At 40.3% G+C, this 69652-nt stretch overlaps 2 protein-coding genes across 3 annotated transcripts in view; one reads left to right on the top strand and one right to left on the bottom strand.

Annotated features, from left to right (window-relative positions):
- LOC141002602 (probable ribonuclease ZC3H12C) overlaps positions 1 to 1180 on the top strand; it is a 6905-nt gene extending 5725 nt beyond the window's left edge. The window contains exon 5 of the mRNA XM_073473960.1: positions 1 to 1180. This exon is cut by the window's left edge and continues 337 nt beyond it. Coding sequence (XP_073330061.1) covers positions 1 to 1180 — 1180 coding nt within the window.
- A 7832-nt stretch (positions 1181 to 9012) lies between these two features.
- Positions 9013 to 53034, bottom strand: LOC141002685 (radixin). 2 transcript variants are annotated; one of them, XM_073474063.1, is made up of 16 exons: positions 52640 to 53034; positions 52382 to 52472; positions 41630 to 41730; positions 26591 to 26674; positions 21990 to 22085; positions 21443 to 21565; positions 20686 to 20837; positions 19579 to 19662; positions 19248 to 19394; positions 18260 to 18356; positions 18009 to 18172; positions 15945 to 16075; positions 14479 to 14639; positions 13402 to 13494; positions 12086 to 12295; positions 9206 to 9911 (listed from the first exon to the last, which is right to left on the bottom strand). In XM_073474063.1, the coding sequence occupies exons 3-16, from the start codon at positions 41639 to 41641 to the stop codon at positions 9747 to 9749; spliced, it is 1719 nt and encodes a 572-aa protein (XP_073330164.1). In that variant the 5' UTR covers positions 41642 to 41730; positions 52382 to 52472; positions 52640 to 53034; the 3' UTR covers positions 9206 to 9746. The 2 variants fall into 2 exon arrangements, with proteins under 2 accessions (XP_073330165.1, XP_073330164.1); XM_073474064.1 differs by lacking the exon at positions 52382 to 52472 and having other exon boundaries at positions 9013 to 9911; positions 52640 to 52873.
- Between the last annotated feature and the right edge of the window lie 16618 nt (positions 53035 to 69652).

The raw sequence follows: 69652 nt of genomic DNA, 5'->3' as shown, positions 1-69652 counted from the left end.
TCCAGGGGGACCTCCTTCTTCAGGAGGTCTGGACCAATGGGAGCACCCTGGGGGAGGTGGTGGAGGCAGCTCCAGGCTTGCTAGCACCTCAGGACCGAGTTTCGCTGAAACTTACCACAGATGTGAGTCTCCAGACCTGGGCTACAGCTCACTGGTTAAGGCCTACTCCAGCCTCAGTTTGGTAGTACCACAGAGTCCTGAATGCTTCTTCCCTGCTGATCTGCGAGCAGGATCACTGCCCTCAGACTGTAGCAGTGAAGGCAGTGTCAGCTCAGACTCCTTCTCTCCTGATCCTTTGTTAGACGATGGCACCAAGTGCCACCACCATCACCACCACCATAATCACCACCATCCTCACTGCTCTGGTCAGTATGCTCACCCTGTAAGCCGTGCCCCTCCTGGTCTGAGTCAGCATACTCCTCATGGCTATCCCATTCCTCAAGCACCGCGGAGACAACATGGTTTTGTCTTGGAAGACCCTCCATCTTCTGTTACTACTCATGCATCTCCACGTCCCTTCAAGCCCCCTTCAGCTTGCATCCCACCCATCCCTCAGCATCCATTGCTGAGCAGTTTCCCAGGAGAATTCCAAGCTCGTTCACCACATCCACCCCAAACATCCATTGCTCACTCCCTCTCTCAGAGCTCCCCCCTCGGCCGCAGTGTGACGGGTTCCCTTTGGCAAGAAAGTGGGCTCCAGGACTCCCAAATGTACCAAGGGTCACCACTTCATTCCAGACGAAACCAATCTGGACTGAACCAACTACCACCGCAACAGTTAAACTGGGGCCCCCATTACCAGCAGTCTCCGAAACCTTGCTATGATCTGTTTGCCTTCCATTGCCTACCAGAAGTCCATGAGAAGGCTTGGCTCTCTCCTTGGGAAAGGCAAGCCCATTCATCACCCCGTGGCCTTCCAGCATCAAGTCTCCCACCACTCCCGCAGCTCTCCCTTCCACCTATCACTACCCACAAAAGCCACCTGCCCTCAGTGCCCCAGCACCAGGAGCCTTCTGCCTTTGGTCGGTACCAGGAGCTTAGGGAGAGGGTGTTTGTTAACTTGGGCCGCATCTTCCCTCCAGATTTGGTGAGGATGGTGATGACCAGGAACCCTCATTCTACGGATGCTCAGGAGCTTGCAGCTGCGATTTTGTTGGAGAAATCGCAGCACGGTCCTTGAATTGAACCAGATGGTGAAGTTCCAGCTTCATCTTTACTGGTCTCATGTCTGCAGGTTTATTCCTTGCAATCATCCTTGAAGTCAGGTTCGACATTACCAAACCACAAGCACAAGATATAAAACTCATTAAGTGGTTAATGGACTGCTTGTTTTAATTGCAGGGAAGTTGTCTCATTAATTTTAATGGTATTTTGTGTAAAGGGAAATCCCAAAATTGCCATATTTTTCATAAGTAGCATATGTATGCCTGCTATTTCAGCACTTAAGATCAGGAAAGGTAGGGGGTTAATGTGCATGTTTGAGCTTTCGGTTATGAGTCAAGACACCGGCATTCGTAGGGAGGCTTTTAATGTGTTTCAAGGGTGACAGTATTGTTCATTTTAAATTAATTTATATGTTGCATTTTAATTTATTTACATATTTTAAAATTATTGTTTCTGGCACTTTTTTATTGTTGTTCCTCCTCAGCTTTGTTTTTTCTTTTTTTTTTCTTTTTTGGCAATCATATCAGGGTATAAGTGTAGCTCAAATTCATACTTTAAATTCATCCGTTTGAGTAAAAGTTTTCAGTTTTCCAGTCACTAAGATGACGGCATGGAATATTAAATCGTGAAGTTTCACTGCCAAACTGCAAACGCATTCCTGCTGTATTTAATGCTTGAATTAGCTCAACAAACGTTCTTTCTGTACTGACAGGTGGTAGATCAGATGCTGTGGTGAGATTTTGCGGATTTCCCCCCACAGGGAAGTGAAACTCAGTCGGCACCCGCAAAAGAAGATAGCAAAAACTCCATTAGAAAACCCCAAGCTGTTGTTCACTTTTGAATTAGAGTGTATTTCCTCTGCTAGGATAGCCCTGTCAGCTGACTTGATGGTTCATTAGCTTTTAGTGTTGATTTTTTATTTTTTTTTAAACCCACCATGTGTCCTTTTACATCTTTAAACCATATCAAAGTTTGAGTTGAGAACATGGTCACCACGAATGTTTAGGTTGGATTAGGATTGTTATTATTATTTTAATCTAAAATATGTGTTAATTTATTGCCTTTTTAAATGTGTGAATGTCTGTGGTGCATGACACACAGGGTTTCCTTTATTAGTGGTGACACCACCGGGAGTGTTTAGGCATCTCAAACAGGGTGTAATTCTTTTCTACCCTTCTGTTGAATAGAAAGACATCTATACTTTTTCAGTAATAGACAAGAACAGACTGGAAGAGTTGGGAAACACCTTACTAAAATTAGTATCTTCCCACACATCTGCCAGATGCTTAATATCCTTTGGTGGGAAAAACCTACTGATACTAGTCTTTAGTTCTACAAACTTTTCCCAGAGGCGCTAATCTCATTGGTTCAATTAAAACTCAGTAAAGAAAAAGAAATCCTTTTTAAAGTACAAAATATAAGTGGTAATAACTTTCTTAAAGGAACCGATCACCCAAAAATGAAAAAAATTGAGTCTTTATACTCATAGAAAGTTGGTGAAGTTTCATAGTCCACAAAACATGATTTAAACCCTTTTTCAAGCCGAAATCATCACTGCTAGGCTAAACATGTTAGTGTGCAACAGTCTAAAGTGAGAGGGTGAGAGGGTTTTTTTTTTTAGGTTGTTTTTCATGTTTTATAACGAGTTCCCAGCTACTTCAGTTGTTTAGGAGAATGCCGCAAAGCTGTAAAGCTTCAGACATGTTCTGTGGACTATGAAACTTCACCCGACCGTCCATCAGCATAGAGGTGAGGAGATAATGACTGAATTTTCATTTTTGGTTGAACCGCTCCTTTAATTTATTCATGAGGATCACAGAGTTGAACTTATTACCTGACCTAGACAGCAATAAGCTTATATGACTACTTTGTACAGTAGTTCAGTACATTCACTGCTACTAACAATTCGAAGAAAGTCGAAGAAATGTCAAAAGATAGTAAAAACATCCATCACAATTTTTGCAGGTTTGCAAGGTGACTTGCTTGTTTGTCCAAAAAGGTATTATTATAAAAACTTTCCTATCAGTATTTTTACTACTCTTGTCTGCTCTCTCTTTGAAAATATTTAATTAAGCTGTCTTCTCTTAAAGCACTTTGAACAGCATTCAGTGTGGGAAATAACAATATTCTTATTTTTGTAATTATCTCCACCGATGGGATTATTTAAATCTGAGGAAGTGTTTGTAAAACTAAACCTCTTGCCTGGTTAGCACATTATCTAGCAGCCAGATGACACCTCTCTTTGTTGATACAAATTGTATCCTATGAACTTTTTAAACAAGATCATTGTTTTATATAAAAATATTTAAACAAAAAAATATTTGGAGTTGAATATTTTGAGTATTTGTGGCAAACATTGTCACCTTTGGTATTTTGCCTTTATTTATATGAGGGGGCTTTGTATTGCCTTTTTTTCCAAGTGCAGCAAAGAGAAAGTCTCAAATGCACTTTCTGGAAACAGCTATAGCTATTGTTTATATTGTCCATGAAGTGAAAGCATGGTACTGTGTAGTCCCAAACGAAATTCAACCTCAACCAGTTGAGGGTGGAGGTGTAGTCAGCCCAACCATGGTGAAAGCACGTATTGAACCTGACTGTGGTTAAAGGTGATGTGTCATCATTAGTCCTGAGACATATTGAAGCTTGTTAGCATCAACAAGAGAAGTTTTGATGACTGTGGTTTAAATCAAAACTGCTCCTCATATTTCTTCCCCAGGCTTGAATTCTTCCATGATGCCTTTCCCATAAATCTGAAACCACAAACACATCTATGTTCAACGCTGTCTTACTTGAAAAGCATTCCTCTCCAGGGCTGTACTATGACCTGAAAGGTGTCTTCTCAGGAACAAGTCCTGAGTACTTCCTGCTTGTCCCATCATCTAACAAGTCTGTCAGTTGATTTAATTCTCTCTGACACTCTGATGGCTTTGTGATCTCACCCTGCTGGTCTGGCTGGCACTGTGTGCTTGTGTGTGCAGCAGGGTTGCTATACTGCAATTTAATTAAACAAACCTCTAAAGGTGTTTTGTTAACATTCCTGTGGATATTAAAAATCCTATTTACCGTATGGGGGCAAATAATATTTTTCTATTATTGTGAACTTGTTAAAGAGCTATTTTTCTAAGTGTACATGATGTTTATCCGCAAGAAGAGATTGTAGTCGATGCCAGTCAGTGTTGCTGAAGAATAAGGGGATGTATACATTGCTAACTGTGCTAATGATATGTTGTGTTTAGATTTCACCACAAATGTTACTTGACTGTGTTCAGACTGAATGTGAAACAAGCACATTTCCTCATCATTCAACACTTTTTGTATACCAGATTCTTCGCCATGAACAGAAAACGCTGGCTGTTGATGTACGTTAGCTAGCAACATACACACCAGACGTGTGTGTGACAACGCATACACCCAGGACTTGTGTTGTGTGTCAGCCTCAAACAAAGTCTGACAATATGCCTGCTTGTTGGCAGCGTTGTGTATAGGACTAGCACACGCACAGGTGTTACTGATGACGTTAAAAGGGCAATTTGTAAGATATGGCCAGAATTTAAGTTTAAAACATTCAAAAAATGAACTCACATTGTCAAAAGAAACAACAGTGCCGACGTTCTGTCGAAGACGTCTGGATAGCTGTGCTGCAGAGGTGTCTACAGAATTTAGCATGCTAAGAAGCTAGCCCTGGCCTGTCTTTTCTGCTGATACCTTCTCCCGTACCACAAGTCCGGAGGCTGATAGGCCCTGTAGTTTCAGCTGGGAGATGTAAAAACAGTGAGTTCACTACTTAGTCTAAGAGGTGAACTTAATTAACTAAATATGTCAAGAAAACAATATTGTTACCCCTTTTTTCTAACCGTACAGCGTCTGAATTCAAGTTTCTCTCTTTCGCTGGACTAACATGAAGTTTAACATCAACTCATCATAAAACACACTTAGCTCAAACTCAGCATAAATGAAGTAAAACCCACCAAAAAAAACAGTCCCGGTTTGTCTTTCAACAAACGAAATAAATCCTTTATTGATAGAGTAAGGTGACAAAATATTCCAGACTCCCGTCAGCTAATAGGGCCACTGAGCTCCATGGCTGCATGCTAACAGCAGCTAGCCAAAGATAGCAGTATCAGAAAAAAGTAGTAGTAGAAAAAGTCCAGTATAGTGAGCGGCAGTAAGCAGTTATGCTGCCCCCCTACAGTTTTTGAGCTAACTTTGAAATCTGACTATATCTTACAAATGTCCCCTTTAATGATGGCTTTGTTCTAGTCAAGTGTCCCACCAAACCAGGACAGTGTGAACGTGAGCCAGCATGCACAGCACCAGCACCCTCAAGCGAAGCAGTTTAGTGGAACTTTAACCTCATTAGTTTTGTCATTTAACACCTGTCAAAATGTCAAAATGTCAAAATGTCATTGGTGCAGACTGCTACTTTTTATAACTTCAGCCAAGCAGCACTTGATTTTTGTCTGTACCTGATTTGACTGATTTGTCGGAGCATGATTTTGACCCACCACTACATAATTTATCCTTTTTTTATTGCAAATTATTACGGAGCTTTTGGGTGAATGTTAGCAAAAAACATATTAAAAACATACGTATGTACTGCCAGCTATCCCGCTCTCAGAAACTAAATGGTTGTTACTCTGGTTTTGCACTGTGGGCGATGGGTTTTCACAGTGAACTTGCTTCTGTTGTCTTGCATTTAGTCAGTCTGCCTAAAATCTGATTCACGTTCAGTCTGAACACACCTTTAAGAATTTATGTGTCAAAATTCTGTTTTTGTTTGTTGCTACAATGGCCTCAAATCCAGCTATTTTATCCAATGGGAAAGAAACGTAAAATGTCAACAATGTCCCTGTTTGTCAGTCTATTTCTAATATGCTTTAATACAGCATCATTTGTGCTACAGAGATCAAGTGCCACCTCTTCAGGGACCAAAGCCAGGTAAAAGGCTGTTTGTTGCTTTCAGATGTTTCCCCTTGCTCAGGTCAATAGTGGTAATATTAAACCAAAATAAAAAGCAGCTATTAAAGTGTTTGACCACTGCTGCTGTTTCACTGTGTGTTGATGCTGGCAGACTAAGAGTTTTATTCCAAAAGACAGCCCAAATACCCAAAGCTGTCATAGACAACTGTGCTAGTTAATGGGGTATATTGATTAAACCCAGTCAAATAATGCTGCATAGTGTGCGATGTCTGAAAAAAACCTTTAGATTCAAATGAAATTGGCTCCATGAACAAGTTTTACCTCCATGTCATGACTTGTTTCTTAGCTCATCATTATACTTTTAGATTTAATGAAAACATCATTTCGGAGTGAGTCTCTCCTCTCCGCTTAAAAGCCCTACAGGGCCGTGGAGCCTGAGCTTTAGTCGATGAAACCCAAAACAAAAGCATGAAAAACAAACCTGTCAGACCTGTAGATTCTGGGAAACTGTGGCCAAATGAGACAATGTTGACTGTTCTTGTGTTTGATGTAAAAGTGATTAAAGTGAGCAATAAAAGCCCTACTCAAGCTTTCATGTGTCGTCTGGTCCATGTGAGGCTCCTTGTTGTCTGTTGAATGATAAAGCTACGGAGATCCAGCTGGAGACATGATGTATATCTGAGAGATTAGTTTGATGTCCTTGATTGTAGTGGTGCCACTGATGGGAGGAACTGTGTTAAGTATTATGTAGATAGATAACAGCAGGATGTTATATAATATAATTAATCCAAATAGAAATTACCAATATTTCTGAATTTACAGATTTTGTAGTTACAAAACCACCAATATTTTATCAATTATCAAAATACATGGAATACGCTGGAATTTCTCATCTTACAGAATATTTGTAGCATGATTTGCTTTTATCAGTGGACTTTAAGAATTTGCTTGTCTGCTTGAACCTCTTCACATCTGCAGTTGTTTCCCAATAGAGGATTTATTATTTTGTGTTTTTTATTGTGTTTAAAGGTGCAGTAGGCCATTCTGGAGACACATTTATTTAATTTATGTTAGTTTATTGATTGTTTCTAGATGGTCAACTACCAACGCTTTGGGTGTTCGGACAAAACACCAACAACCAATCACTGACTCCCAGGGTCATCAAAGGTAGACGTAGGAATGAGACTCAACAATCAACTATCGTTCTCCAGAATTGCGTGCTGCACCTTTAATAAATGCAATATATCATTTCTTTAACCAAACCACAATTTTCTCCATAGAAATCTGCATAACCAGAAGATAGTTTATGGATGAATACTACAAAACATAATACAAAACGCAAACTTCACGTAGCAAATGTTGTTTTGTAATGTTCTTTTCTAGTTACACCAAGAAATCGTGTTATCTTCACTGACAATAATAATCGGTGAAGAGGTTTGTTCTTGCTGTTATTAAGATTTTTCTGGTAGCAGTAACGAATGACTGTATTTAGTTAAATCAGCAAGTGAAGGGTTGTAATCATTTGTTAATATCTTGTCATGTTAATGACACATACTTCAGTATGTTGTTAAAGGGTAACTCCACCAATTTTCCACATTAAAGTGTGTTTACAGGACTTGAGGAGTGCCACTGCATCTGTGTAAAAAAGTACTTTAAAGCCTTTTGTTGCTCCAGAGGAAGCTGCATGACATCTGATAAACTGCCTCCAGTGATGACATAAGTGGTCTGAGGTTGCATTGTCCACTGGTCTAACATGTCTCTCCTGCAATACTGTTGGACTCATTATGGACAGTTTAAACACAATACTGAGAACCAGAGATCTCACCTTTTTGATTCCAAACATTCTTCTTCCTTTTTAAAACCTGACATCACTAGAGGAAATCAGATTCTGGTGTTAACTGTCATGGTCCTGTCATTTTGGTTTCGTTTTGTGTGTGTGTGTTTTTATGAGTTTTCTGGTTTTGTATTGTCTTTTGCCTTTTTGTTGTGTTTTCCCTCCTGTTTTCTTGTGGTCCTCAACAGTCTGCCTTCCCTCCTTCCAGTGTTTCTCTGCTTTTCCACCCTATCTCCTTCCCTGTTTCTTGTGTTTTTCTGTTCATTTTCCTCACCTGTGTTTCTCCGCCTCACTCCACCTGTACCTCATCCCCACGTTGGTTTTGTCTTTGTCAGTTCGACCAATGTCGAGGTTATGCCAGACAAACTGGATTTCTGCAACAAATTCAAGATTTCATTGAATTTTATATGTGGATGCACGATATATATCTGACGGATAAATTATTGGCCCGATAATGAAATTATAGCTGATAAATAGAACCGATAATACAAAGCCAAACTACTTAAGTTGACTTTAAAGTTGGTTTGCCAGCTGCCAATAAACACAGAGAAGAAGAACAACAATGCTGTTGATGCGTTCATGACATAGAGCTGCTGCACCTGTGTAGACCCACGCATTGTAGACAAGAGCCACACATGTCGCTGGAGTGAGCGTTGTTTCTCAAGTTCAGAAGAAGACAACACAATTGTAACAATTGCAATGGAAAAAGTCTGAGTTTAAGACAATAAATGTTATTAGAGCTGTGAATGATAAATCATCCATCTTTGTCCGCTACATCTGAGCCTTTTTACCCTCAGAGGTGCATCAACTACAGGTTATGAACTTATTTTTAAAATACAAAAATGTGAAATTATTATTGGTTATCAGTACCGTCCATGAGGCTGAAGAAGTCCATACAGTGCATCCCTAATTTAATAACAGTGTGTGTCAGGTTCAGATGCAGGTACAGTCGGCTCTACCGGCTCCAGCCTCAGTCAGGACCCTCAAGATCATTCTGTAGCTGCATAGTTGGAAATATAAATTCATTCTTTATTGTGGGCCAAAATACATATTTGAACAAATGTCTCAATGGATGGAGAATGCCGGCACAAGAAGAATGTAAAACCAGCTAATTTAGTTTGCATATCTGCTTGCTCACAACTCTCAGAGTGCCATTCAAGAGGAGAAGTTAGATGATGCAACATCAACAGATCTCTGACAGCAGAACACTTCTAACTTTCCCAACACAAAATGACAAACAGTGATACTAGACAGAAAGGAAATGAGACAAATAAGGCGTTTTTTTTAAACAAATGATTTAAATTGTTCAACTGATGACAAAAGAAGTAAAGGTAAGGTACAGATATTAAAGCTTTACAGACAAGCGTGCCAGCAACATTAACAAGCTACAGATGGCCATTGCATTTTGTTGCATAAAAGCACGATATCAACCAATTCAGTCCAGTCTCTCATGATGTCTAACAGTCCTGTTGTTTAATTATCATACATGCAAGCGTTAAACTGTCAGTATTGTAGAGGGGACAGGTCCATGGTTGACAGGATATGTTGCTTGCTATTTTTCTGTCAGATTAAAAGACGCGTGCCTGGTCGGGGTGGGGGCAGAGCTCTAAAAAGCAGGTAGCAGTGTGATTGGCCAAACGCTGCTGGGCAGAGCTTTGGCGAGGCTGAAGCTACAAAGCCCGTTAGCCGGTCTTTCTCCTGGGTAGAAAAATAAGCAGGAGTTCCTGGGGTGGCAGCAGGTTTTGGGCTTTACAGGGAAAGTGAGGCGTTGACATGGCAACGAGACAAACTGTCTCTTTTCATCGTCGCGTCCACCCTTCTTCCCGGCTCACATGGACTCAAACTCATCAATGCGCTGCTTGGTGTTGCCCTGGCGGATCTGGCGCAGGGTTTTGTACTTGTCTCTGCCTGCCCTGACGTTCTCGGCATGAAGCATGTCGTTCTGCGTCTTCTTAGTCTCATCCCGAGCCTCAGCCAACTCTGAACTCAGAGCCTGGATGGAGAACACAGACAGAGAGAGGAATGATGAGAGATAGCAAAATAATGTGTCAGACTTGCACCATTGGGCCAAGATGCTATCATGGTGTATAAAAAACATTTGAGGAAGTCATCTTGTGCTGTGGAAAACACTGACTGACATTATTCACAATGTCAATCAGTGTTTGGTTTCACAAAAAACAAACAACTAATCAATTAATCATGAAAATAATCAACAGATTCATCAACAATGAAATAATCTTTAGTTACAGCCCCGCATGGTTAATTTAACCAATCAGTACATTTTGTAACAGTTTAATATTATGTTAAATTGTGTTATAGCTCCTCTGTAAGGCCATCAAAAGTGATATTTAAACACTGTGACACAGCACCAAGTAGAAACATTCCTAGGAGGTGGCTGCAGTATTGTCTGATACATGTTACTGTACTCATTTGGATTTCTAGCAAATCTTAAGATACTTATTTTTCTCAAAATTGGACCAGTGACATCTGATGGACAGATGGGGGATGGTGTGTGATATGTGAGGAGCATAGGCTGACAAACGAGTTCCTTCCTGATGCTGTGTAATATGCCTGAAATCAATATTAAAAATAATCATTTTTGGTATTCATATGTTTGTCATGATCTGCCAAACGTATGCAAGATTACGTATAAAATACTCAAACTGACTGTTAATGCAATGGACTGTTTCACTGTTGGTGTTACAAATACAAACTTTTTAGTCACTGTGACAGTATCACTTCATGTCTGAATACAGTTATTCCAACAATTGTTAATGAATTATATATTGAATATATTATATATTGAATTATACATTATACAGTGATTCAACAGCACCATCTCTTTCATCACGGTCTTGTTATATTTTGTCTTATAGGTCTTACCAACTAAATATAATCAAACAATTGGATAACGTAAGTGTTACATGTTCTCCATGCAACAATATATCATATTTGCATTTTGGAAGTTGTATTTCCAAGTCCGTACTCTCAACTTCCAATCTACAGTAAATGCGTCCTAGTGTATTTGCTTAGGAAAACATGGACTCCTGCAGCAAATGCATGTTTGTATGGAAATTCTATGAACTTCACAAGCAACTTCAGCAGTTGATTTAACAGGTTAGAGCACTTAAAGAGAGTCGTGAGGAGTAGGTTCCCTCCTCATGCTCGTAAAGACTTCTGTCAAGCATAAAATCAACTGAGTGGAAGTGAAACTGGCATCTACAAAGCTGTTGTGACAGCACGTCTCACAAAGTTAAGTAAAAAGTGATGAAAAGGTAAAAGGCAATTGTTAACTAAGTGTGGCGCCATACTGATGTGATGTCATCTGTGTTTATGTCGGTGAAGTTGGGCTTGGTGGATCTTGCCCAAGTTTCTGACAAAGAGTTGCAACTTACATGTCGGAGGTCGTGTTATTACAAGTTCCACATGCAGCTTTCCCAGTATCTTTATGAGAAAATAATTTCACTACACTATGTGTGCCTCAGTAACTGATATGATTTTCCTCCAGCACTCAGTAGTAACATTCAGGTTGTATAGTTGGTCAGACTATGGAAGTGAAGCCATGTCACACAGTATAAGACTGTGGCTGAGTTAAAAAAAAAACCCAAACACATCTTATGTTTTCTATGATTGCATGTTTTGAGAAATGTTAAAAGTTGCGTCACTGGAGCCCGACAGCATGTGGTGCAGCACTTCTTCCTTTTACTTACTGAAAATGATGAAGTTGTTGTTTCCACTTTTGCAAAACACTGAAAATGGTTTGTGATGCGCCTCGTTCTTTTCTAATCTACATATTGCAACTTCGTGATCCTCCTAAAGTGAGGTCATGTCTGCTAGCTAGGGCTTTTGTTGTTCTGTGGCCACTTTAGGAGGCAAACACGTGATTCTGTCTGAAACATTAATTTCATTCTAATAGATTTCTGTGGAAACAGATTTTTATGAACAGGTATGATGTGTAAAAGTTAACTGTATTTTCTCCATGCAACATACATTGTTTTATACTCCTTTTGTTTTTCTGTCTGAGCATGCCCAGAAATCAGGCTCCTCAAACACGTCATCCTTACTTAAACAGAATCAAGACTTAAATGGCTTGTCACGTGTGGGCTCTTGTAGAAACGTGTTTTCTTTAAAAATACATAACGTTATAGTTGAAGAGTTATTTTCTACCTGTAGTTGCTTCTTGACACGTTCGTTCTTCTGCGCCTCGGTGATGCGTTCCTCTTCACTGCGGTGGCTGGTGACGCCCTCGCTGAGCAGCTCGGCGCTTGCCTCGGCGTTCGTTTCGTCGTGCTCGTCGTGTTCTGGGGCCGGCGGAGACGTCATGGCCGTCTTCAGCTCCTCCCTGGTCTTCTCCAGGTCGTCTTGTGCTGCCAGAGCCTGGAAACAAGACATGTGTATTTATAGAGAGAAACAGACACAGAGAGCTTACAGATATTAATATAGAGATATGGAAAGATGCAGATACATATCTCAAGCAGTGAGTTTCACTGAACACTTTCCCTCATTTTGGTCTGAACTGTGTCACAGCTTTTATCATACAAGAATATAATTGCATGTATCCTATTTTTTTTTTTATTTTCTTGAACCACCTCCATGCTTTGTTTCATTGTCAGGTAACAAAAAGATCTACATTTTAAGTCTCTTTCCTGCTTCCTCCCTTATTTTGCCATTGAAGCTTTAATGACCATCATGAGCAGGAGGAAGTCTCGTCTCGACTCAGTCCACTGATACATTCTCACATCAGCGAGAGCAAACTCTGCTGTCTGCTTCATGATAATATTCAGTGCAAACAAGCATTGAACAACAGACGTACTTCCTATTTGCTTACATGCTTTATTAAAAGCATCTCAGCTGGATATTCAAGGGATTTTCCTTGTCGCACAACACCTCAGTTATCATCTCTGATGCACAGAATGACTAGAAAAACAGGAAGCACTTTCAAAGAGACTAATTCAAATTGACAATTGACTGTGTCATGTATGAACACCTCAATCCTGGGAGAGAAAAGGCCAAGAATTATTTTTTTTTCTTTTACATAATTTCAAAGATTCTTCACACTAAAGGGAAAGTATTAGTTTCGACAGATTTTTTTGTCTCCCAGCCATCCAAACATTGTTTGGAGCTCCCAGAGGACATTACAGTAAACAGGGTCCTCTGGTGGTGAGGGCAGCTCAGCTTATAGGAAGGCAGCAGAGAAAAATTGAAGGAAAAGCTAATGACTATGCTGCAGATCACCAGCTGTCTATGTTTCTGAAAAGGTAAAACTACAACACGTGCACATGATATTATTATCAGTCCAGTGTTGTGTTCATCTGCATTCTTCCCTTTTTCACTAGCTTATGGGACCAGTTTCCTCTGCACTGCACTGCACTTCCTTGTCACTGTTAACTGGGGGTGAGAGTTTTTTTTTTTTTTTTTTTTCTGTCTTTATAATAAAAGTACATTTTCCAGATCTAGCTTTTTAATTACAGGGGTAACATTACTTTGTGTTGCCATTCTGTTGCTTCATCTTCTTTTTTCCTCTTGGCCTCCTCAAGCAGAGCGATTTTGGCGGTGAATTCTGCTAACTCAGCAGCCTGTCAACAAAGACAACACGTGTTGGTAAAAAGTTACAAAACTGAGGTCAGTGTGGTGTCAAACCAACAGTCCCAAAACACAAAGGTATCTGCACTTTACAGTAATATGAAACAGATCTAGTAACTTATTAGATGAACTTGATAAACTGTGCTTTATTTAATTGTTTATGATTTGAACAGACCTCTACATTTACCATATGAATAAACCCAGAACAACATCAATATAATACTGCTGGTTATTACTTTAATAAACTGTATGTATATTAACAAAACGTCATTTTTTTACTACATATAACTACTATATAACAGTGTTAAATGTGACTTAAAAATGCACATATTGTCACAAATAAATGAGCAGTACGAGAAGACTAAGCATATAGATGGGATTAAAAGGTCAGATGTTTATACACGATTAGAGTCTGACTCTTGGGATATAATTTACTCGCCTGTTGATAATTACAGGATCAACACAGTCACCTGTTTAACAAAACTAGCTTTCCTGCAGGCTGATACCTCTTATTTCTCAATAAAATAATTGATTGTATTACTGTAAGTTTTCTCTGAGGAGTTACTACACATTGTATATCCTGCTATCCTGCAGATGTAGTATGTGCTTAGACAAATGAGTGGAACATAATAAATCCAGATTCTTCCACACAGAGCACGAGGACTCACTGATCTCAACACAGATCTCTGACACTGGCATGGTAAACTGTAGAATTATCATTAACTGGTGGTGTGGTTTGTATCTTTTGATTTAAAAAGATTTAGTTGGATAATAAAGCTGCTTGAATTGACAATTCCTCATTCAATAATTAACAAAATATAAATAATTCCATTCTGTTATATTTGAGGCTGAATAGAAACAAACTTAATGTTTTGATGGCAGGGTGAATGTTGGTTGTTGCAACCTGACCTAAACTACACCAGTAAATGTGGAGTTAGGGACAGTGGCTGTGACTGATGTGAGTGCAGGTACTGTACCAGCTGTTCCTGGTTCTTCATCTGGTCGGCAGCCTGCTGAGCCAGCGATGCTTTGGCCTCCTCGGCCGCCTGCCTCTCCTTCTCCAGCCGTTCTGCCTCCTCCTTTGCCCTCTTCCTCTCCTGCTCCAACTCCAGTGCCTTACGAGTCTGCTCCTCCAGCTCTGCAAGCATACACATGTAAACATGTGAGTTACAGACCATCTGAAACTGGTGTGACTACATGATCAGTGAGGGAACACAACCAAACACAACATGAAAGAGATTGTGAGAATGCTGCCTCTTCTCCTCGGCATCCTGAAGCTGAAGTTAGTTTAAAAATGAATGATTTCCCTGAGCCTCACTATCAACTGTGCATACACACTGCTCTGTGTGAGTTCACACACAGATGAGTACACACATCGAATCAGATTTATCAGTTTCATCAAGTGTTTCCAAAGTACAACCAGAAACCTTCTTGACCATGAATATGAACAACCCCCTTGTGGTAGACAGGTGTAATCACAGGTAGGCCCATGTTTTCCGTTCAACTTCTGTGTTTGTCAAAAGGATTAAGGAAAAACAGACCTAATTTTCATAAAACTTGGTGGAATTGTGTAGCATAAATTTGGGAACGGATCCAAATTACAGGTCAGAGACACAAATAATTTCTCGTGTTTTTTTTTAACATTGCAGGGCATTCGGCCTCGGTGGAATAAACACCACACATCTTTAAATCAGGTAGATAAGTACAGATATTAAATCATCTCTCAGAAACCTGGTAAACCAGCTGTAGTGTGTGAGCGTCACACTGAGCTGTTTAGAGAAGGTCAACAGACGACCTTTCAACTTCGGGAAATGTTGAAAAATGCAAATTAGGGAATGTAAGTGTGCAGGTTTATTCTGTTTGGGGTTTCCAAATTGTTTTTAATGCCTGAATAGCTTTTATTTTACTTCAATTTCAGTTTGGTTACTTGTGACATTTTAGATTTTTTTTTTGCTGCACATGAAATATTTGTTTTATATATGTATATGTATATATCTCTCTATATATATCTATATATATATATACATATATATACACACACACACACACATATACACATATAGACATATATATACATATATATATACACACATATATATATATTTTTACAGTTCCAGTTTCCACTACCAAAGCTTTTATTGACAAAATATGAGCGTGTCTACTGAATCCATCCTATCATTCAACAAAAGAAGCCAAAGATGTTAGATGATTCTAAACACAAGGAATTCTCCCGAAACACGAGTCAAAAATTATTAGATAATAAATCAACAAAACTATGAATCAAACTAGACATTTGATGACGACTTTCAGCGTCTTCTTGTCAAACAACTCTTTGAATAAATGAGGACAGAAAGTCCAAACTTTCTCTACTGAAACTCAACTACACAAAGGTGGACACACAGAAACACACACTGTGCTGTGCTTGATGTCGGTGGAGTTGTACCTTTCTGAGCTCTCTGTGTCTGCTCTTCAATCTGCCTCAGCCTCTCGATCAGCTCGTCCTTCTCTCGCTCTATCCGCTCCTTCTCCTTCTCTGCATGCTCGCGCTTCTTCTTCTCGTTCTCCAGCTGCGCTCTGCAGAAAATAACACAGAAACAGCCAGCAATTATTTTATGTAAACATGTTACAATTCTAGGTGTGCATGTATTTGGTTATGGTGACATCATTTCAGATATTTTTTATATTAGTAGCGTCATCCTCCCAAAATATCTGGACATACATGGCTTGGATGAGTAATATGAAGGTGTTTATGATTATGATGATATATATAATAATAATATATGATATTACTATATGATCATTATTATTATTATTATGTAGTATGCAGTATTTTACATTACATCTCTAATTTACATTTGACTGTTTTCACATCGTGATAAAGTACAAGCTAAGACACACTAAATGAGACTTTAGTCGTATATTTCACTCCATTGGTGTGTTTTTGTACTTTTTCATTTTATATATAACAAAAAAAGGGTTTTGGACAATAGAGAGTGGCACTTCCTACCATCAAGTGAAACAACAAGCCACCTTACCCATCCTACTATTGTTACATTACTATATAGTTTCCCCTCTTGTTACCGACAGTTAAACAAACCATGCTGTGTTTGTTTTCCAATGAAACAGCAGCTGATGCACTACCAGATTCAAGCCTGCATGTGGAAGAGGAGCTTGATGTTTTCAACGCAGCGACGCCCCCTGCTGCTCACAAAGCTTTATCAATGAACCTCCACGCTACAGATCAGTTTGTATTTGTTTATTTCAAGCACCATGCAGCACACACTCATTCACTCATTTTGATTATGCCTGTTGTGCTTGGTACAGCGGTTTGACAGGAACAAACTGCAGGTGATACAAAGTAAAGATAGACGTTTTTTATTAAATGCATTCCCTCGAACTTAACACAACAGAAGCTGCATCACAATATGATCAATGGGTATGCTCCTAAACCATTGTGTTCTCAGATAACAATGGTCCATACTCAGTGTGACTATAACTCCAGGGTGAGTGCAGGTCCCAGTGAATAATGCAGCCAGGAGTTCCCTTTTTTTACACTGGTGCAATGTCTTGGAACAGCCTTCAGATACACATCAACAGGTTGTTAATTATCAGAGGGGCTTATAGAAATCAGGCAAGGACTTTTTTACTGAACAAGGAAAGCTGCAATGATATGGTTTTATATATATCAATCACTAAATCAAAGTTTACTCGGTCGGATGCTCCTGGTGGGCATGGCCTATAACAGTAGTTGCCGTCATCCATGTCTTGTGAGTTATTCAGGCAGCAGAAAACACTTCTAAACACTGATTCAATTAGCCACTAAATTAAACTCCAGTCATTCAGGTGTGTACTGAGTTCCGCCCATCCATTAACTATGACGGTTTATCCTCTGGATGGTCAGGCTGGAACCAATCCTAGCTGACGTCGGGCGAGAGGCGGGGTACACCTTTGACAGGTTACCAGTCAATCACAGGACTGTGTGCTGATTTGACAATATTTCACATGTAAGTCTAGATTACTAGCTTTCTAACTGATTTCTAACAGCTTGCTGAGCGTAATTAACTGAATGACAGAACAGGATGACTGTAAACTGCCAGTTTACTGCTCACACACCTGATCATACAAAGTAATGAGTCGTCTGTGAATGCTGGATCACTGTGATTTTAACACCAGTTAGTTTACTGACTGATGAAGGACATTGTTGAACTGAATTCAGTTTCATTTTAGAAAATTATTTAAACAAATTGACTGGCACTGGAGGCACTTTCTTAATTTTTTCACTGTTCTAAAAATATAATATAACCTGAAGGAGTCAATTTCCGGTAAAATCAGTAGTAAAGAAGCTGACTTTTGCAGTCTGTACATGTGCTGTTGTACCATTTAATATTGGACAGAATATGCACATTGTAATACTGCAAAAACAGGAAAAAACATCATTTCCAGCAGGAATACATGAACGATGCTTTTATATCAACCTATAGATATATTAGAGCAGGGAGTACTGTACCTCTCCATCTGTTTGTGGTGCTTCTCCTCTCTGGCCTGAGCCTTCATCTGCTGCACCTCGATGGTGTCGGGCTTCCTCCTCCTCATGTACAGCTCATGGTTCCCCATACACAACGCCAGGATGCGCTTGTTGATCCGCAACCGAGGGGCGTAGAACACAAAGTCCTGGAGGAGACACAGAGGACAGACATGGCAGCATAAAAAACATATTTTTAAAAAATATCATAAATCACACATCGTACCAACACTTACTGGAGCTTTCTTGTCGATGGGCTTGATGACAAACTTCTTGTCGTTGAAGGAAATATTTCTGATCTCACTCCAGGGGAAGCCGATCTTTGGTGACAACCTGAGGCAGCAGAGGGGAGATTTTTAATTGGTGATTCAAAATAAGATGAATGATTTAGTTGCTTTTCTTTACTTTTCACTTGTTTTTTTGGATTGTTCAACAGCTGTGCTGTGTAACACCAAAAGAGGGCGCTGTGGTCAAACAAATGCGATCCAAGGTCATCGAGGGAGCTCAGTAAGCCTGCAGTTCATATTCTTATACTAGATGTAGTATAGCTACTGACAAGTGCAACACTTGATGCATGTGACATATGAAATGTTCTAATTTGTTGCTTATGATGGTAATTTCAAAACATGACATTTCTGATAAAGACACGCAGCCACTTCATATAATTTCATTAGAGAAAAAATAAAGTCAATTGCAATCTAATCATCACTTAACTGCACTGGTGAACCGACTGCAGCAGTGACTCTTCCTAAAATAAACTATGTGAGTGGGCGTTATTGCTGTCACTGACAGTAACTTCTCTTGTGGTTTCACTTTCTTCCTCTTTATCATCAGTTTTCAGTTTCAATGAGCTGATCACATCAACTAGAGCAAGACATCTGCTTGGCCTCAAGTGCATATGGTCAGAAACAAGAATATACTTTTGGGCTTTCTTTCTCTATTAAAGACAATAATAACAATAATAATACATTGGACTTATATAGTGCCTTTCTGAATACTTAAAGAAGCTTAACAAAGAACAACAAAACAAAGGAATACAATACAAAGATGAAAACCAGATCAAATATGTTGGAAAAGAGTCCTGCAAAGCTTTGAGTCGAAACTGTGTTACTAATTAATATTTAATATTGATGAGGTTTGAAACTGTAATGAATGAATCTAAGTAAGAATCCTCTTCTAAGAATGACACCATTGAGCGTGTATATAAGTGTGTGGGTTGGTTACTTGTCTTCGTGCTCGTAGATGTTGAGTCCCAGGGCGTCGACGCCCAGCCACAGCTCTGTGCCCTTCTTGTTTTTGATTTCAAAGTAGTTGACTCCGTACATCTCCAGGTCCTGAGCAATCTTCAGGTACTCCATCATCGCATCCTCTCTGCACACACACACACGCACACACAAAATCCCAAATGAACATCAAAACAATATTAAACACACAAGACACAAAGATGTAGCTGTCTATGTCTTCATAAATCATAATCCTCAAACTCTTACTTTACATAGAGTTTCACACACACACACACACACACACACACACACACACCCACACAAACATGTACCTGAGCATGCTTCTGTGTTCCTCATGCCAGGTCTGTATTCTGTCCTCCCATTGCTCCTTGGTCAGCTTGTGTTGCTCCAGGACTCTACAGGACAACAAGGAGAGTTATAGATTTAACTCATAATACCATGAAAACAATGTTTTCCAGTGTAGCTCAGGAGCAGAGTTGTCCATTATTGACATGTTTGCTGTTGGTTCTCCAGCTGTACATAGTATAGTATACTATGATCTGGGTGAATACTCGATTCTGATTAACTCCTGATGTATGGACATCTATGGAGCTACTGAAGTATTTCCAGTGAAACCGTCTTTCACTGTTCTAAGTCATGTGCTTCATCCTGTGTTTTATCTGAATATCTCATTTACAACACTGAGTGTCAGTTCATCATCCTCTGAACAGCAAAGGATGGTGACTGTAACACACAAGCTGTCAAAAGAACTATCTTACACTGTCCCTCTGAACAAACACAATCATCTCACGTCCCAGTCGCTCTCCAACTCACCACTTCAGGCTGTGGCCGGCCGTACACATGGTGAATCGTTTGTTTGAGAAAATCTTGATATTGATTTTGGGACAGTGACGTGGCTGGCTATGTAGTCTTGTTGTTAAACATATTGTGAAATGATATTTACTTGTTTGCCAACAGTACACAATGTTATTGGCTTTGAATCCTGCAAGCATAACATTAGCTTTATGACTAATAGCTGAGCCAAAGGCTTCTATGCGCTGAGCAGAAAATATCTCCTGTTGCTGAGTCTTATCTAAGATTTGTCTTATTAACTGGGGTAATGAACAATGTTTCCATTGCATGAGAACCTTACGGGATTGTTATGATTGTTTGATCCATTAGTCAAAGGTTTTGTCAGGGAAAGTAGGTAATGACTTGTGAAAAAAACCTTAGATTTTGAGTGAAGAATGCATAAAAATGTACATTAATTTTTTTTGGCAATAACCCTGGTATAAATGTCCGTAAGGTGTCCAGGGTGTCCCTAATCAGGAGTTAATGGACTACAATGTGGCTTCCACATCAGTATAAAGTTAGTATAATATAGTGGTATACTATAGTACAGTACAGTGCAGTACAGTGTGTATGTATATGTACTGTACCTTTGTGGCAGTAGCCGGTCAGAGGCCAGGTAGCCAGGCTTGTGAATGTCTTTGTTGTAATCTCCGTACTTGGCCTGGACAGCGTAGGAGGCCACCAGCACAGCTGTCTCTGGGGGACAGTAGTTCTCATCATTCAGAATGGCCTCTTTCACCTGCAAGGAGGACACACACACAGACACGGTCAGTAGTAGTCTGTAGTTTGAACTCTGGGGGGTTTCCCTGCCGAGATGATTGGTGGAAATTAACCTCAGAGATAAATATATAAAGCAGCAGCCTGCATGTGTGGAATATTTAATATATTGGACATTAGACATTAGTCAAAATCTGCTGGCTGTTTGACTAGCAGGTATACATTTTCACTTTTCTTTTATTTAACAAAGAAAAGAAAAGGGAAAATGCATGTCAACAAATAGATTATTAAATAGTTTTCTAGCTGTCTTCGTTTAGAAAAAGAAGACAAGTTCCCAAATATTGAATGCTAAACACAAGCAGAACTTTGTCTGATACATTACAATCTACAATTGGCAACATCTTGATATAAATTAGGAAGTAAAACTGCACATCAAATTTAATGCCAGCTTTATTACTCGGCAGTTGCCAAATTTTCATCTCAGAGGCCAAAATCATGCTCACAAAGTTGTAAATCATAGCCCACCATATGTTTTCACCATATGTCAACCTCATAGCAGTGTCATTTTAGTCAACCTCACCACCAGAATATCTTGGCAGGCTCAGTGATCTCTCGGTCGTACAGTACCTGCAGGAAGAAGAGTTTCTGTGTGATCTCCTGGATGAGCTCCTCAGAAACATCCTCTGGGAAGAACTTTGCTCTGAACTTAAACTGCAGAGGATTCTCCTTCTTCACATCCTGCTGGGTCACCTGGAGCGAACACACACACACACACACACACACACACACACACACACACACGCCACATTTTATCTCTTACCCTTCACATGACCTTACAGTATATAAACATAAATAAGTGATCAAAATCTGTGTCTTCATTTAAAACAAGATTACAGAGACATGAACAGATAAACATGTTTTGCTGCTGCTGGTTTCAGACACACAGGATTAAAGCTTGTACCAAACTGAATATTAAAGTGAGATTATACACACACAGCGCTCTAGCATGACACAGTCCAAACCACAGGAGGATGAGTGTTTATCATTTACAGGCCTTCAAAACTTTCATATTTTCAAGTTATGGGAATTTATTTATCCGCACGTCATGAACACATCAATGGAAATGAGCTAGTGAGCAGAAAGTCTTTGACTGGTTGTGTTAAGGGTCTCTTACCTTTTTATTGAGTTTGAGCCATGTGACGTAGCCTTTACTGTCTGTGTACTGCAGGCCAAAGAACCACACCTCCCTCAGACCCACCGTCTTCACCACCTGAAACCACACAAATGATTTTTTAACAGACTTTCGTCTAAGCTCATATAGAAAGCTTTGATCGAACATTTCTTAGGAGTTTTATGATTAATCAAAACAAAACTCACTATGGGCAACCTTTATGAATCATAGACTTCATTTTTCACATTGATTTAACACCCTGTGAAGACATAATCATGAGCAATCCATTGAGGGAAACCACAATGGTCGCACTCAATACCTCTGTGGCATGAGGAGATAAAAGCTGTGCATCATCTCACTGGTGTAATTTATTGACAGTAATTATGTCGAGGTATTACAGTTTCTGCTGTGGAATACTGATAATTAAACTCTGCATATGTCAGAACTTTAAGGACCATTGTCTTTGGCTTTCCACACAGTCAAAGGCTGAGTGTCACACCAAATACAAGGAAGAGAACATCTAGTACACTGTCCAAAGGGATGTGAACACCAGAACAAAGTATAATGACAGCCAAACATTACACCCATAGTGCAGAGCAGCGTCTTTCCTCCGGCTGTGAGACTCCTGGATTCTTCCTCCGCACCTCATCTGATATAATCTGTTTTTTATTTTGATGACTTATTATTTAGTCATCCATTTTTATGATTCTGTTTTATAAGTGGCATTAAAGTGACTACAACTATCATTATGATGTCAATCCTGGTTGAATAATCATAATGAAATTGATCTTGATTACTGTAATCAGCTGCTATAACAGCATCCACTCCTCTGGAGAGACCTTTCACCAGATCTCTGAGCCTGGCTGCAGGGATTTCCTCACATACAGCCACAAGAGCGTAGGTGAGGTCCTCCACTGATGATGGGTGATGAGGTCTGGCTAACAGTCAGTGTCCCAGCTCATCTCAAAGATGTAAGCCAGAACTATATGCTATAAACAGGCTTGGCACCAAATGTACATACAATTATGAGGACACAACATAAACTGTATAAATATGGACCAATGCAAAATGTGTAAACCTGCAGTCTTTCTAATGGCCAGCAGGAGTTGATTCTAGTGGTTTCAAACAGATATCTGATTGTATATTAGGCTAGCTTATGAGAAAATGACCCTTCTTCTCACTTTGATTTATTCCCTCAGGAAACAGTTTCATAATGAGTTAATGGTCTCGATCACCAGTTTCAAGCTTTGTCCAATCACAGCATGAATTTAAGGCTGGGCGATTTTTGATTAATAATCATCAGTAATGTGGATATAATGACAAAAAGGGACAACACAAGTTTTAAAAGAACTAGAACAGTCTGGTAAGTTCAGAGAACAACGTCACTTTACTGTAATGAGTCTTTAAAACCAGGAGAAGACAACACTGTTGTCATAGCATGATATGGTCACTTCTGGCTTCAAAAAACCAAGATGGTGATGGCCAAACTTGAGGCCTCTAAACAGTGGCCCACAAACCTATGAGTGTCATCACAGTCTGTTGGGATACAGTTGTCCACCTACTTTTAGAGTGTATTTCAATTTAGACTTACTGTCTATGATTAATTGATGTTGTCATAAAAATTGAAGCCACATACAGAATAACAACATCAGGACAGCTCATCTGATGTAAGAACTGCAAGGTAACAGTTGTATGGTGCTCATCCAGCCTCACTGTTCCTTCTTCCGTTCCCTCTCTTCTTTCCCCTTCACTTCTAACTCTGTCCTCCCTCCCTACTCTCTCAAACGTTCCCACATACTTTGTCATTCACAAACTGTCGTCCCATTTACAGAGAGAGAGAGAGAGAGAGAGAGAGAGAGAGTCCCTGAGGGGATGCGGGTGCTTACTCAGACTCTAATGTGATTTACACAGTCAATACGATGGCACTCACTAACATATAATTAACTCTCTCTCACACTCAGACACAGAAAGACATGCTCACATAAACACATTAAAAACCCATGTGTATCAAATCATCACAGGCATAAAGAAAGGCAAGTCATCCAAAACACGTTGGTGCAATGGTAACGCACACACACGCACGCACGCGCGCGCGCACACACACACACACACACACACACACACACACACACACACACAGGGCCTCCAGTGGGGCTGGGAATGCGGTATGCAGAGACAGCTATGCGGATGCTGAGAGCTCAGCATGCAGATTTGGGATTGCGGGAAGAGAGAAGAGGAAAGACGGGCAACATGAGAGGGACAGAAGAATTAAGCTGTTTGGGACTGAAATGTGGTGTTCATACAGACAACTTAAAAAAGTGTGTGTGGTTTTGATCCATCAAAGTGTTCACGCCTCTGAAGGCTTACACTCTGGTGTTTGGGCTAGTTTGATTAAAAAGCTTTCCTATCTCGCTAAGCGTGTTCATCTGTATGTGTGTGTGTGTGAGAGAGAGAGAGAGAGAAAGAGAGAGAGAGAGAGAGCTTAGGGGTGATATATTTAGCCGGACAGCCTCTTTATCAATGGACGCCCTCTCTTCATTCATGTGAATCTGCACCATTTAAAAATGGAACAGCTTTCAGGACCAACTGAAGGCTTCTTGCATGACTCATTACCACACAGCTCACCCTTCACTCCTGGACTGTATTTGACCTCGACACGCTGGAGCTGAATGACCACAGGGAGAAAACAGTGCATGTGCATGCTGGAGAAATATTATTAGCAGAGACTGTTAATTTGTCTTGTCTTTGTCAGCTTGTGGTCTACAAGCTCCCAAAAACGTCATGTGTTCCTTTAGGATGTCAAATGATTTCAGCAGAAGCTTCATGTATGCTTTGCTCATGCTGATGATCATTCTGTGTCGTTTACATAGAGAGGGTATCTATTTTATCTCCATCTATTTTTAGTTGATGATGGACAAATGAAACTTCACACCGTCATCCACCACTGAGTTCTATCATTACGTCATTACTTCTACACCTGTCAGCTCTCCTCTCCTATCCTCAAGTCAAGCCTGTGTAACTAATCCTTCTCACCACCTATTAATCTGTTGATTAGTTTTTAAATTTAGGTTTTAAATTGATTAATTCATCGTTTTGTCTATAAAATGTCTGAAAATTGCGAGAAACTAGTTCCCTGAGCCCAAGGTCTTCAAATTGCATGTTTACTCCGACCAAAGTTAAAAAACACAGAAGCAACGCAAATCTTTAAAAGACCTCATGGTTCCTCAAAGAATCTCTTTATTTAGTGAATGGTTCTTCTTCTTTGTTCTCATTTAAGTTGTCTGATGGTGGGTGACGGCATAAAATTATAATTTAAACCAATAACTTTCTTCATATAAATATAAAATAACCAATTATATGGCAATTCAAAAGAAAATACAAAACCCTTCCAACACAGATACTGCTAACTATTCAGTGGAAATTGTTCTAACTCATGTTCTTTGATCTGACTTGTTTTCTATGTTTCTGATTTACAGTGGTTATGATTTTAAAGAAACACACAAACACAGCCGAGGCAGTGAGGGGAGCAGGTGTTGCTGCTGGTTAAATTGAGCTTGTTTTGGTAATGCTATTAACTTGTCATAATTAAATCAAGGTCTGCACTACTTTGCTAACGTTAGTTAACAAATGGTAAGGAGCTGCAATCAGCACTTAAGCTTCATAATTACCTTAACAGTAGTTAGCAATAGCGTTAGGTAAGGTGTGGTAAAGTTAGCAGGCTCACTAACACAAATATGAAAAAACACAAGGCTACCTTTACAGTAAGAGATTTAAAGATGGTATTATTGATATCACTTGTATTTGCTGTGATAAACTATGTAGTACAGTCCCACCTGTTTTCATCAAGTTTATTCAGCTAACCCTCAACATCAGCATAATGGCAAACTGGGCTCACATTAGTTGGTAAATGTAAGCACACTGATATGTCTACTAAAGTAAATACAGCCACTCTCTCCCCTCACCAACACCTGATGATTTAGTCTGATGACAGGTGTGTTTTCAGGCGACTGAATCTTGTCCTGTGAAGGATTAAAGCTCTTCTGTGACTTGATCTCGTACTATAAAGCAGAACAAAATCAAAAGAGCAAGAGCGAGTAAAAAAACAGAAAACAAAGATTCTCTCTTTCATTCTGTCTTCCTCCTCTGTGTCGTCACAACCCCAACAAACCTTCCAGCCTTACATGAAACAATGCTGAAAGCTGCCCTTTCACTTCCCAGACACACATTCACACACAGACCCACACCATCCACCCAGCACTCACATCCACGCTCTCCTGAAAGCTGCCAGTTCAAGACAATGAGCACTTTGTGTGTCATCCTCGTACAGAACCAGTACCGACCCAAACCCGGCCCAGCACCCACTGGCACGCACACGCACTCACTTTCGGTATTGCTTTTCATTAAGAATGGATACAACAAACAATGTGATTCTTCCCACAGGCCACAGAGGTCACTCTGAAAGACCAAATGTGAAGTTGAATTCTGACTCTCTCCTCCCGTCCGGTGACAGATGTATATTTTGGACTCTTCTCGCTGCTGTAGGGCGTATTGTCCTCACAACTGAACTGAATAAAAATCATGTTGACAGCATGTGTGTCTCTTACCTGGTCAAAGAGCTGTTTGCCTGTTGTGTTGGGCTGGATGGCAAACTCCAGCTCAGCGTCCATGGTGGTGACGCGCACATTGATCTGCAGAGAAGAAGAAAATAATACATCAATTAGGTTTATCATAGAATAACCATTATATATAATACATATTTTATACATAAAATGTCAAATAACCTCATATTTCCAGCATTTGAACAGTGAATATCTGAAAAATTTATATTTAAAATGTTTAACTTTAAAAGCAGAATTCAATGGCAGCATGATGTGCCACTGGGAGACATATGCACACACACACACACACACACACAGAGAGAGAGAGAGAGAGAGAGAGAGAGAGAGAGAGAGAGAGAGAGAGAGAGAGAGAGAAGACATACAGTATATAGTATGATGATGTTATGAACCCAGTGAACTTACACTATACAAGCTGACTGGAGAAAACCTGAATCCTGAAATTATAGGGCTTTGTACTGAGAATGAATCTGAGTCATGATCACTGGCTTTGAATGGAGGGGGTGGAGAAATATGAAATAGCCATTCAAAAGAAATGAATGTTGAAGTGAAAGCAGGAGATAAAGTGTGAAATGAAATAGTAGACATGTTAAACAAAAGATGAAACAAATATGAAGATGTTAACATTGTTTCAAAGTAAAAGAAGGAAAAATGTAAAGTAGAAATTACAACAACAACAACCCTCAAAACGTATGAAATATTGTGAAACAAACTCAGAAAGTGTGAAAGTGTGAGAAGTCCAAAACAAAATCTGAAGGAAAGGTTTATAAAATAAACAAAACATGGGGGAGAAGTAAAGCCTGACCAACTGTGGCCCTCTGCCTGTGGGACAGCCGGTGCCAGCTGTGTGTGTGTCCTCCGATCAGACTTCTATAAATATGCCTCACACATAGTGCACGCACGCACGCACACACACACACACACACACACACACACACACACACACACACACACACACACACAAACAAACACACTCTGTGTTACTGCCAGTGTCCATGTAAGGCCCCGGCTGTTTACACTGCTCCTCCTGCCAGGAAGCAGCAGAGAGGAAGTCACTTTCACTTCACTCTAATGAGGGAAAATTAGCAGGAACTCTACTGAGCATTTCCACCAGCCTACTAAAAATAAGTTCCCACGCAGTCATGTTCAATATAAAAGAACTGTGTCTGTGAAATGACAGACAAGAAAGATGGCTGCGCAGAGAAAACACAAAGACAATGACCTCTGCTCTAAGAAGCAGTTCTTCTGGCTCTTCAGGCTCCACAGGCCATCTGCACTTCAACACTTCAGGAGTGGAAGTTTGCACCAGATCAACCATTTGGTGAATGTGTCGTTTCTGAGGCAAGCCAATAAATGGTGTCCAAATGGACGGGGATGAGAGACAAAATATTATCACAAGTCATGTCACGAGTGATTGGATGAAAGGATGAATCAACCAGTGCTATAGATGAATATTTCAGCTTACTCAAATCAACGCAAACATCTGCTGCTATTACACAAACTTCAACTTCTTCTAAATTTAGAATACTTATTTCTAAATACTGTGTGCTTTCTTATATATATTCTTATATTTCTTATTTCCAAACTTATCTGCAGTTTTTCCTCTTTTCTTAATCTTCTTTCAAACACTTTTATCAATAAGATATTGGGCTTCATTGTTAGACTCTTTTATTTCATTTGGTTAAAATCATATCTTTTCTATAGGTTTTTTTTAAGCTTCGTTACGGTTTTACTGTTTAGACACAGTGGTGGTTGATTTGCGTTTTGTAGTTATGCTGAACCGGCAAACTTGTTTTTTCTGTGGTCATTTTCACTTGTAACCGTAACGTTTCAAGACATATAGTCATGGTTATCGACTCTTTCTAATGTTTCTGCTGTGCTCATTTCAAGAACTCTGTTGCTTAGCTAGTGTCTCTGATATCTATTTGTGGCCCACAGGTAAAGTAGGTCTCCAACTTAATGTTAGTGAAGGTGCTGTGATTATATGACAGCATCAAACATTGTGACTGTGTTACATAATCTACATGCATATATTTTGAATAGTGTGAATACTGTAATGAACGAGTTCTTCTTCGGTCTGTTTTTACTCTCTGCACTCCATTTCTGTTTTTCGATGATGATTGTATCCTGTGCAAAAACAAAAAGCTAAACTCAAAAATAGGCACATGATTTGAATTATTCATGATGATAAAATAGGTAAATGTTTCATTGCCACTGGGAAGGCAGCAGTGAGGTGCCGTGGAAAAATAACCATCCAGTCGCAAGAATAACGGCAGTACAGAAAGGGATTGTGGGAGTTGCGTGCAGTCAGGTGTGACTTCACATTCATATATGAGCATCTGGAAACTTTATTCAGGACTGCTGCTACATAGACCTGCATGTTGATTGTGAAACTTCAATTTTGACAACATTAACAGAGAAACAAGTTTGAACAGAATAATGACGTGTGCGTGAGTGTATCCATGTGTGTGTTTTTTGTGTATAATGTTGCAGCAAGAAGTGTCTGACCCTAATCCCTCCCTGTTCAGAGCACTGAACTACACACACAAGTATGCAATCACAAATTTATCTGAGTGTGTGTGTGTGTGTGTGTGTGTGTGTGTGTATTATCCTATCCCACTGCAGGTGTAATACATTAGGCTGGTGTTCTGTGCTGCAGTAAGCAAACCAACACTGTCCTTGAGTAACCCTGACGGAGAGCGAGAGACCCAAAGAAAAACAGAGCGAGAGAGAACCAGATCAGATGAGAAAAGGGCAACAATGGTACAGTTACAGCGTGTAACCTGCCTTAGGCACAAAACTGCTGCATCAGTAGGGTGTATGTGTGTGTGTGTGTTTTTTCAGGTCACTTGAGCCATCTATAAGTCTGCTATATTCTGACTGCTGGTTTCTTATGATTGATGTGCTCCGTTCACCTCAGGCGTTATCTGTCTATCTGTCTTTGTCTTCCTCCCTCTCTCTCTCTTTGTCTCACAAACACACACACACACACACTCACGCAAAGCATGTTCTGCAGACAAAAGCGAAGGCACTCGACCCCCAACCATGCCTTCTGTAGACACACACACACACACACACGCAAATACACACACACACACACACACACACACACCAATGTCTTGCAGACAAAGGACATGGCAAATATATTTGTTTGATAATCACTTATCCATCTGATTATCTCTAAAGCTGCAAATAGTGTTGATTAATCTGTCGAGTTATTTGGTCTATAAAATGTCAATTAGTGTTTCCCACAGACCAAGAGGTCTCCTCAAATGTCTTGTTTTGTGTTATATTCACGTTTAAGAGGCTGGAATCAGATAATTTAGACTTTTCTTCCTTAAAATTAACTCGAACCAATTAATTGATTATCGAAATAGTTGGCAAACGATGTAATGGTTGACTATCAATGAACTGATTCAAAGCTGCAGCTCTGATTAACTTTCTGTCAATCAAGTAAGTGATGAATCGAGAGGGATTCTGACCAAACTTCCTTTATTAAATAAATCCATGACATGACTGTAGTGAAGTCATGATTGAAGATATTCATGCTGTTCATGTGTCCATTTAAACCTGTTTGCTTTAACGTGTGCCTGTCCTCGTACTTCTACTTATGAAGAAGAAGACAGACTTGGTTGTAAGTGTGTGTTCCACATTCAGTCAGCTCCAGATAAAGAAAGAAGAGTGAGTTTATGTCACCTCACCTCATCTCTTCTTATTTCATTGTTTCATTATTTTCTATTTGTTTCACCTGGTATGTTGTTATCTGGTTCACAACATTGCTTCCTATTGACGGTTGCTGAAAAATAAGTGGCCTCTCTAACACCTGACCTTTAAATGATGCAGCCGCTGACTATAATAAAAGCTTTTTAATATTTCCTAGCTCATTTGACACATGCTCTTATATTTGGAGTGGCAGGACTGCCTCTGGTTTTTGAAGGAGCAGTTAGTGTTTGTACAGTAGGTGTTGGGAAAGTATGGGAACACAACCATATGGTAGTGGTGGTGTGTGTGACGTGTGTGAGTGTGTGCTGCAGCAAGGCAGACATCTGTGTGTATGTATGGGAGCGAAGCCATATGGTGACCTCACACGCATGTACAACATGCACACACAATATGGCTGTTTCTGTGAATATATCATAACAGGTCATGTGTCTCTGAGCTGCTGATAAGGTCTCCATAGCAACAGCTTTGTGGCTGATTTTAATGTGATTTTCCACAAAGCCTTGTGGGCTTCTTAGAGAGGGATTTAACACTTGACAGGATGACCTGGAGAGGATTGACCCCTCTGAGGTGAGATACAAGCGGACAGACAGACAGACAACAGCAATGAGAAACAATGAGACTGTGGTTCAATTTGGCAGGGCTGCCAGTAACATTTGTTTGAATTATCTTTTCATTTGAGAGTTGCAGTTGTTTTTTTTATATTGATAAATCTTTTTTGTCCAGAAAAAATCAGAAAATAGAGAGAAAATGGCCAACCTGACTTACTAAAGCCAATGTAATGCTTTCAAATTGCCTCTTTTTTTTCCGACCAAGAGTCCAAAACTCAAACATATTCAGCAATATGCAAGCTTAGCATTAAAGCATCATTGCAGGCAGTGAAACAGACGATAAAGAACATAATCTCTGTAGATTATATGCTCATTTCCTAAATCTACATCAGACATACTGTTTATGGTCCTTACTAAAACAAGGAGTTACTTTCTTTTAAAGCGTGGTCTCAGCAGAAGAACACAATTGAGGGAGAAAGGAAACACTAATTCTGGAAACACTGCAGTTCTGTGCAGAGGTAATAACCTAAAGTTTCTTTGTGCAATGCAGTAAGAAAAGCTCCTCCTAATATAATCTGCTGGTGTCTGAGGGGGGAATTTCAGTGAGTGTGAATGTGTGTGACTGCACACAGATACAGAGTGGGAGCAACATGTCTTCTAGCTGATAGCAACAAAACGTTAGCAGATAAAGCAGGCGGTCGGAGCCTGACTGCTGACCACAGTCCTTCATTACACTGCTGACTAACTGATACTGCTCAAGCTCTTTTCTGCCATGTGTCAGAGACATAGAAATATCATGTTGTGTAACATATACAGGCAAGAAAAAAGATACCATTATGGTACCTGCAGTCCTGTACTACAAGTAATCTATTAGTTATGATCACTACTGCCTCTGTGTATGCTACAGTACTTGTACAACTGCTCAGACTACTGCAAACACTGCCAAGACACAGAATAAAACAGAGACTAGCAGCAGAAACATATCAGCCACTTCTCCACAGTGGTGCTATATGAAGCATGGCAGATATGGGGCAAAGTGTTTTTATATTTAATAAGGAAAAATGTCCCACACTGAAAAATAAGTCTTCCCAGTTTAAGCTGAGTTCAAGCTGCTACTGCACGCAGTGGACTCTACAATATTTATCATGGAAATCTACTTATATGGATAAAATAATCAAGTTCAGTTGGGAATTATTAATTATTAATTATTATTATTATTTACAGGAATGCAGTGAGTTTTCTGCTTCGGGTAGGTTTCACAGTTACGCAAATCTTCTGAATCAGCAGCAGAGGAACAACCTCACACTTACTGAGGGAGGTTACGTGTTTCAAACAGTGAGGAAGCTCTGGTAAATATTTAGATGACACAGTAGAAATCTCACACTTCAAAGCGTAAGACAAAGTACATATCAACAACCACTACTATCACACAGCATATCACATTAATGATATCAGGACCTACTAGGTCTTCTACTTGGGCTATAATAGACCGTTTCACGACGTTTAGCAGATGTAAGAAAGGATATCTTCTGTCATGACATAACAAATACATGATCAGTCAGTTGCAATGATGGTCCTGGAGCAACACTGATAAAGACAGTCCAGGAACAACACCACCACAGGGATATCAGCAATATCAGATCATGCCCTCTCACTTACATAGCTTTGAGGAAATTGAGCCTTTTTGCCATTTTACATCTGCTTGACATCATTGTTTTCCCTTTCTTCTCTGAGAATTTTAACATTTGTTTTTAAAATGTTATATGACCTCCTGAGTGACAGCAGAAATGTAAAAGTTTTAATGAGCCACACAGTTATAAGCTACTGTGAAGCTTCCATAATCAATAGAGAGAAATATTTATCCGTGCTGAATTGTTTTAATTAAGATACATGGTGTATAAGGATTTGAGTTGTTGTATTTACAGTGTAAACTCTAGCTGTGTAACTTGTTCTTTTGTGCAGAGCTGCAAGCCAACTTTTTGAACTTTTTGAGGCTCTATGGAAAACTGAGCATGCACGTCTGTCTCAGTGTAGCTGGCTGTGTTTACCAGCATCCTCCATGCCTCCATGTTATTCATAACAACCAGTGACAGCTAAATAGTAGGCTAGTGTGTACAGGCAGAGGCTGCCCACGCAACACAGCCCACCTGTTGACTGTGTTTGTGTGTGTGAGAAAGACTCAGACAGCCATAATTAAAAGCTGTTGGTAGCTAAGCCGGTTAACAGAAGCTTTAAAGGCAACCAGGGCCACACTGCCTGTTTCACCTTTTCTCTTATCTGTTTTCCATCATCCACTCTGACACTCATCTGCTTAACATCTTCCTCTCTGACACTCTTCCTTTCTTCACCTCCACTCCTTTCTGTGTCCTCTACCACTCGTTCTCTCTTCACCTCTCCTCTTTTCAGTCCAGACTTTTCCTCTTCAAAACGCTTTCCCACTCCACGCTTCTATTCTAATTAGTTTAGTCCTGGCACATTTTGATTTAAGCATTTATTAGTCTTGCTTTTGGCTTGTTCATACAGGCTGTTATGAAGAGAGGTATCAAGGACGTGTGAGAAAATCCATCAGCACAGTGTCAGACCACACAAGTCCACCCAGTCCTGGAGCTGAGAGCAACACATCTTTTTCAAAGCAAACAAATTACACTTGTATCTGTGGGCTGGTTTGGACTGGAGCAGGAGGAGTAAGCGTGGCAGACACAGACTTGCCTTCAGCTATGGACAAAAATAATAACATCTCTATGCAAGAATGACGAGTGATAAGCAGCACAGTACTAATAATTAGGGCTTTCAATATAACACGTTAATTTCAATCAATTAATTACAGATTAATCGTGCTCTATGGCGGCCCTTGACCTTACATGACTGAACAGGGCACAAAGTAGTGTGAAGATGGCCCAAATATATCTGGTGACCCATTTAAGCATTTTATACTTAAAAGTAAAGCCGCAGTAAAGGCGCTGTCAACGAACAATTAACTTGAGGAAAATCTCCCCTCGCTCTTCCCCTCCTGTCAATCATGCTCTGCAGACAGAGAGAGAGATGCTCTCTGCTCTAACATCCCTCCTGTGAACGCTCTGATTGCGACGCCCTCTCCTTTTTTACTGGAGGGCAACTTACGCCTTTGTTTTATACGAACTTGTAAGTGTACCTGCGATATCGTCTGGTGCACGTTGGTTTTGATCGGCTACATAATACATAAAAGTCCCATGTGACTCAAATAGTCAACTAATTAAAATAGTTGATCACTAATTCTTAATCGATCAACAGAATGATTGATTGCTTCAACACTAATTTGCATTGACTAATTGCTGTAGCTACGTGTGGTTAATGATTGGATTCATAATGGTATGCAAACTGCATGGCCAAAAGTGTGTGGACACCTAAACATGGAACCTGGCTGCAGGTATTTGCTCCCATTCAGCCACAGGAGCATTAATGAGATCAGCCACTGATAACTGGTGTTGAGATCTAGCTCTCAGTCGGCGTTCCAGTTTATCCTAATGGTGTTGGATGGGGTTAGATCAGGGCTCTGCGCAGGCCAGTCAAGTTCTCAGTCATGTTGTGGCTTGAAATGGAACCGAGGGGACAAGACCAAACCATTAAAAACCAAATGTACAGGGTAGTCCAAATACATTTGGCCATGGAGTGTATTTCTGTAAATCATCTCGAGTGCAGTTAATGTTTATGTTTTATCCTGATGCTTTAGCAATAAAGCTTTTTTAATACATTCCAATAGGCAGTGAGTGACTTTAGTGGGGGTTAGGGAGAGGAGGTGGGAAAGGCGATGAACTTCACACCCTCCCTCTAATTAGATTTAGTGACTTGGATAATTCCCATTATATAAATGAAAATGGCCCTCTGAAATATTTAAAGCCTCCAGTGCAGGCTTGCTGCCCCCCCTTCACCAGCCCTCAGCCCCCAGGGACACCATCGCCAGGAGGGGCAACATGTGCAAAACGCAGCAATAAATCAATAATGTACGATGTCCCACCACATCTCACACCCTGGATTAACAGGCCTGATGCATGCTTATTCAGACACACACACGCATGCAAACTGTAAGTGCCATATTGACAAAATAAATATGTATTAACACGTGTACACACCTTTTATTCATGAGGTTCGAACACAGACACAGGTCTATGCTCTCGCACACTCACACTCACACACACACACGCATGCATGCACACACACACACACACACACACACACACACACACACACACACACTCACATTGCCTTTAGGGAGATGCATACACTGACCAAAACATATGGGAAATCAATAAACCCTCTCCAGCAACATTTAACCCCTCAGGGTGATATTAGATGAGTAGAATATATTTTGTTCTGTATTGTCTCCATGTTTGCTCTTCTTGTCATTTTGTTCATGTCTCTGCTCTTTGTCCTCCACCCCCCTTAAAAGCATTGTCTTGCAGTTGTAAAGGGGTCAGTCTGCTTCCAGCTAAACCTTCTTGCAGACATGCTGTCCTCCATCACTGTAATACATTTATCACCTCAATCATTTTCCATTTTATACAAAATCACTATAATAAACTAGGAAATACATTGAGAGAGGAAACTTCGGGGCGTTAAGGAGATTGATCTTATAACGGATCAGTCTGTAAATTGTTCAGAAAATGTCACTAAAAAAACCCTCTTGTAATAATAATCAGTTTCTCTAATCATCAATCTCTAATAATCAGTTACTCTGATATCGATATTGCAACAATATCTTAAGGATAATATCTGTATTTTCACAAAATACTAACACGATGAGATTTCTGATAAATAATCATCAATAATGTGGATTTAATGACTAAGTGGGTAAAGACAAGTATTAGAACAAGTACAACAGTCAGGTAACTTCAGCAAATGGCATGATTTGAATGTAATGCAGCCTCTGTGTTATGATTATGTCACATCACACTATAAAGATATCCAAAATCTAAGACAGTATATAGTCCCATATCACGATAACAATATATGTCGTATATATTGCCTAGCCTAAAGTTGGACGAAGCCAGCAATGTTATGTATTCCATTAATGGAGCATCTTCCTTAAAACATTATTGGGGAGGCCACAACCAAAATTTCAACTTTTTTTTAAATGGGATTGGTAAGAGGTGTGCATGGTGAGAAATGAATCAGTGACTTTCATCGATCAGTGAAACACCATGAAAGCCTCTGAGGAGAGACTGACTCATGGGTGCGCTCTGATCTGCCTTCAAGTGCGGCCACTCTGAACTCCTACAAACACTTTGCCTTCAAAAGAGTCCAAAAGTCTGTTTGTTTCAAGCACACCCTGCTCTTCCTTCACATGTTGAGCTCTAAATGTGTTGAAAAGCAATGTGAACATTATCAAAGTAACAAAGCAATACCTAACTTTTAAAATGCTTTAGAATATTTCTGCAATTGTCAGACCTTTTATCTGTTCTTGACTGTCCATGGCCACGCTTACTGGTACACGAGGAAGGACAAAAAAAATATGACTAATTATCTACACGTCATATCTTGATTTGGTTCCTTATAACAAACTTCACCGAGGCCACAGTCCTAACCGTCCCTCATGACCTTGATGAAGACCTAAGGCCAATCCACGTTGGTCTAACTTTTCCTGTCTTGCTATAAACCAAGTAATAAAATACTTTTAACACTCTCACTTCAGACCTTAGGAGAAATGGAAAATTTGATAATTACAAATACTCTATTTGTGTTCAGAATCCTAGTGTCTCTATGAAAGCACAGAGTGCCGTTCAGCCCAATAATGAATCTGTATCAGTTTCAAAGGTGCTGCTCTGCCCTTTGACCTCTCTGTGGAGAACTGCTGTTGACTAAATGAAGAACTGAAATAAAGAGGGAAAACATTTGTGTTGTGCTGAGTTGTGCAGTACTTTCCAAATTAAGGACACGTATTTACGCCTGCATTAAATGGTGAGGTAAGTTCAAAAGAAGCAATTCATATGACTCTGAATCCAACTAAAACACAAGTTAAACCTTTGACTTCTGGATTTTCTGAAGGTGAAAGAAGGTGACAGTCAGCTCTCTTGTTTCCCAACAAAGCTGGCCGATTTGCAAAAAGAGATTTTTTAAATGAATAACTCTAGGGCATGATTTAGGATACATGATATAACAGAGACATCTGTGTTTGCAAATGAAGCCTTCAAATACAGAAATATAGAAAAAAATATCCCTCTCCTGGCCCCCTCTCTGGTGTAGCCCTGTGTACCAACACATATTATTAACAATACATGAACAGATAAGATTGTTCTGTGGCATTTCCTTCTCTTAGCTTGATGAAATCACCTCCTGTTTGTCCACCATTCCCTTTCTGGTCGGCCTGCTGACACAGAGCCCCTTTTGTACAGACCCCCTTTGAACACCATGAAAGATGAGTACCAGGGGACACCCACGTTATGTTAGGGCTGCATGCACACACAAAAACACCATTAAATCACAGCCTTAAGGAGGGTCACGGTCCAGACCAAACTCACTTTTTAATGGCCTGCCTCAGGCTAACTAGCTTATAGCCTGTCTCGCCTTTCAGGGAGACAACAGACTGGTTCTAAGTGGCTCAACAGAACACAGACTCTTTGTTGCTCTTGTGTGTGGTTCGCTCACCTCACCTGCAAAATTGTCTATGTGTTTTTCTGCTCTTTATTTTGTTCTTTTGTTGCTCGACGTTAGCTTCGAGCTAATGGACCCAGCTAGCTTACTTGTTCAATGATTAGCCTAGAAAGCGAGCCTCCTGGGGCCACTCAGTTTGAGCTTTTAATCCAATGTGACATTTAAGTGTTTTCATGGCAAAAACAACCGGAGAAATGCACCGACGAGGCAGTGAAAGGGCTGACGTGTTTACCATCCAACAGCTCGTCTTAATGTCAAAGTATAGCCTAATGTAACCGGAGTGGGAGTTCCCCTCGAGGGCGGCTTGGGTGTCGTTTTTCTGGACTGGATATGAACAAAGTGCCTGTCACTCAGTCCTCTCCCAAATCCTCTTTTATCCCTTTGTGTGCCTTTATTCTTCCCTACGGTGTGTCTGGATCATCAGAGCTTCACTCCATCGTTCAAACTTTCTCTTTCTCTGCTTACTTTTGTAGATTACCCATCCACCTGTGTATCCACCTGGCTCTATCTCTTATCTCCCATCACATCCTTCACCAGCTGTTCCTCTCTCATTCAATTCACTGATTTTTTGCATTGATGTTTCTCATTATTGCATGTTTCGTGCAATCTCTCTCTCTCTCTCTTCCTATGAGCTGTTTCATCTCATCTCATCCCCTCTCCTCTCATCTTCCTCTCTCCATTTCTGTCACATTCTATCTCTCGTTCTCTCACTCTCTCTCTATTCAGCTCCCATCCTCTCGTTACTTTTCCAATCACATGTCCCTGGTCTCTTTCCAGGAATTGGGCCTGGCCTAATTCCCCATTACTGAGATTGATGTACCGGGGGCTCGGTGCAATCGCTATAGCTGGCTGTAGATAAGTGTGTAAGCTGCCAGCACGTACAGGACTGTAAACATCCTGCAACTACAAGCTCCCTGTCCAAGCTGTAGTTTTCACTGACCTCTATCAGTCTATTTTTAGTTGATGTGACTATCAGAATTTGGTGTAGGCTTACAGTCAGGCATTGCTTAGGAGTTGCTTAAAGGGTCACTCCACCAATTTTCCACATGAAAGTGTGTTTACAGGTGTTGGCTCCAGATGAAGCTGCATGTCATCTGATAAACTGCCTCCAGTGATGTCACTCAGTCGCCAAGTTGCAATGAGGGTGATGTAATCACCTGTTGTTGTTTTTTTTCACTTTTTCAGAATAATGTGTGGGGGAAAAAAAGGTAATCTCTCCTGTTCTGATGTATTGGTTTTGATTATTTGTTTTTAAACTTTCCATAATGAGTCCAACAGTGTTACAGGAGTGCAATGTCAGACCAGTGAACTGTTTTTTAAAACCTGTCGCCTACATTACCCACAATGCATTTTAGCCACTGAGGGACATCACTAGGGGCAGTTTATCAGATAACATGCAGCTTCCTCTGGAGCCACAAAAGGCTTCATGCTAAATGTGTTCACATATGCAGTAGTAGTGTACAGTTCAATACTGTAAACACACTTTAATGTGGAAAATTGTTGGAGTTACCCTTTAAAAATAAAATTGAGGTTGTTCAAATGGTGCTGTAACTTTTTCTATCTACTGAAACAGATAATAAAATAATAGTATAAATAATCCTTGTATCTGTGTGGAGAAGCAGCGCGTAGCACCAACAGGGAAGCAGAGCATCCGAGCTATCACTTTAAGTGGAGGAAAGCACCGTCAATGTGCATTATGTAATTTCTGCAACTAAGGGCCTGTCAATCAAAAAGATGAAGGAAAAAAAAGGTATTTTGATGATGTTGTAAAGCAGCATGGTATGATGGGAGTTGTTGTCTTGTTAAACTACCACCACTGCTGATGAAAATCTACCTGATGTTACTCAGGCAGAAATGTTCACAGATGAGATAATGTTTTAAAGTTTTATTCATGTTACGTTTAGTCATGTTTGCCTGCTTCCTTTCTCACTCTCTCACGTGTCATCTGGTGTTTACCTGGAATTTATAGTAACAGGCGACCAAATGAACCCAATAACATTACAGATTTCTCTGGGTTTGGGATAGTGTAAATATACAACTCGACAGTATATACAACAAAGGTCTAGTTTGTTTTACATTTTAATGCAGAAATGTTTCATATTGTTTTTTTAGATAGTTGAATGGAATGCAACATTTTTTCCTGTAATCACTTGTTTTCAATTTAGTCAGACCTTGTTGAACTGATAACCTCTATAATGATAAAATAACATAAGAATTGAAAATTTTAAAACATCAATACAACTTTTGACCTCGAATCATTGATGTAATCATATCGCAGGACAATGCAAGGTTCCATTCTGAGGCTCAATCACTGAGAAGATTCCTGGAGTTTATGTTCGTGCCTCCAAGGTTAAAACACAGTAAAGGTAATATAATAAATGGCTTCACGGCCCTCAAACTATAATCCCGTTATTTAAGCTGCAGTGCAAACTCAGCCTGTATGTGTTTGTGTCAGGGCAACATGAAAGCTCCCACTGTCCTTCAGTCCAAAAATAGAGCACAGAAAGCCCTCTTTGTGTTGGCTCCTTTCAATAGACAGGACAGTTCCACAAAGTGACTGACTATGTGAGTGCGTGTTTTCCCAAAACTCTGTGCACTCCTGTAACACATTACCTCTGGCTGGGAGAGCTGATGACAGGCTCTGGGCTCACTTAAAAAAACAGATCTAGCCGGTGTGGTTGGCTGGAATAAAGAACAATGGCTCATTTCTGTTGGTTTCTTACATATGTCTTATCAGATCCTGAAAGCCATCCTGCACTTACAGTCAACCTCTCTTCTGAGCCAGAAACATTAACCTCCTGAGTACTATTCAAGAGGTCAAAACAGAAAGCATTGTTTGAGTTTGAGCTAATCAGTAAAGAGCCAGTTCATGTTGTTAGCCTCTGTTTTTACAGCAGGATCTCCGTCTTTGATGTTATAAAGAACCAAATTGACTATCTGTGACTCAAAACTGGTGGTTGTGTGTGAGCAACTCTGAGATCAGCGTGATGGCTGATGCAGTCAGACTCTGGTTGCTCCTCATCACTTCGGTCAAGTCCCTCTATGTCCCTCAGCAGTTCAGTGCTTGGCCATCACTCTTGATCCAGAGCTGACCTCACATTGTGTAGGGATTTGCATCTTCATTAAAACAAGGCGTGTCTTTAACTAATGCGCTCATCTTGAGTTGAAGTCAGGTGTCTGTGACTAACGGTCAAAGGAGCAGCTGTAGATACTCTTCCTCCCTGCATTTAGAATCGCTGACAACAAAGCTCACATTTTTTGGGTCGTACACTGTCGTTACATTTCCTATAAATTCCTCACAATAAATTCTAACTATATCAGGAAAATGTTGAGCTTTAATTAGCAGTAACTTAGACAGGGAAGACAGGGAGTCAACACGGGCTGGCCATCACTGGCTGCAGTGATGTCTCGTTGCTGGTTGGGCGCACTTTGACTTTTCTCCAGAGAAGGTCCATCTCGGGCACAGCTCAGCACAACTCGGCATGGTTTAAGTGATAATGGAAACGCAAATCGGCTTGGCATGGTTTGACCCGGCGCACCCAAAAGTGCCAGTGGAAAAGCTCCATAAATTCCTTGTCTGCAGCTTCTGTTTTTGTGATTTTATGTAACATTAAGGTCACACAAGGCTGTGGCTAGTGGTCCTGACTAACACCAACTTTATTCAGAAACAACATTATTGCATTTGCTACTGAGTTCATGTCAAAGGAAATTTATTTGAAGACCACTTTTACTTTATGTAAGTCCTTTGTCAACCATGTAGATGCCGTGACAATGGGATCTATTAGCTACAAGAAGTCACAGACTACAGCTTTAAGAAATTATAATCACAAAAATCTTAACTCACACAGAAGCTGCAGTGAATGGAGGCTGGAGAAAGCAAGCTCACAAGCAAAAATGCTCTAACACAGGGAATTCATACACGAGTATTAACTATAAATTTATGCCAACTATTCCCTGGAATTCTGCTGCCCTGAAAATCTGATACTGAGGAATGCAGCAGATTCGTGGGAAAAACCTTGTGGGATTAAAGAATAGATAGAGTGCCGGCAGCAACTCTGTTCATGAGAGGTGCTCAGGGGTGGTGGTGCTGTAAATCAGCCATTAATCTCTATATATGTTTGGTACTGACCGGTTTGGGCATCTTTCTCCTCTCTCCGCCCGTCCCCTTTTGCTGAGAAAACAGAAAGAAGTCGTCCTCCGTCTTCCTGCCTCTCTACGGGGCACCAGCTCCTGCAACACAGCAACAACAGAAACATGAGCACCGATGTCAACATAAACATCACAGCGTATCCTTCGAGATGTCATGCAGTGTACATTGCTGTATCTGTATCTATTTCATTTCATTTGCCTCTCTCTACATCTGTTCATTGACACTTATTTTCACTGTTGAGAGAGATAATAACAGGAGACAATCAAAAGCAGGATTCAAAGGTCAGAGTAAAAACAGAGAGAGAGTTAGATTACGAGCAAAACAGACAGGAGACAAAAAAGAAAAGAAAAATAAATTGGAGACTACACAGCTATTTCATTTCACAAGTATCATCTGTCATTGCCTTTGTAGACTCACGAATCAAAGAGGTTTTCCACTCATTGACATGCTTTAGTCTTTAAAATGCCAGAGAAGAGTTGTAAGTCAAAATATAATCAGTTTATGGTGATATCAAACAGAATAAAGCAGAAGATACTTGCATGTGAAAACCTTGATCTGGCAAATTGGCTTTTGTTTGACAGATTATTACTGAAACCATTAATTGATCCTCTCTGATATGCTCTTTGACGGTTGCTTCCACACTTGGAAAAGTTTGCTCTCTTCCAAGCAAATTGTTATTCAGAGTCAACCAAAGAAACACATGCAGTCTTATCAGCTGCTTTGGCTACAGCTCAGTCCAACTGAAGTTAGAATGGCAGAAGTGTATCAGGACTTTTACCAGCATAACACACAACATGTTTGGTGGTAATATGGGAAAGACAAAGGAGAAACAGAGAGTAGAAAAGAAAGGAGCAAACTGATAAGACAGAGAAGTGGGCAAGTAGCTGAGAGCAAGATAATACAACTTCACAGAGACACAGGTATCATAGAGAGTAGAAAGTGTCTACTTCTCTCTTTTGCTTTAATACTTCCCCCTGACCCCCTGTAAGGTTACACTTTACCTGCTGTACTGTTAGTTGTTTGAAGTGATGGGTATCTGGACAGTGTGGGTTTAACTAGAAGTGCACGTCAGCTAAATGAATAGACTCTAAAATAGAGAGCGCAGTTGGTAGGTGTCCCTTAGGTGCCAGATCTTTGTGATATGCAGGGCCAGGAATAGACCTTTCTCAAGTGTCAGCGCAGGGAATTAAACCAGGCTCAATCACAAGCTCAGTCTGAGGGCAGGAACACACTGAAAACTGGTGTTACTGCACGACTGTGAATCTAAACTGCTCAGACTTGTGTGCTGAGTATTAGGAAGGTTTTGCTGTGCACAATATGACCAGCTAAGAATTTTTACATTACTTCAATATATTTCCATGACCAACATGTTAAGCATACTTTTTGAGGTGCTGTCTAGATCATTTGTAAACTGTCACACAGAAATCTTTCGTGTGGTTTGTGGTGATTCTGTCATGTTAGATCAAAAAACAAAAAAACAGTTTTTCAAAGTGGCTTGTCTCAGTGAACACTGCCCTCAAATAGCTATGTTTTCTGGGGGAGTTGACCAACTTGCTCACTAAGTAACTTGCACAAGGAGACCGATAAATGCTATTAAGAGACCTGGACTTATGTGAATTAAAAAAATATAAGTATGAGGATTTTGGGCACGACAATCAAAGTAAGTCTGTAAGAACTGGCCACCTGTTGAATTCATATTCAAAACAAATGTGGGGCAGCACATCACCATAACTGGCAACATACAACTAGTACATACAAGTAACTGCTACTAACTGTGGCTGCTGTTGGCTGGTCAGCTCAGTCAAGTGTTTACACCGCTGGCACGGACGCTTTGCACCACCGGGAGGAGGAGGTTTTCAGGCCCAGGACAGGGAGACTCAGTGGGGAATGCTGGAATGGGTACCAGAACCAAAGCTGTGCCTGTGGGCAACATAAATGTGCTCTGTGAAAACTGCTGGTCCGTGACTGAGGCTGGTTCAGGAGAGTGAGATCAGGCATCAGTCAGCCTGAGCTGAACTATGGGACTGCGCCTCTCGAAGTACAAATTGGTATAATGAGACAGGGCAGGTCAAGGCTAGCTGATTAGCATGCTAACTTCACATTCTGTTGATGATTGTAGTTAAAGTGGCACGGACAACTTTTCTTGCTTTTTTAAAAATGGTATTATTACAGGACAGAATGTGAGTTTATCCAATCATTTAGTCTATAATAAAAATGGATCGCCTGTTAACCTTCCTTGTCCCGGATGACCACATGCCCAGCGGCAGACAAAAATGTATAATGATAACATGGTTTATAGGGAAACAATGTAAACGCTGAGGGTTTAATTATTCTATATCAATTCCATTGTGCAATAAACATTTACTGATACGCTGAAGCTAAAAACAGTTGACAGAAGCATGAATCAGTCTTTTCAATGATAACAATAAAATTATTAGACTATATACTGTGACATCTATTTGGTCAATCACAAACTGCTGCAAACTTAACCAGAGCTGTGTAGCTCATACGACTCCATGTAGGTCGCAGCTTTCTTAACTGTCCTTAAAGTTTCCATTTCCATCAGAGTCGTGTTCCAGATGGAGGGAGAGGATTTATACATATTTGAAACGTATTGAATATTCTTGAGGCAAACTGCAAATTTTATAATCACATCAGAGAGCATTATGAATATACTTTGAAAAAGTGGCCTATTTTAGCCCTAATTCTCTCTCTCACATAAGTTGGTAGAAAATTCACTTTGATGTGTCACATAACTGAGGAGCATTTCCCCCAAATCAATGCACAGACCCTCTGTCATCCCGTCAGTATCCTTCTGCGGCCAAATCCTCAAGGTACATGAAGCCTGGAATATGTCAAAGTCAACAGTGGCAATCAGACCAACCCAATTCCCATTCCCAAGTCACAAACGCAGCTCAACTAAGGCAGTCATCGTTATTGTCATTTGACTGCCCTCTATGACTCTATACTCCACAGTTACAACACAAGCTGAAAGCCAGCCGGATAATGTTGCAGTAATTATTCTAAAGTGGGAAGCAAAACTAATGTTTCCACTATTATCACTGAATATTATGATATGTTACCAAACACTTGACAGTGTTGGGAACACATTTCACTGACATTATCAGTATGTGTATGTAGCTGCCAGTAATATTCATATTACTGCTGTCAGCAATACTCAAGAAAACAGCTCAAACCAGCACAGACACACCAAACCATCAATGAACTAGTAGTGACAAAGGCTAACAGTTGTGTTGCTTCGTGTTGCCTGTGTATCGGCAAAAAGCTGCACACTCCATAGACTGTAGCCTACAGCTAACGGAAATGCTTCTCCATACCACCACGTAGCTGTAGTCTGTATTTGTCATTCATAAAACAAAACCGGAAGGCTCTGAACTGCAGATATCCAAACTGTTGTTACAATAATGCAGCATTTATTGACACCAACCTCACTAATATAGCCACAACTAATCAAGAATATGTCAGAAAAAAGTTGCAAATGGCAAAATGTAAGGAGAAACTGCACTATATGGGCATTACTAGTCATTTCATTGATACAACAGCAACAGGCTCCAGGGGCTTTCCCTTTCTCTTCTAATGCATTGATTCACTGAACTGCCTATCACAGTGATTTTCTCTCATTGACGGGTTTATCAGCTGATTCTACATGCTCAATCAGCCAAAAAGCAGATGGCAAGAGCCGACTGGTAGCAACGATGAGGGACACACCACCACAACTATGGCCACTGGTGCTGAATGACGGCCCAAACATTGGCTGACGGCCGACCATCAGGGCCCACAATATCTGTCACAATAAGTGCTGATGCTGTTTTTTGTATATTGTTAAGCCTCTTTTTGCAGGTCAGTGGATTGGATCAGCATTATTTATAATCCACGCATAGGTGCAACTAATTAACTGCTGAGTCCAGTGGTTCCTTCCATGACTGCAGCCTGGAAAGATAAAAGCAGCACACACATCCACAATGTGTTGTTGGCACCTAATTTAATATCGGCCACACACTAAACCTTTATCAGACCCTGAGTCCCTGAGCTAAATGCCTAAAATCTAAAGCAGGTAGGCTTAATGAAACTACACAATATGCAGTCTGTGGTGAGTTTATCAGCTGACTCTCCCTGTGCAATTTCCCTCCACCTCTATATCTCCTTTTCTTCTGCTACATCTTTATATTAAACCTCATCAATGGTGAGAGATGGTGAGGGAGAGAGTAGAATGGAGCACTGGGAGGGACACATAAGAATGCAAAGCTTGCCTTGACCTATATACCTGCAGTCAGGAAGATAGGTAAAGACACCGAATACTAAAATAACTAAGAGACTTAAAGCTGTCTCACTTCTTTTCTTAGAAAGCTGGAATATAGAAAGTTAGGGATGATGGCTCCTGCTTTGAAAGACAAGAGTATGCACGGCTTTATTGATCCATACCACAAGTTTCATAATATTCAGAGTTCTACTTGATATAGCTATCAGCTATACAACCTGTATGTAGTCTAAATAAAATGCCTTTCCCCTCTCTTCTGTGTTCATCCTTCAGGTCGAACAGCCATCTCATCGATAACATCTGCTTTATTGTCCATTCGGCAAGGTGAAAGTGATTTCCATCTACAAATTGTAATAGATTTAAATGCTCCAGGCTTTATGGAAACACATGACCCCCAGGCCTACACACACACACACACATACACACACAACTACACACACCGACACCTCACAGGGTGACCTTTAGTGTGAGCTGTAGCTGAGAGCATCCGGGGCTTTCCAAGAGAACACAGGTCTGCCCTGTTTAGCAGCGCATTACCTCGTAAATCTGGATGTATACGCCTTTAGGTTCTGTTCGTGTGCGTGTGTTTGTGTGTCCCTTCATTCAGTGAAACCAGAGGGTCGCTCCCAAGCGGATACAGCTTCCAGGTCACCATTCATGCAGAAAGGAACTCTGCTCTCAGTGCACATTAAACTCTTTCATCCCTCTCTGTCTTGTTTTGTCCGAATCGTTCTCAACACACTGTTGAGTTTTACACACACTTTTATAGAGTGTCCTGTGACACTGCTTTACAGAGTCCTGCTCCTCCTCCTCTGCATTCCTCCCCCCTTTAACAACACTGCTAATGAGGTTGTGTTGGATATCATTCAGAAGTGATGGATAGGGCAGCAAAAGCAACATTTGTCAAAATAAAAAAAGCTGTTTTGTCTCTGATTAAAATGTAAAATAAAAGGAAAATAATCTGTTACTGGAGTTGGAGATACGAGCATTAATTGATTGTCGGGATTATAATCACAACTCGGGACGTCATGAATGCTGCATTCTTAAGGGCCATCCACAAAGAACGATAACTATAACTAAATACAAATTGTTTTAACTCAAGTGGATGGTGGAGTCCACACTATAACTGTAACAACAACGACAGTGGTAAACGATATCATTGGTGTCACTTTCAGAGCGATTTCATTAACGATAGAAACACAGCCAGCCAATCAGAATTTACTGTTTTCATCATTGAGCTGTTCAATTTTGTCTCTAACAACCAGTTCACTTCTTTCTCTGCATGTGATCTTTAATTTGGAATGATTTTGCTTTGCTTGCTTTTTAATTTATGGATTTTTGATCCTTGCACAAATAAATATTTTGCTTTGTTTCTTGTAATCTAGTGAAAGCTTAGTGGCTGCTGAACATTGTTTTGGTTGATGGCTTGAGGTTTGGTTTCTAAGGTGCTTGCGGTTTTGTGTGTGTGTGTGTGTGTGTGTGTGCGCGCGCGCATGTGTGTGTGTGTGTGTGTGTTCTTGACAGTTTGTCCAAATTTCTACACAAACAACAATGAAGACAACAATGAAGCTGACCATTTTAAAATCGGGCCGTCAATAGAGGAATGTTTCACTACTTGTGTTAAGTCTGTCATTACACATGTGTTAGCAGAGGCTACAAAATGTCCTGCTGTCCTGAAACATAACACACACACACACGCACACACACACACACACACACACACACACACACACACACTTCCAACAGCTGTTAAAACAGCAGGAAACTTGACCAACTGCTTTGCTTGACAACAAGGTTTTACTTGTACAACAGTGGAGCCAACTGACTCCTGGTGGAGTGTGAGGAGGAGAGTGTTTGTCTAACAGCACAAATGGCTGGTTCAGGATGTGACCTCTACACCCACAAACATAAACACACCGCAAAATAATGCTGCCACTTTAAATGACATTTAAAGCAACTTTGGTGCCACTGAAAAGACTGAACGTTATAATTTGTACCAAATGTACCGTGTGCTGACAGCTTTCTTAATATCACTTCTCACCTGGTGAAACATGCTGACTGGACTAGTTATAAGAAAAGAGAAACAAGAGGGAAATAAGAGAATTAAGAAACATCAGTCTGAATCTTGACAGTTAAGCAGCTAAACATTAAGGCATAGTTCAGGGGGTTGCAACAGTGTGAGATGAACACGGTACAATAACCATCTTAGATGATATCGTGGTTTTATGGTAGCATAGCATACGGCATTACACAATTATCATCATCCGTTTCAATGGCGGGAATAAACATATACTTCATTACAATTTCACAAAATAGTGTCTCCAGACAGATATGAAACTTGATGTAAACATTAACTTCACCAAAACTGACAAAGAAATGTCAAGAGTGGACAGAGGACATCTAAAAGCTTGGGACAAATGATGTTGAAAATGTGATGAAGTTGAAGAAATGTCTAAATCCGGGATGGCATAAAGCGATGAAAGAAGAAACCACAGACTACCTGGAGAAACCACAAAGATGGCTACTATGGGACAGTTCTTTCCCTTCCATCTTTGTTCAATAACCAACAACATCAACAGGATTCAGTAGTATTATTATCAGTCATCTGATCAACATTTACTGTAGTAAATATTCAGTGGACTGACAGACGGTGACAAAAAACAGCCAACATGTTTCAACAGCTGTTGAAATGAATGGAAATCTGAGATGAATGGCATCATCGTTCCTGTCTGCTCCTGCACGGAGCTGACACTCATCCAGGCTGACGTAAAATGATTCAAAGGTTGATGTTTGCCCAAGGACACAGGAATTCTGTTGGACTGAACACTACCTGTTGTGCAAGTTAAACATGAGACCATCAGACTACTCTGCATATTCCTGTGTCCTTGCCCATACTCTGTCAGAATGTTTCACATCAAAGGTGACTTAACCTGCTGCATAATGTCACGTTTCAGAACAGCAGAGCAGGACTGACAGAGATGCAAATACAGAAAAAGAAAGTGGAAGAAATCAAACAGAAGACAACTATGACAAAAGTGAGATGCTAAAAGCGAGAGACGGAAAGAGAAACTAGATAGTGTCTGTCAGTGAAGCTGGCTGTGATGTGGGTTGTGAAACTAAAGCGTTTGCTCCCTGTCACCAACTGAAACCAACCAAGTACCACAACTGCACTGTATCTTTAGAGATAGCTCACAATTATTTTTATTATGAATTCATCTGCAAATTATTTTCTTGATTAACAAACCGGTTGGTTGGTATGTAAAATGTCTGAATAATGTCTGTCATAATTTCAAACGGTCCAAAGTGACACAGTTTACTGGCATAGATGACAGCAAAAAACATAAAGTCCTTACATTTGAATTGGTTGTTTTATCAAATAAATCTTTTGATTGTGTTTTTTTTTTCTTTTATCAGTGTTTTGTCCAAGTTTGTGGAAGACTTATGGCTGATCAATGTTTGCACAAAGGCTCTATGCAGAGTCTATGGCTTAATCTACGCAAGTGGCCTCACTGTTGTGAGCATTTATTAATGTGTGCTGGCGTGCTAACAGTGGTGAGCAGATTTTCAGCTGTACTTTCCCCAGTAAACACACGACCCCTTCAGCTCACAGCTGTGTCTCTGGGCAGGGCTGAGTGGACAGACCGAGTGTCAGCAGGGAAGGCTGCCCCTCCATACACACTGAGCTTGGACGCAGGACTTGGTTTCGGCAAGACAGCATTTGCCACTGGGCTGCTCATGGAGGGGCAGACACCCGGCCTGGCCACTCTTGCAGCGAAGAGTTGATCCAAAGAGCAGCAGCCGGCTGGTCAGGTTGGTTGGTGTGTTTACTGGGGAAACTAGAGCTCACAATCCCCAGTATCAGCACCGCCGCTAAGCACCGGAGGAGAAGTCGAAAATAAGACACTACCAAGCGGATCAATCAGAGTTGTTGCATTTCTGGGAAGGTGTACGTCATGCTATGGCATAGACTACGGTGCAGGGTATGCATCTGTTTCAATGCAGATGCATAAATCAAGCTTAAGGTGGACGAGGGATTTGGGAGGGCTTTTTCATTTTCCATTCCATTCATTTTGGACCAATGTTATTGCCATATCTGTGTACAAAAAGTTACAAAAGCAGATAATAAATAAGCAATTCCCGAAAATCTTAATGATGAAACTATCTAAATAAATCCACTGAGAACTAACGACAACCATTAGATCTCAGAAAAGTCATTTAATTAGTTTGGATCTTCTCCACATTGACTTTACATTCATTCAGCTGAGGCGCTGCCCAGAACAGTTCGGCTGCTGTGCCTAAACCTCGTAATGGTACAGAAAAAAGGGTTTATTGTTAATGAATTTTAAATCATTTTCTTTTGACACTCTGAGTTGTATTTGAGTTGGTTACAATACAATTTGCCTTAAACAAAGCTTAACAATCAAGTGCATCAGGCATCAGTGTTTGGATACCATTTTAATAATATGATCTCAACCATCTGATCTGAACTACCTGCGTGCTGAAAGTCTTGCTTAAACTTTAGATTTTAATATCCACTGCAATGCAGAGCGACTTCCTGGTTCAACTTTGACCTACTGTGCTTATTACTGATGCATGCATGCACTTTTACAATACAGTGAATGACTATAACGGGTATTTCTGGTACATTCACTTTTGTTCTATCTATTCTTTTAGTTTGGGTTTAATAGACTGGGCATGTAGCCATGGCAACAAAAGAAACATAGGGAAATAAGAGCCAATATTCAACAGTTGTAAACTCAGGAAAATAGAAATAGCAAATGACAAAAACTGACAATGCCAAAAGAAAGGTAGATACACATTTCCTCTAACAAGCTCCAGGACCTAAATCTAAACTTAAGGAGCTGACCAGACACCACAACTCACTCAGACAGTCTCACAGTGGCAGCTTGCGTGCGAAGAGATGGTCAAGATTCAGCCAACTTCACATGCTGAATCTGATTCGTCTGCTCACTGTTTGTGTGCACAATGGTATAAATGTGTTTGTGCACACAGTAAACCAAAACCTAGTCAGTTCTCGCCGCAGGTCAGACTACCCGTGCTCTCATCTCCAGGGGAGAATCCATCTATCTCCACAGACAGTTACACTCTTCACAGAAATAAGAGTTTATTTCCAAAATGGAAAGTTCATACATAATGATGAGCACATAAAGATTCACTCTGGGTCTTTATAGTAGCCAACAGGTACGACTTCAACTGAATTCAAACCTGCACTGAGGCTGTAAAACAGCACAAAACCAACATTAAAGTTCACGTCTGGCTGGGACATGACTACATTCTCCCGCTCTGCTCCGGAGCCATGAGATTATTCAACAGGTTACAAAAAATAGCGCTGCTGGGAGAAATCTAAAACCTGCCGTCACAGGTATCTCATGTCATGATGGAGGAGCCTCTTTCTCAAATGAGTTGTAACTCGGTCCCCGGAGGAGGCGGAGCCGGGCGCAACAGGAGGATTTGACCGACAGGGATAATAGCCAATAAAGTCACTCCCCCTGCCCTAATGAGGCCAATCAGAGAGTCGCTAATTTCCCTGACGCCGACGGAGCATCTGTTTGTGCCAGATGGAGCTGCCAGCATCATGTGTGGGCGCGTTTAATGTATGCGGCTGTATTCAGGACCGCTGTCTACGTAGAAAAGCTCAACCAGCCCGTGTTACACATGGTGCAGCTCTGCGTGGTCTCCAGGACGGAGGGCAAAGCCACTTGTAGTCACCCAAAGTTAACGTAGTAACGAGGAGGGGAGAGTTTACATACTGTTTACAACCCAGCGCCAGTCTCCTTCATGTGCATGTGTGTTTCATAGCATACGAACAAGTGTCGGACCGGTTACGCACACGATAAACGCCAGTTTGTTGTTGTTTGGCTCAAAGTTGAAGCAGTGTGCGAGACAGACGCAAAGAATAGCGGAGCTCTGTATCGACCACAGGTATTTCAGAGAAGCCGGTGCGTAAATATGAACAGTGAGAGCCATGACAGCTCCACTGTAACAGCGGGCTGATCGTGTTTGCTGCATTGTTGGAGGAGAAAAAAAAGGCGCGTCGTCAGCAGCGGCGGCACGGACCCGCGGCCGAAGTTGCCAACGGCGCAGGAAACATTGTTACCGCCCGGAGCGTCACAAAAGAGCAGCAGAGAGCCTCCGACACGAACCAACACAACACTGACCCGAGGAATTCAAAACAACACAGCCACATAATAACGAGCCGGGAGCTGTGAGCCGCGGACACACGCGTCCATGAAGCGGCTGTCCGCATGTGCACAGTTGGTTTGAACCCTGAATGCAGACACCTTACATGGGAGCTCGTCCCTGAATAGGTCGTCCTGGAAAAAGAGGACAAGCATGTAATTACCCTGACTCCTAATGTAAGCCCTGTTCTGTTGCATAACATCTCAACTGACACACGGCACCTCAGCGCAAAGTGACACCGGTTCACTCACCCCGTCCTCCCGTCCTGAAACGTGCAAGAAGCCGGTTAGAGGAGGAGGTGAAGAGGGGGGGAAACGAGCCACCACTCCGCCTTCAACCTGCCTGTCAGATAGGTGCGTGTTATAAAAAGAAGTTAGAAGCGCTGCGGCTCGTTAACGGGCCTGCGTAAAAACAGCGCTCAGCAGCAGCTCGGGGAAGAGAAAATAAATCCCCCCCTCGTTTGAACGGCTTAAAGGAAGCCAGGCAGAGATGAAGGCGATCAAACTCACCTCTATAGGCTGCGCTGAGGATGTGTCCAACTGTCCCCCCCTCCAGCTGGCAGCCCTACTTTATATATCCACAGCGGGTAAAAATAGAGCTTCACCTCCCCGTCCTCCTCTTGCGCTGTTTACCGGACACGGTGCGCACCGACAGGCTGCAGTGCTGGAGACTCCTCCGCCAGGCAGCAGGCTCCCACGAGCGGTGAAGAGGTACAGACAGTCAATATGGCTGACGAACTTACCGTACCGAGGCGTGGTGAGCTGAGTCCTGCAGATTCACCCCCTCCCTCCCCCTCTCACCCCGTGACTGACGCTGTGCGGAGCAGCCTGCTGCGGGGGGCACCCCGGGGTCCCAAACTCTAACAGAGCCAAAAGGGGGGCGTCTACACCCCCGAGGTCCTTCTGGTAAATGTGTCAGGTCAGTGCCAACTCCACACTGACTAACAGCTTGTAATGCGCCAGTAATGGTTTATAAAGTGGTTCAGTAAGTGTACAATCGATCCTGAAGGCTTCACTTAAGTTATTAACCCAGCTCTCTCCAGATACAATTTTATCTTAACAGTGAAGTTTCTCACTGAAGTAGTTCTGCCTCAGGTTGCTGAGGTTCCACTCTGAAGTTATCCTCTCATCTTCACTGAAAATACCTGTCTGCCTTAGAGCTACAACAATGTATTGATTAATTGAGTAGTCATCAACTATCAGTCTCAACTATTTTCATGCATGGGTCATTGGTTTTAGTCATTTTTGAAGAAAAAAAATGTCAATATTTTCTGTTTCTGTGTCAGTGAACTGGATATATTTGGGTTGTGAACAAACAAGACATTTGAGAATGTCATGCTGGGCTTTGGAAAACACTGATCACTGACACTCATCGATCAGTTGAGAAAGTAATTGACAGTTTAACCAACAGTGAAAATAAGTGTTCAAAATCCAAAACGTTTTTTTAAAAATCAGCTTCAATATTAAAGCATTGTGAAACAAAAGTTGTGAAACTGTTACTATGAAGAAGGAAACAGAAGTGGAGTTGCAACTTTCTACGCAACCCGAGCAAAAGCCTGAATTATGGGAAGCACAAAGTTTCTGGTAGTGTTTACACACTTTCCATGGGTGTGTTATGATGCTGTTTAGCACCATATAACACCACCGCTACATTATATCATCAGATGTATTGAACACATATCTAAGAGATGATAAGAGGCTCATGGTCAGCATTGCAATTTAAAGTTATGTGGGAAAATCAATCTGACAGGACTCAGCAAACAAACAGAGGTGGAGATTACGATGATGTGAATGTGACAGCTCCACATATTTCTTCCTTATTGTGACAGATGGTTTTAGATACATTTAACTTTAATACATCAAGATGCCAATAATAGAGGTAAAGAGTAAACTGTGCTTTAAGCTAAATGTAATTGGAAATCAGTGTAGACCTCTGTGAACATTCGTATTTGGTCCTTTAAGGAAAAAAATACCTAAAGGAATATACTTTAATGTCCTTCACACAATGGTGTAAACACTACAATGACTAAATCCAAAAGTGTATCCTGATAATTACTCTTATGTTTTCTTTTTATTCAACTTTTTTTGGTGTAATAAATCTTACACTTGAGTGTGATATTGAGCAGACCACACGCTGCATGCCTCCTAATGCTGTGACAGGAAAACAACAAGAAGTGACACAGATGTGTCAAAGCCATGTCATCCATTCATTTTTAGGCTTTCAGTCCCACATGTCAAACAGAGAATTTGCTCCAGAGCTGTGTAGAAATCATAATCCTCCTGACGTTTGACTGTAATAATAATCATTATCACTGAGAGTGGAGGTTCAGTAAACAAGTATATTACCCACATGTGTCTCTGGGGTTTTCTCTCCACCTCACCATGCCGTGCTGCTCATCTCCATCTCCTGAAAAAGCTCTCCCTTCATCACCGCCTGTAAATGAAAGCTTTTTGAGAATAGCTGTGTTGTGAAACTGAGCCCATGTGGTTGTGAGGAGGAGAGATGTGTCATCTTTGAGCTGTGAGTCACTGGCATGCAGCTTGCCCAAACCTGAAGTCATAATGAGAGAAACACACCAGGAAACCACCATCAGTGGTGTACAGTACTGTGTGCTGCGTATGCTCCATTAGCTTGAGCCTCACTGACTTTGGAGCCAATGCTGATGTCATTTTGAGTCATTTTTAATACATCACTGCCAAGAAGCTGATAACTATACCAGAATTTTAAACTCGATCCGTTACTAGTATAAAAAAAAAACAAAAAAACAATACATGATACCTCTAAATACCACGGCAAAATTGGTAATAATGTTAATATCTGTGCAGCCTCAGGTTGAACATCTGATTGCAGATCTGTGTTTTATAGCTTTGGTACTTTTGATACCACCAAATGCAGATATGGTATAGTTTATGTGGTAACAAATAGTATCAAAGTATCAATATTTTCCAGAACCTTAACTGCCAATATATACAGTAAGTGATAAACCATATTCCTTCCCATATACAAGTAAGGCTCTACAGCCATTATTGATTATCTAATAAGGAAAAAGAAGACATATTTTTATTTGTGTCACAAAAGTACATTTACTATTTTCTCACTCTGTCACTTGTTTCTGCTCTATGTATGTTCAGTGAGAGGGGAGGATCACAGCGTTACATACATGTTTACTTCAACATACAAGATTTAAACACATCAAATTGTTATGATGTCATGAGTTCTGTTTGTAGTTAGCAGCTACATTACATCTGACAAACTGTTACACACCGGGGATTTGTATTGACCACAGTGGTGTTTCACTCAGAAACTGTGGTCGGCGCCAAACCGCACAAAATGACAATTTCTACATAATGTTGCTTTAAGGTTACAAGGGTTTTTTTTAACACAAGGGTTTAAAAATGAAAGTATGTTTGAGTCCCTCATAAAGAAATAAATACTTACATTTAGAACAAGGTACAGTCACAATATGTAGTTATATAGTACGGAGCCCAGGACGTAAATTCATCATTTACTCCTTTCTCACTTTACTCATACAGTATTTGTGATGATCCATTTTTAGGACATGTCTCATATTTCCAGATCAGAAGTTGTTTATGTCTGGTTCTGAATACAGACTACAGCAGTCAACAGTAGCGTAGTGTGTGTGCTGTACTGCTCTGCTTCATAGGATGCCAGCCGCTTCATCACCAGCAGAAAGAGAAAGAAGTCAGTTAAAAATGGAGGCCAGATTATGACGGCAGATCTCTTGGGAGGCTGATTCATCTGTTTGGATCTCTGGCCTATTTTAATGTCACTGACATAAATGTGAAACATTGTGAGGAGAATGAACAATGTTGCATGGTAAAATATGTGAAACAGATAGACGATTAGATAACTGGACGCAGTTATTCCTATACCGTTACTCTAAAACACGCCACATTATGCAGCAGGTTAAAGCACTGACAGTGTTATCATGTTGTGACAGAGAGGACACAGCCAAGGACACGCACTGTGTCGCAGGTTCAACCTGGAAACAGCTGTCGCCGAGCTAAACACTGAACATGTCTTCATCTGCTCAGCGTAGAGCTGTCTGTGGGAAAAAATGTCAGCGCAATGCCTCACACATTTACATATTCTTCACATTCTTCCCACATTGGGTTCCTCTTCTCCTTTGCACATCTTCAAGGCCTCGTCCTCTCACGTTCACTCTCCAGTGTGTTTTCACTCAGAGTTTTAGGAAGTAATGTAGTACATTAAATGGGATTACAGTAATCTCATGGATGTTTTCCAAAAACACAGCTCGTAGCGTAATTCTGTTCTACTAACACAGGTGAACTGAGGTCTTTATAGTCTTTTAAGACTTTTGCGAATTGAATTTAAAGTGTCTTTATGTTTTCAATGAAAAAAAACTGTGTAACAGGCTGCCCATAAGTATCTGACATGCAACTAAACTCCTTCATAAACATGTAAAGAAGTTTGTTGGTACAATGTTTAATTTCATCAAATTTTACAGAGCTGATTTTTATTTTATTCAGATTTACTCTGTTTGCAACTTTGCTAATGTTTGTTTATTTCATTTTTTTCTTTTTAAATTGTATATATAGCACCATTGTATTATATGTATAATGCGCTAAAGAAATGATTATATATAATAACTATGTGCTTTATTGAATGATTGTAGTGTGCCTGTTTTTAAGAGCCTGGGAAATGTTCAGGTTTCATGGGTGCTGACTGCTTCACAGGTTGTTCCAACACGTTTTTGTTATGCAACACTGACACCATGTGGCCACTTATGGACATGACAACAGTTTGTTCATCTCCAGGGCAACAGGAGATACAAGGCACTGCAGTAAAAACCTGGCAAAAATGAGTTTCTGGTTCACAGCAGAGCATCACATACCTTTCTCTTACATGTTCCAGCCCATCAGTCATCTACTGTATGTGAATAACTGTAAATACTTACACACAAGACTATTCCAAAAATCATTTAGAGGTACAGAAGGTTAAAATATATATGATATATTTTTTTACTTGAATCTTGTGTGTCAACAGGACCAAAATATTAGTACCCAGCAGCCGCGTCTGTTAACATGCTGGTACAACCCTGAAGTTATTTACCTTTCATTATACAGTACAGTTTATAGGCCTAGCAATCAGCCTCTCCTTTATATACATTTAGTAGAACAGTACTTTTGGTGTCCCTTTCAGGAATCACTCTTGAGAAATGTTCCTGTTTATTGTCACACAGTGAAGTGAAATATCCGCTCTTGGTTTGAAGGACTTACATGTTGCTCAGGCTCATAACTCCACGCCACAAATCAAAGTTCTTCAAATGGGAGCTTTTTGGTGCGGATCTCTCTCTGGTTTCAAACTTTGCCTGGTATTTTGTGATCTTGCACTGTCACATGAGGTATAGGGTTGTGAATGTATTTTGTGTTGTCCTTCTGTAGTAACTCTAATTGTGTGTAAATTAATGCTGAATGCTGTACTTCTTTATGAATGTATTGCTTGAATTATTTCACAGTGTTCAATCTGACACATCCGCCTCCAACACTCACATCTGGAGTTGACACAACAGAGCTCTGTAGATCTGCTCCTGACTGTGGCTGCATCTATGTGCGTGCATGAAATCAGATCTTTGAGCTGTCCTGTTGCATTAGTAAATCTAGAGAAAAGGTTACATCACATTGACCCTTCTAACAGTGGTTCAGGCTAATCTTCCCATGTGATGATTATTGTTGCCAGTCTGCAGGTGTTCATCTTCCTGGAGGAAATATCAGGGCGAGACCTGCAGGCAGTCATCCACCTGCCGCCCCTCAGACAAAGAGCAAAGAGCAAAGTTAGCATCCTGATCAAACTCTATTTGACTCCCACTGAGACTGAAATTACTATTTTTAAACACATTTTGTGAACAAAGCAGCATCGTGAAAACATAAAGGTCCCACCAGACAACCAAAGGAAGAGCAGATACACCAGCCTCACTCACTCAGATGTGATCACACAGACAGCAGGACGGCACTTTGGTTCATATCAGTGCATAAGATACAAGTAATGTCTGTTTAAAAGGAAGGAGTTCAATGTGTCACTGTTTACTGGTGAGCACTTGGTGCAATTTAGAGTTACTCAATAGAAAACAGTGCTAAAGCGTTATTCGTTTATTAATCAATCAGTGGATTGGCAAAAATTTTGTTGATCAATCATTATTTTGGTCGAGCAGAAATGTTCAAATATTTCACTCCAGCTGTGGACTGTTGATCAAACAATTTGAAGATTTCCAGCCGGGCTCTTGAAGGGCATTTTCACTATCCCCATCTTTTTATAGGCAACAATTAATTGAAAAAGAGTTTGCATACAAAGTGTTTTAACTATTTTATCTTGATTCATTTTATCTGCCCACCCAGTTTTATTTACTCATGTCTTCTGTATTCATGATGAGTTTTATAAGTTGGTTGTTGGTGGTCACCACAGGCTAAGCTGTTGACATTGTTTGGTTGGTTTTGGTTGTTTTCATGTTTCATGGTTAGACGAAGGCTTTCCTTTAACAATGGTCAAATAACCTGAACAGTGAAACCTTTTTTGATTAAACAACATAGTATTTTTTTTTTTCCAGAGGTGAATTTTTAATAATTGGATTTGAGTACATTTTTATGTTCCTCATGAATTCTCGTCTTCTTTCCCAGGAAAATGAGAACTACACAAAAATGCCCAGGAGAACTGAGGCATGTGAGGTCAATGACTTAACAAAATGATGTGAACAGGTGAGCTACATAGGTGAACATTATTGTGACCTTTGGATTCTCAGTGCACCACAGAAAAGGACATGTCAGAGAGAAACTCTGGTTAAAAATCTGATTGGAAGTTTCCTCTTCATCCACAAGGGGGCAGCAGCTCACCACCAGCTGTAACATACACACCTCTGGAGCCCTTTGTCATCTGAAATACTAAACAAACACTTTAACCATGGTTGCACGTGGCATTCCTCATCTATTGATTCCTTCAAGTTTAAAGCAAACAGAGGCTTGTCATGTTTGATAGGAAAATCAATAGAGCGCTCAGTTGCCATTATGTCCTCATTATGAGTTACAGTACAGTACAGTACAGCTCACAATAGGCAGTGTGTTTGCACATGGAGGTGGTTTGATATTGTGTGTTGGTGTGACTGAATGTTCTCTGACCACCATTGAATTGTGTGGCATTTACACAGCAGGTAAAGGTTACAGCAAGCTAAGACACGTATTGATTCAACTTGTTCTAACCTCAGAACACCTTTTAAACATTTTTACTCTTTCTGTTAATTATTTTCAAACATTATATTTGCGGACATCTGTTGTTTTCATATGGTCATTTTTCTCTATTTAGTAACTTTAACTGTACTTGAGCTACATGTCCAACTATTGATTTTTCTTTTCTTTATTTAGCTCTGCTGAAGCAACCAAACAACACGTTTAGATTCAGACGACTGATACAGTCCTTCACATTGCAAAGTGCTAATCCACAAGATCCATAGATCACCTAGGAGTCCAACAATGCATAGTATGACATTATCTGTTGTTGTAGTTTCTGTTGGTGGCACTCTTGTCTTTGTCATTTCAGCTGCGATAGCTACCACTGCCTGGCACAAAGGAGCTTTGGAGAAATAAAATAATTTCCCATGAAGAGACCAAAACCAGCGATAAATTAATCCTATCAACAAGTACTGTTAGTATGGCCAGAGTCTTGCACTGTGCAACATGTTTCTTCATTACAGTGAATACACACACTGTGGATTATTTTAACTCTTGAAATAGTTTCAAGTAACGCATAATTTACTCTTGTTTGAGTTATGTTTGCTAAATATTACACCTGTTTAAGAAAATTATTTGTTATTACCTCCGCCAAGGAGGTTATATACTCACCGGTGTCCATGCGTTTGTTGCTTGGTTGGATGGTTTATCAGGATTAGACAAAAACTACTTAACATATTTACACTAAATTTAAAGGTGCATTACTTAGTCTTGGTAAAGAAATTTTAAGAGAAACAGAGAAGAGACAAGTTCTCTTTGATTGATTTTCAATGACTGAATAATCTGAATAAACACAATTTCATACTGTTTCACTTTATTTATATTTAATGGACCCTTATTTAGCTTATTCCCCTCTGAGGACAGCTTGTTTATTCAGTCATGGAAAGATATGAGGTAACCTTTTTTTGTGTTTCATGAGTAGTACCTCATAATATTGTAAATATGAACTTCCTGAGATTGAATTTGCTTTCCAAAATTGCATAGTGCACCTTTAATGGAGGGTGGGTCTGGGCCCTAGACCCCATTAACTTTTGGTTTGGACCCAGATCCAGGAATTATTTCTCACTTTCTTTAACACTGCAGCTCCCAGGAGTCCTGCAAATATGTAGCAATGGAAATAAATCAAGTGTTCTGTCACATAATTTTGAACACATCATAAAGTGAATCCACAGTTACTCAGTGTCAATCCTGAAGTTCCTCCAACAGAGACTCATGTGCTGATGGGTTGTTGGGACATTAACACAAACACACAGGAACCAACAGCAGCTCCACCACAATAAATGCTCAATATTTATGAAATAATTGCTGCTGTGGAATCATAAAGATTAATGTTAGAGATCAAGGTGAAGGTGACCACTGCTACAACCTTTAAAATTCAAATCCAGCATTCAAAGACCTTTTTAACATGTATTATTGGAAATACAACTTCTGAGATGTGGAATGTGATGAAGTTGTTTAATTAACTGCCAGCTATAATTACTAATCCATATAGGTGAATATTTGAACAATGATTAATAGTAAAAAATCATTTAGCAAGAAAAAACATCAACACATTTGCTCAAATCTGAGGATTTGCTGTTTATACTGGCCAGTTTTCACAATCTTCTGATATTTTATTGACTACAAAAATAAACAGAATAATTTATAGATAATATAGATAATAAAAGTTGCAGCCATAATCCACATTAAAATGAATATGTGAGGGACTGTAATCAACTTTCTTGCAAGTTTGTCCTGCTCTAACAAATTAAAAATGAATTACTTTTAAACTTGGAAAACTTAAAGTTGAAGTATGAAGTTTGCAAACCTCAGTTTGTTCCCAAAAAAAAAAAAAGAAATCTCCAGATAAAAGTTTTAAAGTCATCACATGAAATCTACTCGTCCCAGTTCTTGCTGCAACACCATTTTTGGAAAGAAAGCTTCACACAGTAATCCTACATTTATGCTTTAGTTTCTCATTCTGAGCAGTTATTCCTCATATCCATCTTACAACCTCATAACTTTAGTTCTAGCGTCTATAATATTTCAGCTGTTGGTGGTTGTGTAGAACTTACTGCTGCCCACCACTTCGCAGAAAACAGGCCAAGAAAATAACCCTGCTTTTCTTAATTTTCCTCAATTAGATATCTTTAGATATACGACTTTAACTCTCATCAGACATCCACTCCTCCATATATCATTTTGACACAGTTCATCTTGTAAATGTCAGCTACATGAGCTTTGTTTGGGTGTCGAGCTCTGGCAACCAACCTTAAACAGACTTTGATAGTCAACACAGAGTTTGGCTTCGTCTGCAGGGTGACGTGATGTTTTCAGCAGTGTAGTGGAGAAACCGGGAGACCAGCCATCACTGCTCCTGAATGCCAAATTAAATATTATTCAGGTGGAATAATGTACTGCTGGCTAGAAAAACGTACAGAAATCAAATTATGCCCCAAACTGTAATAAGAATGGGAATTATAATTGTCATTATTGTTATTGTCATCACTGTAACATCAAACTGGTCTGATGAAAATGTTCCCTGTGTGACTCTTCAGCATGTTGAAATGGATGTGGAAATGAATTAGACAGACGGTTCGTCCAAATTACAACAAATAAATAGAAACAATTTGAAATTACATAATATATACAATTTCTGCTGTTAGGAGTCTCTCTATCAAAACAATACAAGAGACGTCTGCCAGGTGTTGTGTGGGGAAAGCTGATGCTCAGCCCCTGAGAGCCAGCCAGCTTTGGAGGAGAAAGTCTGGTACAGAGCCGGACCTTCTGGAGGAATACACACCTGGAGACACATCAGATTCTGCTCTGATCCAGAGCTGTTTACAGACGGGAGGAGAGCTCAGAGATTACTGTTTAACTTGTGGAATGAAAAGTGGATTTATCTTCACTCCTGTTTATCAACCTGACTGCAGCAGTCCTCGGAGGTGACCTCCATTGTCAGAGGGTTTATGTACAGCAAGGTTGATTACTGTCTTGGTAGATGGAGGGTAGATGTACTTTACTTCATGACTGTAATGTTACAGAGAGAAGAGGGGAACAGGGCCGGAGTCTCTGGTGAATGCTGAGTTTAGTCATTGACCAGAATTTAACTACACGGATAATGAAGTTAATAAAGTTATCGGGCAAATAAACACTTGAGCAAGAGGTCAAACTTGCGTGAGTAACGCAAGACGAAAATTTGCTTTGTTGGTAATGAAAACATAATTAAACAACCACAATTGATGCTGTAAATCTGACGTGACTCAGGCATGAATGTTCACGAACATGGTAGTGTTTTAAAGTTTAATTCACGTTAGGTTTAGCCTCATTCTCTGACTTCGTTCCTCACTCTCTGCCTCAAGTTATAGCGATAGATGATAAAATGAAACACACCATTAGCTTGAGTAAACCTGTGGATTTCTGTGGTTTGGACATTGTTGGAAATATTGGGGATAATGTAAGTCCTCTTTTTGACATTTTAATGCAGATTTAATGTTAAATATAATATCTTTAACACTCAACCCAGGTGTTATCTAACCTGACAGATATGTTTGACTTTATGGGACCAGTTATAAGACATACAACTCTCAAAATATGTGAATGGAAATTCATTGAAATAGGTCAAAACATTGAAAAATTACTATTGAAAGACTTTATATTCATATTGTATGCTTATACTATGTAATATATTTATTTGACCATGCAATAATTTAATATCCTTCCTTATTGCACAGATACAGTAAAACCATCTGATTATTATATATCATATTGTAATGTGTAGTAGTATTGTTGAGTGTATAAGACTAACTGCTGTAAATATACAGCAAACCAGGTTATTATTAATTGTCAAAGGGCTTTGTGCCATGATGTCATCAGGAGATTGTTTGTGTATTGTTTCTCCATATTAGGTATTGTAGGATTATTGTCACAGTTTTACTCAGTGGGGCGCTTTCACATGCAGCCCCATCAGTCACAGTGACATGTGGCACGTGTCGCCTTCAGCCAAGGACCCTCAGTGTTTCCATGGCTTTATATGGTGGAATCACAACATAGAAGAGCACAGGGCCAGAAACAGAGAGGTGAAGGGAAGACGGGGGGTGGGACGAGGACAGGAAGACAAAATGTGAAATGAGGATGAAATGGAAATTCAAAGTGACAAGAGGCAGGAGAGGAGGACAAAAACACAAAGCAGGAGAGTGAGGGAGAGAGCGAACAGCGGGAGAGGGGAGAGTCTGGATATGAAAGAGGAAAAATACAGTAATCCAGCAACATGACTCCTTCCTGATAAATGTATCCAAGAGTTTCTCTGATTTTGAAAAGATCTGATGTCATGTTGTTTGCTGGTTTAATACTTCTTGTTTAAAACCTTTTGTAGTTTTGGCAGTCATTTCTATCGTAAATCGTCAAAGTTAATAGCTGAGATACAAAGGGGCGACAAATGTGAGTGGTCAGTCAATCAGACTAAACGTTGAAACTGTTTTAAACTGTGTCTGTTTACAACTGCATCTAAGTGCTGTATCGTAGGCAACTGGACGTGTTTCAGTTTCTTGAAGACGTTTCACCTCTCATCCAAGAGGCTTCTTCAGTTCTTACTAACTGGAGGGGAGTTGCTGGCTTTTAAACTCTGTGTTACAACTGCAGCAATATGGCAGGTCAACAATGAACCAAGAAGTCAGTCTGTATGTAAAGTGTTTTGTGAGGTGATATTTGTGTAATAATTATTTTACTCTTCCTTCATTTTTGCATCATACTTCCAAATAAGTTTAGACTTTGTTTGCAATGTGTTTCTTGGCCCATCTGACTTCTTTTCAACCATGTGTGTACATCTACAAGCAAGCAATTACTATGATGTTACTATTGATAGGGAAAAAAACGACAAAAATAAGATCCATGTTGTGATAAACTGGAATCATCTTTGCTCACCGGATTCTCAAACACTGAATATTTTAAACTTCCAGTTGTAAAAATGTTTCAGTTTAAAAGATGCATCTCAGCTGCCGCTGAAGTCAATTTTTAGAATGTCAGTATTGGCTTTCAAAAAGATGTTCACAGTTGCTGTTACCAAGGTTGTGTGCTTGTCATGTCCTCACCCACCACTCTGCCTCACTGTCCCACAGCTCTGACCTATTTTGGTATGGGGATGATAACAACGTCCTTGCTGGGAATCTTCAGGCAGAGAGAGAGAGACATGCACAGAGAGAGAGAGAGAGAGTGACGACCTTGTTTCCCTCCAAAGTCAGAGTCAGCCCTTTGTGTGAGCCCCCTTGCCCTGGAGTGTATGTGTGCTTGTCTTGAGAGAGTTGATTGTAGATGGTAAAAACACAAATTATTCAAATATTTTTAATGGTTGGAGGCTGCTAAGTCCAGATTTAATGTCTTTGTCAGGAACCCTTACATGTTTTAGCCACATTTTTTGCCCCTTGTACTTCAGTTTTGATGAGATCATTGTATTTGTTGATGAAAATGTTTATTCACGTGCACAGGGATACTCATGCTCACAGTATGAAGATGTAAACAATGTTAGTGTACACAGCTTAAAAGATAAAATTCAACTCTTGTAAACATACCAGAAGATAGGATGAGCTCAGACTGCCAGGAAACTCCATTAGAAACGTGACTGCAGACGTAAACTCAGTATTTTTGTTTGGAGTTGTTTAAAACTGGTATCATGGTGTACATATTTGTAAAGGAGGGCGAGATTAACAAAGTCTGGTTAGGCTTCTATCATGTTTGGTTTATATTTTCTGGAGATACTCACACAGAGATACACTTAAAAGAATTAGATTTACATTGCAAATTGTTTTTTTTAACAATTCAGTATTTTAATAGCAGATAAAGGGAAATATCAAACTACAGCAGTGGTATCTCTAAGTGGGACCCCTCTCGGGCCTTGAGGATGGGCCAAGGGTGCTGCAAGATTCACCATACAAGCAGTATGAAGTCAAAGAGTGTCCCATTTTTCTTCACCTAGGCATGCAAAGTACACATATTCATTCTGCGGTCGAGTTGACAATAATAAATAAGTAACATCCAGTTAGACTTTTAAAATAAAGCTAACTAAGGAACATTTCAGCGAACAGCTACAGTTTGGTTAGGTTAAGGCACCAAAAGGTTCAGGAAAAGATCTAGGAGAGCAAAAGGTGACACTGACATGGTATCCTCTAGTGGATGGGAGGGTGTATTACACGCTCTGGCGTGAGACTGGGTTGCATCATATCATTGTTCATTTATTAACATTTTACAAAAAAATCAGCAACTTTAACATGAACTCCATTTCATGTTCTGTTTTCAAACAGAACATCAGAAGAACAAACAGAAGAAAAGGCGATGATATCAAAATCACTGTTTGAGTACTACTTTTCTAGATTCTTTTATCTACAGGTACGTTGCAGCTATTGACATGACAGGTCACAGTCACCGTATTCACGCATCGTGCTTTGTGACTCAGTCTCATTTTTTTTCTTAACCGCTTTATCTGTGATGTTGCCGTTTTATCCCCCCCTTTCAGGGGGTTGCGGGGGTTACTGGAGCCAATCCCAGTTTTTTCATATGGGCGGAGGCCAGGGTATATCCCTGGACGAGTCGCCAGCTCATCGCAGGGCCCTTTCTGATGGCAGAGGCTGCCACACAGGGTGCCAACCGCGCGTCAGGAGCAATTTTGGGGTTCAGTATCTTGCTCAAGGATACTTCGGCATGTGGCTCGGTTCCGCCCAGGGGAGCCGGGGTTCGAACCAGCGACCTTCTGGTCCTTCTGGTCGCTGGACCTTCTGGTCGCTGGTCACCTGCTCTACCCACTGAGCTACAGCTGCCCCTGCTGCAGCTGTGACTCAGTCGTTTCTTAAATATCAAAGTGTCAAGGTTTATTTATCGTCATTTTACAACACAGGGTTGTACAATTAAATGTAAGTTGCAGCTACACACACAAAGACAATATATACAAATATTTATGATACATTGAATACAATAAAATAAAATACAACAATATATACAATAAGTTATATATATACTGTATATGCATAGCATACCAATACAAATGTGTACAACCAGCAAAAATGTACAGTATGTGCAACATCAGAGTAAACTTCCATGTCTTCTATATATGTTGGATTGTTGAGGATGAGGAGTCTCACAGTCTGCAGGTCTGGCAGCGGAAACTTCTGTATTGCTTGCCAGATGGCAACAGCGTGAACTTGCTGTGGCTGCAGTTGGTATTGAATTTTAGCATTGTTTTGCCTCTATGCAGGCGCCTTACCAATGTGAAGTCTCATCGTTGTTTGACAGATGATGATGGTGTCATCTGCAAACTTCATGACAGAGTTCAGTCGACGGGGTTTAACGCTCGGACTGTATGGGTCTGTGAGCAAGTCCAGTATCCAGTTGCAGAGTGTGGTACTCAGTTTGCAGTCCTTTCTCATCATTTTTATGGGTGAGATTGTGTTGAATGCTGAGCTGAAATCAACAAACAGCATTCTTACGTAGCAACTGTTATTATTTCAGGTTTGTGCAGACTGAGTGGGCAGTGGATATGGCCTCCTCCGTGCATCTGTTCTGATTGCATACTGGTGAGGGTCCAGGCTGGCAGGGATGTTATCTTTGATGTGCTGGATAACCAGTTCCTCAAAACACTTCATCAGGATGGGGCTGAGAGCCACAGGATGGTAGTCGTTAAGACTAGACACAGCAGACTTTTTAGGTACAGGAACAATGGGGCCTGTCTTGAAGCAGGCAGAGACTGTCTTCTGTGAGATTAGCATATGTTTTAAGTGCACAGCTAGGAGGACTTTACAGCATTTACAAATGTTACCAACAAACCATCCATGTTTGATAAGCAACCTGAGTTCATTCGTCAGGACATGAAGCAGAAGCTAAAATCAGAGCTTTTCCAGAATTGTCAGAAACAAACAGACCCCATGCAGTGTGCTGAGGCTAATGCTTTTCTATCGGTGACCTTTTATTGTTCTCCAGGCAACCCCACTATTGCTTTTTTCACCGAACATTTGACAAGAGGGTTTGTTATTTAAATGTCATTCTTGTATTTGACTTGGCAACTGTACAGACTCTGCAGACCTCTGTGTTTGCATTGTCCATACTGTGTTGGCATTGTTTCTATATGTCCATGAAGACAATCCTATAGATGTAGGCTTGCTGCCAAGTGTATGAGTCTCTTGGCTGTGCAAACACATGCACACACCTGCTCTCTGGCCTGTATTGTATGTACACCTGCTCGTAGGTATTTAAATGACAACTGAAATGAAAAAAATGTTGGAAGCTTGGAAACATTTATCAATCATGCTGAAATTCACAGCCGGGCTTGCTAAACAAAGCTTTTACTCTGTTGTCTCTGTTCTTTGTCTTTTTTTCCCATCACTTCATCACTAAACGTTTTAGAACTGTGGAGTTAATTTCAACAACCCCATACATATAATTTTGGAAATTTTCAAAAAGACCAGAGGTTGAATGTCAACAGTGAACTCTGCTTTAACTCAAATTAAATTAGAAGGTTCCTTCTCTGTCTTCTTCCATCACAGTTCAAACTTTAACCTTTGACCTCTCCTCAACCCTGCCAGGACTCAACACTTTGTGCCTTTTGAACATGACAGCTCTTTCACTCTGTGTCTTCCTTTCCATCTGGTTTTCTCGATTTTTCCTCTGCTTCTCCTCCTCCTCCTACTCATGTTTTGTTTTTTGCTTTCAGATGATCCTCAATTTGTATTAAAAACATTCCTCATCTCTCCTGATTTCCCCCAGAGAAAACAGGTGCCACTATTATTTCAGAATATCCTCTACCTTATTTCATTAAATGATGACCTTGTCGTTCCTTGTTGAGTGATCTTGTCTCTTTTTTCGGTTTTGAAACAGCGCATCCAATTCTATGTCACATGGGAGCAGCAGAAGGCGATACATGAAGCATGTGCTTCTATTAGATCCAAGATGGCAGATGTTAAACTGGGAGTGATGCCGTCAGAGCTGGCCCCTCACAGCGACACGTGAGCTGGAGACAAAACTGAACTGTGGGGAATTACATTTCAGCCACAGGCCAAAGTGATTCATATCACTGGAACAGCGAATTGCCTTCACAGATGACCCCTGAGATTGATCAGCTCCTGCATGTCCAGGCATAACCTGCCAGGTGATGTCTTGGCTAAATGTTCTCATTATGTCATGGTCCTGTCTTTTTTGTGTCATTATGTGTGTGTTTAATAGGTGTGTCCTGGTCTTGTGTTGTCTTTTGCCCTTTGTCCAGTGTTCTGTTTTCCCTCCTTCCATGGTTTTCCATTCCTTCCCCTCACCTGTCCTTTCCCCTCCTCACTCCACCTGCACCTCATCCCTTCATTAGTTTTGTTTGTATTTAAGCCTGTGTGCTTCAATCTGTCTTTATCAGTTTGTTCCTGTGTTACCACGCTGTGTATCTCAACCATGTTTCTTCCAGTGTTTTCTCGTGTCTCACCGTGTCGCCCTGTAGTATGTGTTCTGGTTTTTGTTCTTGGCTTTATGTTTCTTTTTTTTTGGTGTTTGCTCTTCTTGGTTCACCTTTTCACAAAGTGTAACACATTAATCGTATTGAGAGAAACCATCTGCAATCAGCCACAGTACGTGCTTCTAAACTTTCCTTTGGCCTAAAATCCTCCTTTTCTGTGCACATATTTCCATTCCTCATTTCATCTCCTGATACAGATGTTTACCAGGCTGTCTACTGCAGGGACTCACCATGAATCTGTTTGGTGTTTGTATGACAAGGGTGTATTTTTGCTAACAGAAGATGAGAAGAGAGAAATGTCCCAATAAATACTGTGGGAGGACAGAATTGTCCCTGTCAGTATTTCAGTGAACTCATTCGCATAATCTTTGAAGTGGTTATTAGGATTATTCTGATGTGTCCTTCAAGAGGCTACATCTTCAAGCAGACTAATTTAGGCATGCTATGCTGGCATTTAATTGGTAGAAAAAGACGAGGCTTGAAGGTTGACGTTACATGCAAATTTGATATTTGAAACATTATACGGAGGAGGGGAGAGCTGATCAGTTTGCTGACCAAGGTAACTTATCAGGGGCTGTCTGTTTATACCTCAAGCATAGGTGAAGTAAATGAAAGTAAATAGAGACCTGTCCTCATCAGAAAAACTGCCATATAGGTAAAAAATGCGAGCAGCGTATGGAAGCCCATATTTAGGTTTGTTGTTAGGTGGAGATCTCTAGCAGCCATAGCATTTTTTACAGCTTCAAAGGAGGAAGTGAGGAGAAGAAGAATAAAGAGTGAAAAGTCTACAGGCAGGAGATCAGGCT

This window comes from Pagrus major, chromosome 9 (assembly GCF_040436345.1).
Source record: "Pagrus major chromosome 9, Pma_NU_1.0".
In the NCBI taxonomy this organism is placed as follows: Eukaryota; Metazoa; Chordata; class Actinopteri; order Spariformes; family Sparidae; genus Pagrus; species Pagrus major.
Note: the sequence above shows the minus strand (reverse complement) of the source record. Positions and strands in the feature narration are given on the sequence as shown.

What these genes read in the sequence shown, in the direction of transcription:
- LOC141002685 (XM_073474063.1), bottom strand. An exon ending in AGAAACTCTTCTTCCTGCAG is followed by an intron (nt 20,838 to 21,442) that starts GTACTGTACGAC and finishes TCCTCCTTGCAG; the next exon opens with GTGAAAGAGGCCATTCTGAA. An exon ending in GACCGGCTACTGCCACAAAG is followed by an intron (nt 19,663 to 20,685) that starts GTACAGTACATA and finishes GTTGTCCTGTAG; the next exon opens with AGTCCTGGAGCAACACAAGC.